The sequence below is a fragment of the Salvia splendens genome, chromosome 7, assembly GCF_004379255.2.
Source record: "Salvia splendens isolate huo1 chromosome 7, SspV2, whole genome shotgun sequence".
In the NCBI taxonomy this organism is placed as follows: Eukaryota; Viridiplantae; Streptophyta; class Magnoliopsida; order Lamiales; family Lamiaceae; genus Salvia; species Salvia splendens.
The window spans coordinates 10,182,438-10,243,385 of NC_056038.1; the positions used below are offsets into that span (position 1 = coordinate 10,182,438).

Consider the following 60,948-nt stretch of genomic DNA (forward strand, 5'->3'; position numbering starts at 1 on the left):
ATGTGTTCAAGCTTCATGGTCTTCCCACAATCTTGATTAGTGATCGTGATAAGGTGTTTTTGAGAAACTTTTGGTCCGATTTCTTCAAGCTCCAAGGGGTTGAACTACACATGTCCACAGCATACCACCCTCAATCGGATGGGCAGACAGAGGTTGTTAACCGTTGCCTTGAAACTTATCTCCGGTGTATGTGTGGTGACCAGCCGACCACTTGGAGTCAGTGGCTGAGCCTTGCTGAGTTTTGGTATAACACATCTTACCACTCGGCTATTGAGACTACACCTTTTGAGGCTCTATACGGTTACCCACCGCCCCTACACATTCCTTACTTCAAGGGTGATTCCTTGGTTCATGATGTAGATGAGAGCTTGGTTGCACGTGAGGCTATGATTGAGGTTCTCAAGCATCATTTGGGGCGTGCTCAGCTGCGGATGAAATCTCAACATGACAAGCATCGTTCTGAGAGGAAGTTTGCCTTGGGAGATTGGGTTTACTTGAAGCTCCAACCGTATAGGCAAAACACTCTTCGTGATAGGCAGTTTCAGAAGCTGAGCCCTCGTTACTTTGGTCCTTTTAAGGTTGTTGATAAGTTTGGGGAGGTTGCCTACAAGCTTCAACTCCCTCCGGATAGTAAAATTCACCCGGTGTTTCATGTTTCTCAACTTAAAAGGAAGATGGGCCCTCTGGTCCAGCTTCACGGTTCTCTGCCGGCTGTGGGCAACTCCACCTTTCTGGAGCCGATACAATACTTGGAGCGTCGCCTAGTCAAGCGGGGTAACATGCCAGCTACTCAAGTTTTGGTGCATTGGGCTAACTCCTTCCCGGAGGATGCTACTTGGGAATTTCTTCACGACATGGAAGAACGTTTCCCGCATTTCAAACCTTGAGGTCAAGGTTTATCTAAATGGGGGAGATTTGATACGTGATATATGAAATGAATAAGCGCGGGAGATGGCAACCTAAATAACGGGGTGCTTGGATACATGCAACACGAGGGAAGAGAGGAGCAAATCAGCCATGTGCGCGGAGCGTGAGGAGAATATAGTTAGTTAGATTGTTGTGATGTTGTTACTTTCATACTTGCAGCGTGTATATAAGCTGCCTTCCCATTTTGTAAGTTTCATTATTGAATTAATGCAAAATAACTCTTCCCCTTCTTCCTCTCATAGTGCATTGCGTATTGGTACTCTCTCGGTCGCCGTTCCGGTCACCGGTGGCCCTGACTTCGTACCAGAAGCAAGGTGAAGACAAGACTGCCCAGAATCAAGCTGACTTAGACGCAGAAAATGAGGAAGCACATGTAATGAATGTGATGGAGTCAGGAATTGAGAAGTCTTGGATAATGGACTCGGGTTGCAGCTTTCACATTTGTGTGTTTTATTATGGGGATTTTAGGGTTTATTTGTTCGTCGGCCAAATCACCAGAACATTAATTTGTGCTTTTGTTCCACTTTTTATTCCGTATGGATTGGGCATCCATTGTTGGAGATTTCAGATAATTGCTTAATTACTTATTTTGCCGCTTAATTATGTATTGTTCTTGCATTATTTGAGGGAATACGAGTATAGTTTTTTCGAAATTGTATCTTGTAAACGGTGTGTTGCATCTGGTTCTTGATGGTGCTTATTATGTTGATTATTTTTGTTGCTTAATTTCTCCTTTGTTGTTCTTAATATGTGTAAACTATAGCAATGTCGTCGACGATGCATAATTATCTAAATAGCTATGTGCTTAATTTGACCTCAAACATGCTTAATATGATTAAAATGTTGTTTTTTGAAATTTTTTGGATATTACTATGAGTTTTGCTTAATTTGCTTTGGAATGTGCTAAATTTGAGTCAATTGGGCATCTATAGTTGGTATCATATATGATGGTGCTTAATATGTTGCTTAATTTGTCCTTTGGCGTGCTTAATATGTGTAAACTATAGCAATGTGGGTAACGATGCATAATTATCCGATTAATCACATGCTTAATTTGACCTCAACCAAGCTTAATATGGTTAAATTGTTGCATATTGCAATTTTTTGGATATTACAATTAGTTTTGCTTAATTTGTTTCAGAATGTGCTTAATTTGTCCCAAATTTTGCCAAAAGCTTGATTAATCTTATTCGATCCAGAGTTATGTTATTAAGCAACGTAGACGAGGGGAGAAACATGATGATGCGGCAAATGAACCAGAGGGGGAAGAGGTTCAAAATAGGGAGAAGGAAATAACATAAGTGCGGTTCAATGTCGTTGTAATAGTGATGCGTTATTTTGCATATATTTTCTTTTACAAAATAAAAAATTGCAATAGTACTGCAATTGGATAACATTAACATGAAACATTATGTCAATGCAAATATGGGCATATGATGGTGCGTTGTGCTTACTCATGCAATTAATCGTGCATTCAATGCATTGAAATTTGGAGCTTCAAAACAGGGTCTTTTTTTTGAAGAAAAAGGTTCATTAAGGATAACACACATTCCATATACATATTGGGGGTAGTCATTTTAGATTCATATAATTTCCGAATCAATTGCACCATGCAAACTAAAAAAAAGCAATAAATCAATCTTCTAATGCAAGTATATACATTGCAGAATGCAAAAAAAGAGATACCATGTTCTAGAATTCGTAAATAAAAATTGAGATTCACGATTCATATTTTTCGACAATACGGAGTATATTAAAACTAGAACTACGGTGGTGTGCATATGTGTGAAATCTTCAGAAATAATTTATATATATAAGTTATTTGTTGAGACGATACTGAAAGATTTGAAAATTCAACCGTGAAATGTATTAAACCTTTGCAATTCAACAATAAAAAAGAAATATTATAACCTACCATTATTCCACACATCCATTATCGCCAGTTTAGGGATTTACCATAACTGAATAAATGGTAACTTTCAATAATACCCTTTCCGCATTATAAAATGATTTTTAAATAAAAAAACCTGCTGCTGATGTGGCATAATATTAGGCGCACATCTCCAAAATCGGATGGCCAGATTTAGTAGGATGTTGTGAACTTAAAATGTGATATTTTTGAAGTGGAATAGCTAGCTAGCTAAAAGGTACTAACATTTAATAATATAGACTACTACACTGAAAATAATGAATTCCTTGGTGCCATCAAGATCATTCATTTTTTATAAAAAAATATATTTTCAGAAAATATAATTTTATATGGCAAGAATATGTGGTAGCGTGGGGTGGGGGTATAATAAGATTAAATGCAGTATCCCAATTAAAAATGTAATGATATGATTCACCTTTAGAGATGGTGATTCATTAATAATTTTCAACCACAATTTCAAAAGATTGCAAGCATTAAATTATAGCTAGTGTCCAATTTTAACCACACAGAAATAAGAAGAGGAAAAGATGATAGTAAGGAGTCGTTTGGTTCACTAGATGGTTAACATTTTCCTATCATACTAGATGGGAACTTGGGCCAAGATGGGGGTAACATAACTAATGTTTGGTTTTATATTGGCATGTAGATAAAAAGCCCATCTGATGTTTGGTAGGAGTTGTGTACGTGAGTTTACACCAATCTAATTGACTCATATATAAACAATTGCAGCCTTTTTTTAGACCTAACCCAAATAATTTCATTTCGTTCCCTCTCCAAGCTGAAATTTGGGCGGGAGTGCTTTCACACTTTGGCGCCGTCGAAGACCTCAACGCTCGGTGGCGATTGGCCATCAATAAATCACTGCAAGTATTACCGATCCTAAACTACAGATAGATAAAGTATGTGGTAGATTTTAGATTTTGAAGATGGTCGTCGCCTTTAATTACACGAATGAGGTGCTTTAGATATTTTGTGAATCATCATCTGTGCATCTCGTGTTGCAAGATGTTATCTACATTTTGTTGTTGTGTTGGATTTGTTTGCATCGTATATTATTTTGCCGTGCCATTGGGTAGTCGAAAATAGACCCTATTATGCGAGAGGAATATGAACGAAATGCTCTTATGTTACTGTCAATATTGTACTGCCAAATATTGCTAACAGTTTTACTATGTATCTATGTATCTGATTTGCTTTGGTCCTTTCGTAGACAATGGCAGACCATCGACAATTTTCACCTTCAGTTCCTTCAGCTAATTTAAGCCAAGGCACTCAAGGTTAGTCCGTTGTCATCCATCCCCGCTCACCTCCACATTCCCCACTAATTTTTGTGCCAGTCCGGTTAACAAATTTACTCGAACAAGTGTTATATATTTATTCTCCTATTATAGGAAGCAACCAATATCGAAGAACCAGCTACCGCAAGTGTGACAGAGCAAGACGGAGTTGGTCAGACCGTGAAGATGTTGCTCTTATTGGTGCACTGAAGGAGTTGGTGGCTCAAGGATGGAAATCTGATAATGGATTCCGTTCAGGGTATCAGAAGAAGCTCGAGCATTGGTTGAAGACGGACTTCCCCAACACTGATCTAAAGGTTAGCCCGCACATCACTTCTAAGATATCGGCATGGAAGAAGAACTACTACTCACTTGCCCAGATCCTCGAGAGGAGCGGTGTTGGTTTTAACGAACAGGGTGATTTCAGAATTCATTGCGATGATGACCAATGGGATCAGATTGTTAGAGTAAGGACATCCTCTACCTATCTTTGTTAATCTAATTTGTCGATGCAATCCACTTATGGCTCTAATTATACCATATTGTACTAATACCTGCTCACTGAAACTTCGATGTAGCAAGATAAGAATGCAAGGTGCATGCGATGGAAGTCCTGGCTATGTGATACTAGTCATGGAGAAGGAACACCTCATCTGATGTCTAGTCTGATCTTTTTTGGCGATGCATTGCGTTATTTGGATATCGTTTTGGCTTCATCTCGACAGTCATGGAGACATTTTGGCTATGGCTTTTTTGACAGCAATGCTTCTATATATAGTTGAACTTAAAACTCTATGTAGCTACAGTATTTGATATGTCTATTAAGATGGATAATGGCTGACTATGTGCTTATACATACGCACAACTATTTTGTTGTTGGTGAATTGCTTGTTAATATAATAGATGTTGCATTTTGAATTGATGGCAGCAACTAGATTTCTAATACATATTAGTTCATTAGCTATTTTACATCACCTTACACAATATAGTGATAATATTCACTTCATAGCTAATCTATCTTGGATGATTGAGTAAATACTACAACTACCTCTGTAATTATTCTGCCACATCCCACTCCTTATAATTTCAGGTGCAATTTCACATGAAAATGCTTCATGTCACCTGATCATATCAACCTTCCATTTTCGTGTGAATTTGTACTATCACACTAAATCATTCAATTTGTGGACCTTGGTTCTATTTAGTCGATCATATAACCCTTCATATTTTTTTGATTTTGCACTATCAAATAAAACTGGAAATCGTAAAACTGGAGATGAAGTTAATCAAATTACCCAAGTTAAAGTAGATATAGGAATTGTGATAGAGTAAAGGTCGGGAATTGTTCGAGCACAAGGCGTGCTCAAGAGAACTGCTCCAGAAACACACACATGCACAGAATCTATTTGATAAAATGCACGCACAGAATCTGTTTGATAAAATGTCACCAGAAAACAAATTATTATTGCTTTTGATTAATTTAGAGTCATATGTTATAGACTAAAGTCCCTTTTTGGTCCTTAACATTTAAGGATTTTTTGATTTTGGTCCATAACATTATCTTTTGAATTATTTGGTCCCTCACAAATAAAAATCGATCACATTTGGTCCGAAATGGATGGAATCGTTAAAATTTAACAGTCAACGGGTTTTAAATCAATTCTGACCAGATTAAGTTAATAATTATGTTTAATTAATGTCTAATATCTAATTAACCAAAATCTAAAAAATTACATATCGTCGTGGATTTCTTCACTGAGGGAAAATTTGGTGAATGCTTCGTTCTAGCATGGCGATTCCGTTCACAATTAACAAAATTATTAATACAGCAAGGGGATCATGTACATTGAAGCCTTAGCGAAGGAATTAACCCTAAATCGGAGGAAATCGGGATTATTACTGAAGATGCTAGCGAGATAGGAGGACCAGGTTCGCCCTAATCCGGCGGCGCCGACGATTCCTTCGAGCAAAATGTTACCGGCGGCGATGAACGCGATGAAATCCCCTAACTCGAGGCGGAGGAAGGAGGAGGATCCACCAGCGACGGGGATCTCGAAGGCGAATTCGGTGTAGCAGAAGACGGAGAGGAGAGCGGAGAGGCCGGAGATGGCGTAGGAGGCGATGATCGCGGGGCAGGCGGTGTCGCGCGTCTCCAATTCGGTAATGCTGAAGATGCCAGAGCCGATGACGGAGCCAGATCAGGTCCTACCAGGTGAGGCACTTCTTCATCTCGTGCTCGGATTGCTTCTTCGCCTCGATGAGCTCGTCGGATTCGGAGGCGCGGCCGAGGAGACGGTCGCGGAGGCGGCGGTGCGGTGGCGGAGAGGGCGGAGAGGTAGGCGGAGGAGCTCTGGAAGGAAGGCTCCGGGAAGAAGTCGTGCTTGCTGAATCGCGATTTTTCTCTGGCGGTGAGGGGAGAGATGTGAGGTCGTCGAGATTTTGATTTCGGTTTGATTAGTGTATCGCATTTGTGGAGAGTGATTGAGATTTCTTATAACACAAGAGTAACTGGAGGAATTGGTGGATTTGGCAGAGGAATTGAGATATGGATTTACAGATTTGGATGAATCTTTTTTAAAAAAAAATTAAAATTCTAATTAGATATTAGACATTAATTAAACATAATTATTAATTTAATCCGGTCAAAATTGATTTAAAACTCGTTGACTGTTAAATTTTAACGGTTCCATCCATTTCGGACCAAATGTGATCGATTTTTATTTGTGAGAGACCAAATAATTCAAAAGATAATGTTATGGACCAAAATCAAAAAATCGCCAAATGTTAAGGACCAAAAAGGGACTTTAGTCTATGTTATATGTATATTTTATATCATGTGTTAAATTTATCTAGTATATTTAATATGCTTGATTAATGTTTTAGTTGGCTATTAATTTCGATTAAATTAGTCGAATCAATGATACCGTTAAAAAAGTTACTAAGGAGTATTAACTACAGAGTGATATCATTTATTATTCATTATTGGATATGATTAAATTACAAATAATAACATTAATATTTATGAAACAACCAAATACTCAAAATAAACTAAGATAATTAACAACAACAAACTACTACACATTCATATCTTCATTACTTAATTGTAGCCTAGAAATTACATGCATAACATCCCCCCTAACCACAACTAGATTACACGATATATTACATACTTGAACATATTCAAGTATCAAAAAAGATAATACGCATATTTTCAGTTACTGCGAGACACACAAGACACACAACATCAGTTTGTGCTTCTAGCAAAATAGACGCAGACCACATACAACAGATCTTATATCTGCGGCTTACGGGGCATCCTCCACCATATGATGGGGCTATTGGAATCAGAAGAGTACGTTGGAACCTTTGGTGGGATGCGCGACTTCATCTGACTAGAGCCCGACCCATTGTCGCGTTCATTTTCCACTTTCTTAGACATTTTTCCATCTTCACCCACCACATAGTATATTGGAGCCTTGTTGTTTGTTGATAGCATATCAGGTGGGTAGCCCTCGTCGAACACAAGCTTGCGGCGAACGTGATCACCTGGCTCTGAGTCATTGTCAATGTCAATATCGTGTCCGTAGCGGTTGAACTTGCGGAAAACAAAGTCATTATTCACTGAATCCGGAGTGTCTGAGAGCACGATAACCGTTTTCTCCTGCTCAACCTTGACAACATTGTGGGCGAATAGATCGGCCAACATGCAATATGCAAGGTCTCCGTGTTTTAAGTATGCACCAGCCAATGGATTCCGCTGCAGAAGTAAGTCGAACGAGTGTCATACTAGTTATGAAGAGATGAAGTAATACACAAAATAGAAAGAAAGCTTGGTTTACGGGTAGCACGTCGGTCCAAACACCTTCTCCGGGTATGACCACGTTCATTTCTGCATTCTAGTATGTGCCGTCGACCTGTAGCACCTCGTTGAACGTCTTATAACATTTCTCCAGAAAATGCAGCCGATAATACAGAGCAACCCAGTCAAAAGAGAGACCTAGTTCGTGTTGAATCACCGACTGGGCTTCAAGGATGAAGTAGCTCGGGTACGTCCCACCATCCCAATTATTTTCGCTCTTCAGTCTTATCATGATGCCCATCAAGAGTGAATCTAGCGCGGGTGTCCAGTTGGACGAATACAAGAACGAGCTTTGTGGGGGAAGTTGGTGAGCCATGGGTTTATTTTGTGTGATTGTGAGAGCAGAAGGGTGTGTCGGTGTGTGAGCTTATGACAGATATGTGTGTATATATATAGCCGAATTTGGGTTTGTGGGCTACTTGCTACCAAAAAAATTTGATTAAAATAATACAAGTTGGAATTGGTCGCATTGCTGCATTTAACAGAGTAGTTTTATATCTAATCCAATCACTCCTTTTTATGCTCATGAATAAATGCTACTCCAACCTCCTACTATGTCCAAATATGAAAAAAATGGATTTATTGAATATTGAATAAATGATACGCCAACCTCCTACTATTTAGACGGAGGGAGTACTACAAAAGCATAGATTAGGAAGAGTTATTTGAATGTCCAAAAAAATGGATGTATTGAATAAATGCTACGGCAACCTCCTACCATTTGGGTGGCATGTGATTTTAGGAAGAGTTATAAGGTGTAATAAGTAGAGAAAAAAATATAAGTGAATATTGTAATGAGGCAAGAGGAGAGATGGATTTATTTTCAAATATAAAAAGTTAACTGTCTTAAATGAGACAAACTAAAAAGAAATATGGGCATCTTGAATTGGACGGAGAGAGTACTACAAAAGCATATACTGTCTACATTTTCAGCCATTTTCAAATTACTTCCTTCAATATTCTTCTTTCTTTGGTATATATAAATACCGCAATATTCATTACATTTTCAAACCATAAAGAGAATGTGTACAAATTGAGTAAAAGAAGACGTTGAAATAATGAATACACTTCAAAATTAGAACCATGGACTATTAATTGTATTGATTAATGATTAATGACCAATTGATTCCCATTCTTTTGTGTTCTTTTTTTTTATCCTATTCACTATCCAGTTCCTTTTTTTTATCCTATTCACTATCCACTGTACAAACATTACATGAAAAATTTCAAGAAAAGCATACAAATACAACCAACCAAATAGGGTCTACAAAAGTGTTTACAAAAGATACCTGTTTGACAGCAAATACATAGATAGATAGGTTCGTCAGTAACGCTCTAGCCGAGCCAACAACCTATCGACACAATAACCTAAAGCAAGTTCCCAATAATAACCCCAAGAATAAACAACATTACTCCAATGAAAGCTAAAACCATGTTCATCTTTGCCTCAGCCCGGCAACGACCGCATGATCTACAACCTACTTCACTTGGAGTCACACTTGTATTTTTGGAAGTCACCATGTTGCTAACAGGTTTCTCTGGACGATATCCCTGATTCAAGACAAAATCTGGTATACGGCCCCCATCTTGTTGGCTATGGAAGTCATCACACCACAAAAACGATCCAGGACATTTGTAAAAAAAATCGGCCACTGTGTTTTGCCTCTTTCCCTGCACATAATAACCTCATTTTCCCACGCCCACAAGTGCATTCTGGTATTAGTTCACCATTTTCAGTTGATGTCGACATTGCCTCGCTGCATAACAAAATCAAATTGTTAGAAACATGCACAATCGAATACCAAAAAACAGTACCAAATGAAACAAGCAAAATATGACATGCTTAACTATCTGTATGAAACTAGATTTATAACTATCTAATGTCAAAATACACACATTCAACCACATGGATTGTGACATGTCTTCCCGCATTCGAGTCCAATCAGTGCTTGGTTCAACTTGTTCGACAAATTCCACGTGATCGTAGTCATTGTTATCTGTCTCCTCATTTGTCTTAATCTCAAGTGCATCTTCAACTGGATCGTGTGTCATTTCACCTCGTATAAAGTTATGCAAGAGAAAACATGCCATGATCATCCTAATCTGAGTTTTTATAGGGTAAAAACTAGCACTCCGAAGCACACCCCATCGCATTTTGAGAACAGCGAAAGCACGTTTGATAATGTTACGTGTTGTGCCTTAAGTTGAACAACTCGCGTGCGTTCTGTGGTCTCTGTGTGCCTTCACCCCATTCCTTTAAATGGTAACGAATGCATTTAAAGGGAGTCAGAAAACCTTCCGCGTTTGCATATCCATTGTCACATAGAAAGTAATTTCCTAGATCAAGACGTACAACCATATTCTCATTAGTATACAACAACATAATATTATTAAAATGCATAACCTATGTACATAATTTCTAAGAATTTATATGTATAACAACCTTTTGGCACCTTTAAACCATCTTCCCTAGTCACTGCATCTCGAAGCACCCTAGCATCACCGGCTGAGCCCTCCCAACCAGGTAAAAAATACATAAACCTCATTTTGCGGTCACAGGCTGCAAGGGTATTAGTTGCGATTTGACCTTTTCTATTGCGATAACGTGGCTTATCAGTGTTACTGACAAGAACGTTGATATATGTTCCGTCTAAAGCTCCAATACATCCCTATGAATCATTATAAGACAGGAAACCAAGGGTTTGGAAGGAGAGAAATAATTAAGTCTAACTCGGAAGCAATCTGACATAAACAAAGTGTTCTTAAAATGAACAAAGTACCTTAAAATGTTTCCACCTTGGGTCGCCAATGTCATCCGTGACAGGTTCCAGTTTAGGTAAGAGAATTATGTGTAGCCTTATAACAGCTCTTAAAACTAGGTGCACATAGTGTGATATAGTTTCACCAGACCGCTTGAAGTTGAAACCTATTATACGATTTTTTTTGTGATGTGCAAGTATCCCTAGGAACATGACAACCTGTTCCTCCACATATACATATCTACCATTTCGCAACCCCCCAACTTCCTTTAGGAGAAGACACAATCTCCCGAAGGTATTCCTATCCATTCGAAGGTTGACTAAGCAGTCAATGTCGCTAACAGATACAAGTCTGTTCATATGCCGGACTTATGGTGGAATCCGGTCTATAAGAGAGTAATGCCTAATCAAGTGCCGCCTATGACGTCTACGCATACGTCTACCTTGCCTCAAATAAAAATACAAGATTATGGTAGTTTGCATATGGAAAAGATTCATTATGTCTTCTACCATAAGGTAAATGGATGTAGAGGTAGATAACGGAGGTGCCATGAATGATAAACATACAAAGTCGATGAGTGATATTTTCTGCACAGAAAAAATGAAATAAAATTCATTATTCTAAACACAGTTGAGCTGAATCTGAACATCACAATCAGAGAAGCATGTCCACCATATATCTGACTGAACGAATTTGCAACATTTATCTATTCAAACACCAAAGACTCAGATAGCAAGGCAAACTAATCAACTCGGAGGACTGACTTTGAGTTCATTATCACCTCAACACCTCACTACTTCATTTGATTTGAGAATTATCAGACAATTCATCCAATAAAAGTATAGAAAAAGGGAAAATGATACATAAATCATAGCACTATTCAAACCTATGGTAAGTACCTGAAGAACAACGAACTATGTACATTGCCGTGCCATTTACAAATGCGATAACACAAGTGTTCCAACCATTGTATAAAACAACAACATAAACACAAAGCAACAGCATCACACTACAAATAACAGATTTGCTTCGTACACACACATCAGGCATCGCAAATACCAACATCAGAACTGGAAAGTGTTCTATGCATATGTGAATTTATTCAATTTTAACCTTGTTTTCATCCCACTTCTGTAACGAAGTGTATCATTCATGCAGGCGAAAAAAAACAAAAAAAACAACGAAATGTAGAAACTGGCAGCACTCACTTTATTTTGGATGGAGAGAGTAATGAAGTTAGAAGCTACAAAATCAAAGGGAGAAGCAAAACATTCACCCAAGAGAAAAAAATGAAAACTAACCGTAGATTTCTCCGTCGCACCTCGACCGTCGTTGTCGCCTGTTGCTGGTCAATTCTTCTTTCTCCGATTCAGGGAAGCTTGTGGTGTAGGGGTCTTCTTCATTGAAGTCAATTCAGCTTTGCTTTAATTTGAAATGAGAAGGAAGAAGGGGAAAGCTGAATTTGAAATGAGAAGGAAGAAGGGGAAAAGAGAAGAAATTGAATTATTGGTAGCAGAAATCGAGGTTAGATGGACTCAATCTGGGGGTATGGAGTGAGTTCCGGATCTTGACTAAACCAACTGAACAGTGCGGGCCTCGCTTGGAAACACGGGCTTTGAACTAAACTCATTTGGCAACCAAACACAGGATTCACCATGGTTTCGAATCCTAATATGTGCGAAACATAGTAACCAAACGACTCCTAATAGTATATAGTATAGCATGGTGATGGAGGGGAATCCAAATCTCTACTTGGTGAGAGCATATACAGCATAAATGATTCCAGGGATGTAACCAAAGAGCGTCAACAACAAGCAAATCCAGAATAGTATGAGAAATCACATTCATAAACCCAAAATTAGTAATAAATCAGATTAAATGGAGATATAAATAAATACCCCACAGCCAAAACACCGAGTGGGGGAAGAAGAATGGCTACGAGAATATCGATGATGTAAATGTAATGATGGGAGAAAAAGAGAATAGCAGAAATGAGTGAGAGTGGGGGTAGGAAGTTGGTTACGATGGAATTTATTATAGAGAAATAGTCAGGGAGAGATTGTGCCGCGTATTACTACAGATTGGAATGATTCTCATCCTTAAACTAATATTTATCTTATTAATTGAATTTATGTTTACATATATTTACCCTCCATTCTTATTTGTTAGGATTACAATAAGATTCGACTTTTACTTTATTTAAAAAAACAAATCTATTCTAATCTATATCTGTGACATATATTTATTATGATTTCTTACTCTACCAATTTATATACTATTTCATAGGAGTATTTAGAAATTATAATGTAATTGTCGATTTTTTTTCTTAATATTTATATTTTTTTCTATTTCTTCTTCTTCTTCTTCTTCTTCTTCTTCTTCTTCTTCTTCTTCTTCTATAGTAAAAAAGAAAAGTTTTAATTTTCTTTCTCCATTCCATTAATATTAGACAAATTCTTTATTTTTTTCATTTCTAGCTAGATTAATTATGTTTCTCTATTTAATAAGAAAATTTATACTAATTATTCAAAGTTTGCCAGCGGAAAGCTTTTGGATGATCTATTAATAAGAACAGATTGATCACTGAGTCATGCATATCAATCAGTATATGGACTTTTGCCATTAATACAATTTGAGGAGTTTTATTGTTTCATGTATATAGGTTTGTGGTGTTTTTTTCTATATTTTGTATTTACTCTCATCGTTTCGGGATGGAAGAAAACTGTAACAATTAAATTTTTAATAAGTAAAATAATCGGAATGTAATATATATGTATGAATACTTGAATTGAATATTGGATCGGATAAGAATATTAAATTTAATTTGATATTCATAATATGATTTATTTATATGTAAAATAGCATTAGAACATATAATTAGTCAAAACAAGAAATGTAGTTATGAAAAAAAAAACATAAATGCATTATGGCAATTACGCATCCGTTTAGTATATAGTATTCAACTTCTTGATTTTATATATAATTTGTTAAAAATAATTCTAAAGCGAATAAGTTGTGACGTTTTAAAGTTGGATCATTTTAAATTAAATTTTGTTTTCTTATGTTATTACGTACTTACCTTACTGCCGACGTATTTAATATTTATCGACATCTTATGGTATTTACCTTATTTTCCCTTTTTCCTTTTCCTTTTCCCTTTCTTTAAACTCGATATTTTGCTTTATTTTTCCATTCCACTTTCTCCCTAATAAAACGGTGCAATTTGTTGATGAATTCACTTTCTGGGTGAAACATGCATGCCATTTTTAGCCATACAATTTAAATTTATCATAAATAGGTAAATTCTTGGATGCCTAAAAATATGGAATAATAATAGTGTATGCATAGTGAGATTTCTGAATAAATATTTGAAGACGTATTTATGCAACTTTCACAAGAATAACATGAGTTATATGATAATAATTATGATAATTATTCATATTTCAAATTAAATTATAAAATTTCTTATCATGGAGTAATATTTATAGTGTATGCGTAGTGAGATTTCTGGATAAATATTGGAAGACGTATTATATGCAACATTCACAAGAATAACATGATTTATATGATAATAATGTATGGCATAATTGTTCAAATTTCAAATTAAATTATAATAACATTTCTTATCATAATATTAATAGTGTATGCATAGTGAGATTTCTGAATAAATATTGGAAGACGCATTTATGCAACATTCACAAGAATAACATAAATTATACGATAATAATGTATGATATAATTATTTAAATTTCAGATTAAATTTGAACATTTCTTATCATAATATTTTTAGAGTAAACTAGAGTACATTTTTGGTAAATTTGAGAAATATCAAAAATTGGAACGGAGGTTAAATAGTACTGTATGTTGCTTGGTAAATTCTTATATAGATCTGTACTTTGTTCTTAGTAAATTTTGATATATCGTATAACTGGTTTAATTGTTGTCAGGAGATTGACCACCTTCAAAAATGTGATTCGCTCACCCCAGGCGCCCCCATAACCCGGCCCGACATCGCTATGGAGGGGTTCAAACACGGTACCTCAGTGGCCCATTAGGTGGAAGGAACTTACACTGGTAACCAGCACACAAGGAGCCACCACAGTGGTGAAACTCCCACACTGCGGCTGCCAGCATTCGATCCTGTCTGCTTAGGGACAATCTACCACCCAGGAACCAACTGAGTTAAGCCCGTGCGGGCGAACACACCACCTTTACTCAATTCCTATTTTAACATATATACGAGGAGTTTTTTTTTTTATTCCAATATTTCGTGGATATCTTATAGCTACTACATTTTTCTTTTGTCTAGTATATATATTCATACATTTACTCTAATACGTACTAAAATTTTTAACTAAAAAGGAAAAGTGATGATGACATTTGAGCTCATAATATATACATTGGCATTAGATAATTACAATATTTAATTGAATGAATATAAAATCATTTCGCTTGCCGTTACAGCTACATCCAAATCCAATCAATGAATCTCTGTATATAAATTGCTAAAAGTATGAGATCTCAAAAATAAGGCCACGTTGGCACTTTTTCCATGTTTCTAAGAGCAGAACTGAAAAAACAAACAGTAAGAACTAATTAAGAATAATCAATAATATTTATTTATATGAGTTTCTAGTGTACCTATATTTTCTTAATATTAATCTTTAGTATTGTATTGTATTATATTGTATTTGTATGTGCGTAAGTCAACGCTGATTAATCTTAATTTTTCAATTAATTCTTCAATCCTTATCCCTCGTTCATTTGCTTCTTCAATAATACTAGTAGGACATCTGGCTTGGGGAGAGCCGGAGGGGTATGGGACCTGGAGACCAGGTCAGACCACAACCCCAATTTTTAGTTTTTTAATTGATAATTGAATTTTTAATGCGATCTAAAGACAACATAATACCATCACATTTTATTATTTATGACTTTTAATTCATTCAATTTTTATGATATTTAATAGAGTAACATATAATGCTATTTATTTTAATTTTACAAAAGTGGATGGTAATTTAAAATATAAAAATAAAATTAAGTTGTGGTATCGTAGGTTTGAGCATTCTTCAGAAGAACATGCGAATTTCACATCAGCATATTAGAATGGAAAATCTCCCTAGAAATTTAAAGGGATATTGGTCTCTAAAACCATAAACTTTGAGCAAATTTTTGTATTTCCCTCGAATTTAAAATTGGTCTAAAAAATCACAAACTTTACCTTTTGTTTGTTATTTCCCATGGCATGTCAATCACCATATCTAACCAACTTTCATGCATTTTTTATCCTATTTGACACTACTAAATTAATGTGATTTTCTACGTAGCATTTTATCCTATTTATCATGAACTTAAAAAGTAATCAAAAATATCATAAACATTTCACGGTTGTCCACGTATAATAAGATTTTTGCCAAAGATATTTTATTTGAGCTGCCATGAGAAATAACAAACAAAAGGGAAAGTTTGTGATTTTTTAAATCAATTTTAAAATTCATGGAAAATATCAAAATTTGCTAAACAAAATGGAAATTAAAGGGTCACGTGAAATAACGAGCTTTAAAGCTACGTGCGTATGATTGCAGGCTGGCAAAATTGTATTGCCAGATAAGAAGAGATTCCGATGAGTATCATTTCATGTTATAGATTCTAGAGAATAACGTCCTTCATTAAAGGCAGCAAAACTCAATTAGTACGTGCTAACCCAGCCGACCCTCTCGTTGCCGTATCAAGTATGAAGTAACTATAAAAAATATTAATTCAAATTAATCGCATGCATGTTTAGTGTCGATAAGCCAACACAAAAAACACTGTTACAAAACTCGAGCCAAGTTAACGTATGTCACTTAATCATGGACGCAGTATAAATATAAATAAATAGTAGTATTTTATTATTAAATTTCTCCAATTAATTTTTAATGGGATTATTTAATTTGACCAAAATTACTTCAAATGATAGAAATCACCACAAACGAATATCCTAAGCTTCAATCCATCTTATTAATGAATTAACATATAGTTCTTTCGTTGGGCAAAAGAGTACCACTTTTAGTTCGACGCAAGTTTCAATAATTATTTGATAAATATTGTTTCGGTGTAGAAAATGTTTCATAATTTTGAATTTGTACGAATAAGGTAGTAGGTTTTCTGTTAAACAATGAATGGATGTGAGGTTGAATATTATATGAATCTGAGCGTTTTCAAAAGAAAAGTGATAGTACATTTTTTTGTGTTCACGAATAAAAAGGAATAATTTTGTGTGTATGCTAAGTTGATGATATACGGTCACTGATATCTCGAAATTGGTCTCGTGAAATTGAAATTAGAGCCTTCAATTTAAATCAATGTTTGGTACCATAAAAAATTAAAGTTTAAAATTGAATTACAAATTCAATTCCTTCCAATTTCACAATTTGAATTCCATACTAATACTAGATAAATGGAATTCTAAATATTACAAAATTGGGCACCTTCACACCCTGTACACACACTATATATAATTTATTCAAATTTAATTTCATATCAATTTTATATTATCATTATTACCAAATTTAAAATTAAATTATAATTCAATTTCTTCAAATTTAATTTCACAAAAATCTAATTATTTAATTTAGAAAGGAGATTGTCAATAAATTAATTTGTTAGGGAGAGTATAACCGACATAGAATTACTTAGTGGATTGATGAATGAACCCAAGTTGTGGATAAGAGGCCTATCATTTTATATCCATATTTATAACAAACAACCTACTAATAGGCTTCGTTTGTGCACTATAAATCACAAAAGATATGACGAAAGAATAATAAAAATGGAGTAGATTTTAGCCCAAAGAACTGTGAGTAAGGATACATGACTATGACTGCATATCGAATTTAATAGAATTGAAGATATCTAGCAACTTCCAAGGCCCTGCTATGGAATGTTCCATGCCCTATACGCAGATTTTTTATGGACAGGGACTATATTTTCTAAATATTTTGTACTATTTAAAATACCATTTACATTTTTTTAATGAATTACACAAAATATCAAATACTCCCTCCGTACCTAAAGAATATGCACTTTGTGTTAGACATGGATTTTAATGCAAAATTAGTAAAATAAGAGAGATAGAGAAAAAAAGTAATTAAAATATTGTTAGTGGAGAATGTATCCCACCTCAGAGAGAAAAAGTTTTTCAAAATTGAAAAATGCATATTCTTGTGAGACGAACTAAAAAGAAAAGAGTGTATATTCTTGTGGGACGGATGGAGTATTCAGTATTATTACAAGAATAAAAATGAAAAATAATAGATTAGCTCAGCTTGAGATTGAGACCCTTCATGTGGCTCTCAATTGGGTCCACCGCAGTGGCGGATGCAAGGGCAGCTGACCCCCTCCCCCATCCGCCAATTTCTACGAGGGGTTGTCGGATAAATGAGGGCTGCCCCCACCCAAATAGTCACCCTCCTTATTTGCTTTCCTTAATGTTGTACTTGTTCGTTTCAGCCTTTTTATTTCTTTGTATGAGACGGTCCCTAAAAAATACTATTCAATATCAATGTGCGTGGGTCGTATTCGAGTTCAAAAGTAGCAGCTAGAATTTTATTTTAGATTAAAAGTTTCCTTAACAGAGCAGGCTGAGACCAAGCCTTATTGAATTAGATTGTTACCAAGTTGACGCAATAATAATCCAAGTCATACAAATTGTGGACTTAAAATACTATGATAATGGTATCAAAGCCCGAAACTCACTTTATAATTATTTTTAAGTTTTAATTATTATGTGACTGTATTATTAAAATGAAATTTTGCATATGTATTCCGATAGTCGAAGTTCGATTTAGTTTGTCTTTCACATATGGCTGTTCGAATTACAAAAGGCCAGAACAATTATAGAGTTTTATACGGATTAAGTAAATGAAAATACTATAAAACTAATCCACGTGTCGCTTCGTAGAAGCCTCTGTCATAGATGTGATACCAATATCCAAACTAATTACGCTAATTAAAATAATCAAATAAAAGCACTAAAGCTAGTATAGTTTGTTTGGGGATTTTGAGATTGTGTTTGCGATGTTTTGCAAGGATAGCAAGAAAATCTTTGCATGCAAGTGATAGATATAAATTAGTAAATCATAAAATTGAATATTTAAAGGATCAAATAATGAAGTTTAAAATCCATTATTTGATCTATTTCTAAATTGACTAAATTGTTCGAAATTAAAATGACACATTCACACATTCGGAATATGACGAAGTACTAAAATACTATAGCGTATGGTTTAAATATTTTTAAAAACTAACCAGCTCTACTTTTAACAAGAGTTGTGTCTTCGAATGTTCTACATATATTCGAACAATCAAAATGCATATGTGAACAAGTGGTAATAATATAAACACAATAGACCAACTGAAATAACATTACTACTATAAACTGAATTTGCAGACCAAGTGATTTAGCCAATAGAAACGAAACTACTAATTTATTCCCACTACATCGGCCAATTAAGGTATATAATTAAAAAGTTGATGGATTATGCTTATGCATAGTCATTCACCATTCCATTTTTTAAATGTGATGATTGCAAAAGTGATGCATAGATCAATACCTTGTTTATTAAAATCAATGGCGCCAGAGAAGAACCATAATTATTAATTAAGAGGAATAGATTCTAAAATATTTTATACTAACACCGAGAAATATGGTGTTCCTAACTTCCTGGTGAACTCTCTCTCTCTCTCTCTTTATACGTGTATGTTTGTATATCTCATATTCCATTAAAAAGAGCTCTCTCTTGGAAGATGTAGTTTTCAATCAAAAAAGTATGAGTTCACTACATATGGATGAGCAATATATTTTGGAGTTCAAGAAACCATCAGTGCTTTATTAAGGAATAAGCAAAAAAAAAAATGCCAAGATTGATTTTGGAGAAGTTTTGGCTACTACAAATATTACTGCTTGTTTTTGGAATTGAAAAGATTTAAGAGGTAGACCTTTTTTCTCTAACTTTTAATGGTTGTGAAATATGTCTAATCACTGTATCTGAATAAAATATGTTATGAATCATGTGCTAAGTTAAATCTAGTTGTTTGTTTGTGACTGCTACTATTTTTAGTATCAATCATTTGCTCTAAACTGGATATATTTTTATCGTTTTTGATCCTTTACTTACTAGTTTTATCTATTAAGGATAAAATTAGTTGTGCTTGTTTGGGGCTGTATTTGCACATGTCGAAATTTATACAAAAACGTTGTAATTATTTTTAGACACTTTGACTCTAAATATGCAATTGTCTGATACATGATAGTTATGAAAGAACATGGTTTCTTTCAACTCTTACTCTTCATTAAAAAGCTTAAATGTTAATGTTGAGTAATTTGTGATTGCAGTTGTCTCATTCTTGAATCATGCCTCTGTATGAGTTCTTGAGATTGGCTATCGAAAAGCTCGAATCTAGCCAGCAGAAATCATCTTCTATTGATCCCTCTTCAAAGTAAGTTTACATGCTTCTCTTCATTTAGCCATCCATTTTTTTCTACTTTTCAAATTTATGTCGATTTTGGAATAAGTCCGGTTTATAACTGATGGTCAAATTACTTGCAGAACGGAAAATGGCTTATTTGGACAGCCTGATAAGGTTGCTACCAACCTCAGTTTGCAGCCTGATACCCCTAGTGCCTGTGATGGAGAGAGGCCGGGAAAATCTAGTGGTGTCGAGTATATCTTCAATGATATTTCGCCAGTATTGGATATAAGTCAAAAGGATGAAGCCTCTCCTTGGTTAAGTTATCCCGGAGATGATAGCCTGCAAGTTTACTCTTCTGGTGTCTTACCTCAACCATCATCAAGTGTTTCTTTTATGTCACAGAAACATGGAAGGAGTTGTGATCAGGCAGTTATTGATTCAGATGTTGTGGAGTTATCTTCTTTCAAAGCTCGTCCGCTGCAAACGTGTCTGCATCAGAAGGACCAGACTGATGATCCTTCCTTACTGAACTGCCAAGATGCTAAGTTTTGGAATAGTGAAGAGGGTGTAGACTTACATGTTCCAGCCGCAGTAAACTCTTCACGGTTATTGGCCAACGAAGATAAAGATTTGTTTCTTGATGGAAGGACCAAGGATATCAGCCTAGATACCTTCTTGAAAACTGATAAAAGTTCGATTCAAAGCAACACCGTTGCTTCAACTAGGCCTCTAGATGGGAAGAGAATCATCGAGTCTATCGTTGGTTCTTCGTTTGTAAGCTCTAGAAACGGCGCTGATAAGAATCTCGACGAACAGAACCATTATACCAAACGAAAATCTCGTGGCAATGAGGAGTCTGAATGCCAAAGTGATGTAAGTCTGTGGAAAGGATTCTCGCTTATGTGGTTACCGGTTTCTATTTCTCATCGTTTTTCTTGGCAGGAACTCCAAACTGAGTCTGTTGGCCTGAAAACACTAACTCCAGCTGAAGGAGGCCGGGGATCAAAGAGAAGGCGTGTGGCAGAAATGCATAATCTTTCCGAAAGGGTGCGTTTAGCTAATCCAGTACGAACTTACATTGGTTTCTCTTTCGTTTTCGTTTATGCTGATGTTGGTGCGTTCCATAACAGAGGCGAAGAGATAGGATCAATCAGAAAATGCTTGCTTTGCAAGAACTTATACCCAACTGCAATAAGGTAAACACACTAAATACTGAAATCATGGCTATAAATTTCCACATTATATAATCAGTCCAGGTCTTTTTATTACCCTCAGACGGATAAGGCTTCCATGCTCGATGAAGCCATCGAATATCTAAAGATTCTTAAACATCAAGTGCAGGTAGCAATGTGACTTAAGGTTAACACATTTTCCAATATTACCAATTCCTTCTCATGCTGATGCTTCTTTATGTAGGTTATGTCAATGGGATATGGAGTATGCGTCGCGCCATTGATGTTTCCACCGGGAGCTCAAAACATGTACTATGCACCTACACCTCATCCTTCATACGCGGGGATGAGAATGGGAGCGGGTTTTGGTAACATGACCGTGGATGCTGCTCACTGTTCTGTTTTCTACCAACATTTTTCTACGCCTGTCGTAAACTGCCAAGGTGCTATCGCTCCGATGCATGGACATCCCTGCCCGAGACTTCACAGCACAGTCTCTGGAGTGCACACGCACTTTTTTCCTCCAACTAAATGTAACAAAACTACAGCGATGGGGTCAAGTGCCTTGAAGCTAACAAATCACAACTCCAAGGATGTGATTGCGAACAAGAAGTCACACAACATGGAAGTGAGCAGCTCAGTCTCTACTCAGGTTAGTGATGGTTCAGTCTATTATTATACTCTACTCTACATTCATGACAAAATCTTGCACTTACATTGTCTACCTAGGAACTGATGTTTCAAGCATATTATTATCTCAAATTAGTTTCCATTAGTTGACAATTAGTTTAGTGTGATGCAGCTGCAAGCGAAAAATGAAGTTCGAAACCGGCGTCCTACAGCATGTAAGAGTAATAATCGAGCTGCAGATGGCAGCAGAAACTAATGAAAGAAGCTTCTTTCTATGCGAGTCAGAGTAGAGTTTGGCAACATTTACTTTTTCTCGAATAACATTCTTCGTTGTACATTTATATAAGGTGATTCGTGTGGATCAAGCATTTCTTTGAGACCTCAGACGAAAGAACTCATTCATATCTTCATTTCATAAATTGAGTTCTAACTTCTAAGCTTATTCATCCCAATGCTTCAATGTTTCCATAGTAGGTTTGTAAGAGTAATGAAATATCTGTGTCAATGATAATTATTTCATATTACCTCTGTTCAAGATAGTTGAATCATTTTTTATTGCACTCGTTTTAGAAAAATGTTATTACTAGTTAAAGTGAAAAGAGAATAAGCATTACACGTTCTTTGACGGCCAATGTAGCAAAAAAATAGAGATCACTGATCAGTCACAAAATCTCTTAAGAAACACTACAAAATTTAAAATTTGTACTGATGCATAGAATAGAAAACGTCGCAACAACACCGCAAAAATGCTACAAATATTTCTACAAAGACCCAAGTTTTAACCGATTATATGTGAATATAAGAAAGGTTAAGATAAATATTTGTATGTTAAAAATCTAATCTTATATTTGTACAATTAAAATAAAATATAAATATATTTCAATAAATTTTAAGACATGTTATATAAATCAAAATATATACTGTATCTTGTTGTCAACTTGTTTGGTAATCTATTATTTATTATATTAGTAAAAATAATCATATGTATATATTGAACATAGATTGGAAGGTTAATTATATTTTTGTGTACTTATTTTATTTATATGATAAATCATCATTGAAATGTCGAATTCGTTATTAAAAAAAAGAAGAGTATACATTTGTTGCACTTAGGGCTAATCCATCAGATTTTAGGTCAACCTTTTTTATATTGAAAGCTAATCGTCCTGAGAAGATTTTTCTGGTTATAAAATTTCAACACTAACCCTCAAAATTGAATTGGTTCGCATTGATTTCTCTTATAATCACTTAGATAATTAATCAAACATTTTATTTTGGTAATTACCAATAGTATTCACTGGCGGGCACGGTTCCAGCGGTTTACCGCAAAACCGTAACTGGAAGCGTGAGAATTTTCACAAACTAAAACTGTCGATTTTAGAACTGTGATTCAGTTTAGGTTCAAAAATTTCCGAACCGAAACCGCGACCAAACCGCAGGTTCAGGGCGGTTTCAAATCGGAACTGCGAAAAATCACAGAAAAATCGTGAAACCGAGCCGGAATCACAAAAAACCACCCGAAACTGGTAGTTTAGAACCGTGAAAAACTACCGGAAAATCGCCGGTTCGAAACCGAAACCGAAACTAGCGATTTTGGAACCGGAACCGCAAAGCACCCTCGCGGTTTGGTTTCGGTTCGGCAATTTCCAAAACCGAAACCTGCGGTTCCAAACCGTAACCGCGGGTTCCGGAACTTTGGGCATCTCTAGGCGGACCCAGTGACTATTTCCCACGCTGATATATACCTTTGGGATCGATTTTCTGGCCGGTTAAGAAAAGACGAGTCTCATGCCACTCGACCACGCCCGTTGGATTAATTAACCAAACATTTAATCAAAGTAATAATATGATAAGCTAATAAATTAAGCAAACCATGTTAGTGTCATTTAAAAGGGGTAATTACTAAAAAGATAAAGCACAGCGCTCGAGAGCGCCAGTGAATATAAGTTCTTCCATTGTCAACACTTGGAGCATCCTACGAATTAATCTAGGATTAATACAAAACCTGTTGGTTAGTGTTTCATCCCAGATCTCCTGAAAGAGTGACCAATCTCTCAGGCGGACATCCAATTATTTGTCAAAAGGTAATTTTCTTGCTGCTTCAATCGCGGTTATGTGGTTCTAGGGTTTAGTGATTTCAATCAGTCCGAGATTCGATTTTTGCTGAATATTGTTCCGCTTTTGTCGATTCAAATGATTTTATAAATTTTCCCATTATAGCTCGATAAGATGAGTTTCTGATGATGCCATAGTTGTGAGGATGATGCAATTGGTGCCGTTGAATCTTGAATTGAGTAGCTTGGTTATTTACTCTTTTTTTTGTCGATTTTAGGTTTTGGTTGTTTCTAGGGGGCTTCAACGGATGGATAGTAGATGGTATAGTGGTAAACAGGACATGCACATGAGAAGGCAGCAAAAAGATGATGAGGTAAATTTTACTGATTTACACATCTTTTCTTTATGTATGTGTTCAATTTGAATGTGAACAATGTTTTATTTTTTATTGTATTTATGTACCTATATAGTAATTTCTGCTTGAAAGAGAAACCTAACTATATGCAGTTCTATACTTCTATTTCAATTTTTGTTCTGTTTTTTTTTCTAGATCTTCTTCAATGCAGTATTGTTGTTTTCTGTCGTTACTGGTAAATTGAGTCATTGGCAATTTAGGAATGCCTATTCTGAACTTTTATTATGACTCGGAAACTTCTTCGTTAGTTTCTGCTTGGTGATCTAGTCTGAATCTTGTGTTGTGTTCTACTATGCATTTCCAATTGTATTTGAGGCAATGAATCAAGTAAGACAAATATTACTACTGTGACATGTTTTAATGTTTTCTGTCATAGGGGTATGAAGCTGCTATTCTTGAGGATCTTGCTGAGGATTTTCGTTTACCAATTGGTCATAGAGTGACTGAGAACGTAGATTTGGATAATGTGGAGCAAGCATCTCTCGACATACAGCTGCCATCATCAAATGTCGGATTTAGGCTTCTGCAGAAGATGGGATGGAAAGGGAAGGGGCTTGGAAAGGATGAACAAGGTCTGTTTTTACCTATGAAGTACAAACTACATTTGCTCGTCCACATCTGACTTTGGCACATTTCATTCATCTTATAGGAGTTGGTCTCAAATTAACCTGTTCAATTTTTTCTATGTTGATTATGTGTATAGATGTGTGCTCTTCTGCTGTCTAGGCTCTATGTTCTATTATACACCTTGTCTTAGGGCTAACCCATCCTCATGGTCTTGTTTTGCCTGAACATGTTGTATGTTACAGGGATAACTGAGCCAATAAAATCTGGAATAAGGGATGCCAAATTAGGTCTGGGTAAACAAGAGGAAGATGATTATTTTACAGCAGAAGAAAACATCCAGCGTAGAAAGCTTGATATTGAAGTTGCAGAGACTGAGGAACTTGTAAAGAAGAGAGAGGTATGCATTATCTTGTCCTAGATGTCAGAAAAAGTATAATTATATTTTCAATTGCGGGTTAATTTGGAGTTAATTTTTACTTGTTCTGAAACATACATCTAATAGCAGAAGGCAGCATATAGCTATATGTGTGTCTTTTGATGGGAATGGTATATCATAAAGGGAACATCAACTTTGGAAGATCTTGAGAATTTCGTGAAGTTTTTATTACCTGGTGGCTTCTACTGCCTGCTTTCTGCACATTATTAAAATCCAGGTTATAGCAGAGCGTGAGCAGAAAATTCAAAGTGAGGTGAAAGAAATACGGAAGGTGTTTTATTGTGATCTCTGCAACAAGCAATATAAACTGGCAATGGAGTTTGAAGCTCACCTAAGCTCTTATGACCACAACCACAGAAAGGTTTGTTTCCCCATTTAATGCATGCTTACTTTCTTGTTCTAATTATTGATAGCTTTATTAGCCTTGGAACATACTCTTGATTTATTTTCTGGACTTCAGAGGTTTAAAGAAATGAGAGATATGCATGGAAGCAGCAGTCGTGATGACAGACTGAAAAGAGAACAGCAACGCCAAGAGAGGGAGATGGCTAAGTTTAAGCAGATGTATGTCCTTGTTATCAACCAGAGCCTGTTTTATCTGTTACCTAGAACTTAATGAATTATGAATATGAAGTGGTTACTAGTCTCTTGCTATATATTTTCAATTGAAGATTTTGTCTACTTTTACCCTGAACAGGGCTGATACACATAAACAGCAGCAACAGATGAAGAATCAGGAGGAAGCTGGAACCCTTCCAGCTACTCCTGCACCAAGTAGTGCTACTGTAGTTGCAGACCAAGATCAGCGAAAAGTTTTGAAGTTCGGATTCTCTGCAAAAGGCAGTGCAGCCAAGGTATTCGCTAGTTTTGTTTGCTTATTTGTTTAGATTGTATTATAAATGCTGCCTCTTTTATCCCTTCAGCTGTTGCTTTATTTTTTTAAGAGCGTTCCCTATTACTTCTGCTTTAATCTCTTGTGTCATGGTAAAGTTAGATGACTCTCCAACAATCCATACTTGAAGTTGAAGAGAATAGTTAATAACAATGAAACCATGTGCACTATTGCAGAAACTTTATTGATGTTTAGCTGATAGTCCCACCTACATCAAATGATGAGTTGAAAATGTTGTTGCTAATGTAATTTAAGCAAAATCTCTGTATAAACTTAATGCTAGCTTGTGCAATATCTCTGTAGTAAGTGTTCAATTGAACATGTCTTAATAATCTTGTCTAAGTAATAGTGTTGATACTGATGAAGTAAAGGTCATGGAATCTGTACGTTATGATAGAATGGGAACTTTTTTCATGTGTAATTTATTTCTTGTGTTTTAGATACTTTTGATGTCTGATGCTTAAATCAGAATTTGGTATCTGTGTATCTGATAAATTAGAATGACCTGTTTTGCCATAGATGGAATTTATCACCAATATTTTCTAAATACCTTTTCCCCTCATGGTTACGTCTATAATACTAAATTCCTGTCAATCATCTCTCCATAATGGTGTCTGTTGGGATTTACGCACACAAGGCTTTCACACACTCAATAAGATCACACACACACTCACTGTTGTATGAGATCACACAATGCAGAAAACACACACACTCACACTTTGAGTATTGAAGATGATAATCTTGGAGAGAAAACTGGAAAACTCTTTATTGATTAAACTCTCTTCTAAACTACATACACGGTGAGCTATTTAAAGCTCCATAATCACGTAGCAACTGCTACTAACTAACTACAAGAAGAATCAAGAAAGCAAGAAGAATAACCGCTACATCTCAGCTAACTAACTGCTGCTCCAACGGCTAGTTCGGCTAGGTTGCTTCTACCTTCTCGGTTCAAGACCGAACTCCTTCTTCGGCTCAATACCGAACTCCTTCCTCGGCTTACAACCGAACTCCTTCTCGGCTTACAACCGAACTCTTCCTGCTCGGCTCATTCCAGCTCAACGCCGAGCTTCCTTACCGAGCTTCCATACCGAGCTTCTTTACCGCTGAGCTTACCGACTTCTGCCTTCTTCTTCTTCTCGGCTAGTTCCAGGCTAGTTCCAGCTCGGTAAGCCGAGCTTACCGAACTCCTTTCTAGCCGAGCTTCTTCCAACTGAAATGAGCACTCCATTATTACAATTCTCCACCTGAGGGCTCATCTCAGTTCTTGCACAAACATTTATCCATTTCTTGCAATGATCAAACTTGTCTCTACCTAGAGACTTTGTTAGCATGTCAGCCGGATTGTGCAAGGTGTTAATCTTAATCACCTTCACTCTCCCCTTTTCAATCTCATCTCTAATGAAATGCAACTTTATGTCTATGTGCTTGCTCCTTTCATGAAAACCCGGATGTTTAGCCAAGCACATAGCTGAGCTGCTGTCACAATGAATCACCATTGTCTTTTGGTCAAAACCAAAATCAGAAATCACTCCCTGAATCCAAAAACTTTCCTGTACAGCTGCAGTGAGAGCTATATACTATGATTCTGTTGTTGAGAGAGCAACAACACTTTGCAACCCTGACTTCCAGCTGATTACAGTTCCAAACATGGTGAAAAGATAACCTGTTTGGGACTTTCTGTTGTCCAGGTTTGCAGCATAGTCTGCATCACAATAGCCCTGCACAACCTCCTCAGATTCACCTTCCCAGCCATTGAACACAATCCCCCAGTCCTTAGTTGACTTCATGTACCTCAATATCCACTTAAGAGCATTCCAATGCTCCTTCCCCGGGTCTGCCATGTATCTGCTAGTCACTGAGATAGCATGAGCCAAATCTGGTCTTGTACAAATCATAGTGTACATAACACTTCCAACCACACTAGCATAAGGGATAGCCTCCATCTCACCAGCCTCTTGCTTAGTTTTAGGGGCTTGTTCCTTTGATAGCTTAAAACTCTGGGACAGAGGAGTTGATGCAGCTTTTGCATTTTCCATTTTGAATCTCTGCAAAACTTTCTCAATATAGTCAGCTTGCAGCATCCACAGCTTCTTGCAGCCTCTATCTCTCTGAATATGTATGCCTAGGATCTTCCTTGACTCTCCTAGATCCTTCATTTCAAAGCTTGACTTCAGATCTTGTTTAACTTTCTGAATTTCTGTCATAGAAGGCCCTGCAAGTAGCATATCATCCACATAGAGTAATAGGTAGGCAATGGGAGTCTTGCCTGCCTTCTTGATGTAGATGCAATCATCATATTCTGACTTGGAGAAGCCAATCTTCTTCATCTGTGCATCAAACTTCTTATTCCACTGTCTAGGACTTTGCTTAAGTCCATAAAGACTTTTCTGTAACAGGCACACCTTGCCTTCTTCTCCAATCTTCACATAGCCCTCTGGCTGTTCCATGAAGATAGTTTCCTCTAGATCTCCATTGAGGAAGGCTGTCTTCACATCAAGCTGTTGTAGCTCCCAGTCAAGCTGATTCACCACAGCCAATAGAATCCTAATCGAAGTGTGCTTCACAACAGGTGCAAACACTTCATTGAAATCGATTCCCTCCTGCTGTGTAAAGCCTCTAGCCACCAGCCTTGCCTTGAACCTGATTCTGTCTTTATCAGTGGTTTCTACCTTCTTTTTAAACAACCACTTGCAACTGATCAGCTTCCTCTCCTTTCCATCTGTATTCAGCTTGGATTTGTCCACCAAAATCCATGTTTTGTTCTTGAGTAAAGACTCTATTTCCTCATTCATGGCTTCAATCCATCTTTCTCTATCTTTACTCTGCATAGCTTCTTTATATGTGAGTGGATCTGCACCATCAATACCTTCAGCAGCCTGGTTGCCCTGAGTTGGAGCCTCTTCTTTATCTGAATCAGACTCACTCCCCGAGTCAATGACTCCACCTGCTCCTAGGCCAACCCCCACAGGCTCCACCTTGAAGAAATCACCCTCATCTTCATTGGAGTCCGGCTTATCTTTCAGGAATGGCATCTGATCCTCCAAGAACACCACATCCCTACTCACCAAGACCTTCTGCTTACCGGGCTCAATACACCAGAGCCTATACCCCTTAACACCTCTCTGATACCCCAGCAAGATACATTTCAGAGCCCTAGCTTCAAGCTTACTTTGCCTAGCATGAGCATAGGCTGCACACCCAAACACCTTGTATTTTGAGTAGTCACTGTGAGCTCCATACCACATGTAATCAGGAGTTTCAGATTTCAGGGCAGTAGATGGGCATTTATTGATGAGATAGGCTGCTGTATACACAGCCTCACCCCAGAATCTGCTGCTCAAACCAGACCCAAGAAGTAGGCACCTCACCCTCTCTAGGATTGTCCTATTCATCCTCTCCACAACACCATTTTGCTGAGGATTACCAGGAACAGTCCGGTGCCTCTTCATACCCTTCTCTTTACAAAACAGATCAAACTCAGCAGACAAGAACTCTAGGCCATTGTCTGTCCTTAAGCATTTAACACTTCTACCCTTCTCTAGCTCAACCTCCTTACACCATATCTTGAACTTTGTGAGTGTTTCAGATTTTTCTTTAAGAATATATACCCACAACTTCCTTGTATAGTCATCAATGATAGCTAGATAATACTTTCCTCCACCAATTGAACACACCGGTGAAGGCCCCCAAAGATCACTATGTATGTAGTCTAAAGGGGCTGTAGAAGAGTGAATACCTGTAGGATAGGGTGCCTTCTTAGCCTTTCCAAGTATACATTGCTCACAGGGGTCCATCTTGTTGAAATCTCCAGAGATCAGACCCTTCTTGATGAGTTCTTTCAAGCTTCCTTCGGCTGGGTGGCCCAATCTCTTGTGCCATAGCATTATGGAATCATCTGACACTGCATTGCTTTCTCCATCAACAGCCTTAGCCTTCAGATAATAGAGAATATGCTCTCTGTCAGCCTCCATCATCACTGCATCTCCAGATTTCACAAACAATTTTCCTTGACTCATCAATATGGTGAACCCTTTCTGTTCCAGCATTCCCAATGAGATGAGGTTCCTCTTTACTTCTGGAATATACCTCACCCCAGTTAGGATCTTTATAGAGCCATCTTGTAGGCTTAGCTTTACCTTCCCTATTCCTTTGATCTGACAAATGTGGTTATTACCAAGAACAACCGTACCCGATGCTTCTTGAAGATCATGAAACCAGCTTCTATTGGGGCACATATGGAAGCTGCACCCCGAGTCCATAATCCACCTATGACTGACCCCACTATCACTGATATTCATGAGTTGAGCCGGGGGATCAGCACTCTCCACACAATCAGATTGATTGTGTCCCTCTGAGGCCATCTTTCTCTTCCATGCATGACAATCTTTCTTCAAATGTCCAGGTTTCTTGCACCAATAGCAAGCTCTGGTTTCCTTCTGAGCATCTGAACTTGAGGGTTTAGGGCCCTCAAACTTCTTCTTGAAGTTCTGCTTCTTGAACTTCTTCACATTCAAGGCCTCTGCAGCTTGAACATTGGAGCTTGCAGAGCCTCTGTTGGCTGTCTTCTGGAGTTCTTTGGCCATCAAGGCTGAATAGACTTCTGCATAGGTGATAGGTTTATCTCTTCCATAGATAATTGCATCACTTAGCTGGTCATACGAGCTAGGCAAGGCATTCAATGTGAGAATGGCCTTATCCTCATCTGAGATCTTGACATCAACAGATCCCAGGTCATCAATGATCTTGTTGAACTCCTCTAGCTGCTCAATGATGGACCTATCTCCAGAAAAACTATAGGCATACAGCCTCTTCTTGAGATACAGCCGGTTAGCCAAGGATTTGGCCAAGTAAACTTCATCTAACTTGTCCAAGATTTCCACCGCAGTCTTGGCTTCTTGAACTTCCCTCAAGACCTTATCTCCAAGGCACAGAATCACTGCAGAATGTGCCTTGAGCTGCATCTCCTCCATCTTTGCCTGAGCTTTTTCATCAAGCACTGGAGCCTTTCCTTTCTCATCTGGTTTTGCAAGAACTGCCGCCAAGCCTTGTTGAATTAAGATCGCCTTCATCTTCATCTTCCACAGGCCATAATCATTCTTGCCTGTGAACTTCTCTGCATCAAGCCTTGCTGCCATCTCTGAAACCGTTTGATCCTCTGCAAATCAGCTTCAATATCCCTTTCCCACAGACGGCGCCACTTGTTGGGATTTACGCACACAAGGCTTTCACACACTCAATAAGATCACACACACACTCACTGTTGTATGAGATCACACAATGCAGAAAACACACACACTCACACTTTGAGTATTGAAGATGATAATCTTGGAGAGAAAACTGGAAAACTCTTTATTGATTAAACTCTCTTCTAAACTACATACACGGTGAGCTATTTAAAGCTCCATAATCACGTAGCAACTGCTACTAACTAACTACAAGAAGAATCAAGAAAGCAAGAAGAATAACCGCTACATCTCAGCTAACTAACTGCTGCTCCAACGGCTAGTTCGGCTAGGTTGCTTCTACCTTCTCGGTTCAAGACCGAACTCCTTCTTCGGCTCAATACCGAACTCCTTCCTCGGCTTACAACCGAACTCCTTCTCGGCTTACAACCGAACTCTTCCTGCTCGGCTCATTCCAGCTCAACGCCGAGCTTCCTTACCGAGCTTCCATACCGAGCTTCTTTACCGCTGAGCTTACCGACTTCTGCCTTCTTCTTCTTCTCGGCTAGTTCCAGGCTAGTTCCAGCTCGGTAAGCCGAGCTTACCGAACTCCTTTCTAGCCGAGCTTCTTCCAACTGAAATGAGCACTCCATTATTACAGTGTCCACAAGCCTTCCCAAAGAATACAGGGAGATGATGTTGTGCGCTTACATGATACATAGATATATATGCATGTGCTATTTACATAATCATTGATGTATTGTGCCAAGTAATAATACATCCACTGTGGTTTGCATTTTGTTTCTGTGCCCTGAAGTAGCTGTAACTTTCATTCATCGTTGACTTCAAATATTTACTACAGTTTGTCTTGACTGTCTGTGGTTCGTTTTTCTTGGATATTAGTATTTGTTGCTGCCGATCATAATAAGGTTTGATGTTTGATGAAGCAGAGCTCTATTAGTAATTCTGCAAAGAGCAAGAAGCCGAAGGTTGCTGTTGCTTCAGTTTTCGGGAATGACAGTGATGAAGAATAGAGTACTTTCTGATGGTTCCAGCTGATATCGTGTGACTTAGAGAGCTGGGAACATCTGACTGGACCACCGAGTATGCTTCAATCGGGAAAAAATGTAATCTATCTGGCTACCATTACCTTACAAGACGTTTGTCTTAGTAATGGTGATAAACCTTGTAATCCTGACTGCACTAAATTTGAACAAGACTATGGATAATAGGTTTTTCAGTAGCTTAGATGGTTGATAGCGTGGAACTAAGCACACAATCTGAAGGACCTTGCTGAGGTTCAAAGGCTTAGCAATGTAGTATTGTCTTAGTATTCATTGAATGTCTCGTGGGACGACTTACCCGTTTTGCAACTAAGTTATCTAAATTTTCAATACTTGTAGTTAATGTCAGGAAATGAGCACAAATAATATCACGAATGTTGAGTACGAAATACAATCATTGGATGTTTGCGCCATAGTATCTACTAGTGAAGGCACCCTTCCATGTCATGGGACAATTCTTCTTCTCTGAGTGCATGCAATCAATGCTTTGGGCTTTCACGGAAAGCCATGTATATTCATGTGCCTATCTAATTATCTATCAAGAACTGGTAATTGTGCATGGTTAGGGGTGACAAATTGTGCGGATTAGGTCGTTATCGGGTCAATCTGATAACGACCCAACCCACTAAGGCCTAACCCGAATCCGACATGTTAAGAAAACTCTAAACCCGAACACAAACCCAACCTGCTACCTTCAAACCCGAACACGACCTGCATCCGACACGAACCCGTTAACGACACGATATAATTTGGGTTGACACAACACGATAACGACCCAAACCTGATATTACACGATTATAACCTAATATTACACGATTAAATCTAATATTACACAATCAAACCTTGTTTTTCAACCTAATTTACACGATTAAAATCTGTTTTATATGATTTAAACCTGATTTACAATAAATTTAAAAACTAAAGTAAAATATATTTTTTAATAATAATAATAATGTTATTTCTTAATGGGTTATCCGTATCCAACCCGAAATTATCGGGTTCTTAACGGGTCAACCTGATAAGGACACTAACCCAATAAGGCTTGATCCAAACCCAATAATTTCGTGCGGATTCGTGCCGAATTATTGTATCGTGTCGAAAATTGCCAGGCCTATGCATGGTCAGCCTTCTAAAAGTAAGTGTTGCGGAAATATTCTTCACACTCATGGACCAGTTATCTTACCAATATAGAGATACTCGTAAAAATATATCCGCAGTAGTACCGTAAGCGAGATGCCATGGCCGTCGTGCACGTCTCCAGAGTTGAGAGTTCATCTCGTCCAACTCCATCGGGGCGCTGCTGAAGGTACTTGCCACACGCTATCAACGTGTTAACAATGTGCGAGAACAACGATCTACACATGCATAAACGACGCTTAAGCACTGTCGGACACCGTCAGAACTCATCAACAAACTAATCCTACCTTGTTCGCGGTCAACTGATGCATGTTCGCGGTCATCAGACTCGGCATGGGGATCCGTTCATATTTATAGATAGAGAATTTGTGGGAGGTATTGTGAAAGATGCATGCATAGTAGTTGGATTATATTGTATTTTTAGATGAAAAATGGGTTAATAAATAATACTAAAATATTAAATTCTTGAATTTAAAAAAGTTAAAAATGACTTGCGCTCCAAGCGGGAGCCCTAAATCATGAAATTATCATCACCAAGTTTAAATCACTCAAAGCCGCAACTAAAATACCTATATAAGTCAACTCTTATATTCAAATTACATCCCAAATAAATGTGGTAGTAATATAACATTTGTTATATATAGCCAAAAAAATTATAATATTAGGAGTAGTATAAATTAAAGATCTTGAGAAAAATCACTCTCTTGCTCCGGCATAGTTTTGGAGCTCTGCGAAACCCTAATCTACAACCCTAGATTTCGCCGAGTTGTAGTTTCATTCAAGATGATCATAAAATCGGAGCCTACAACTATTCCGGCGGCCACCGGCTGCAGTAACTGCGGCGCTCACGAGCGGCGCCTGCTCCACCAGATACGCTGCCGCAGCGGCTTCAAACGTGCCTGCACCACCTGCGTCCTCCGCCTCCATCCTCAGGCCTTCTGCCCTACATGCTTCCTGGTCTACCCCCCAACCCTCCCTAACGACGTCGTTCGCACCTGCGATAAGTGCTACTCCCACTCCCACTCTCACTGCGTCGACACCAACGGCGCCCCCCCTCCCAAACCCTACATTTGCCCTCTCTGCGTCAACCCTAATGCCCCAATTTTCAAATTAAAGCCCGTCGAGGATGCCAATCTTGTGATCGATAATGTTAGGGTTCAAAATTGCAGGGTGATGGACAGGGATGCGGCGAAGATGCTATTGGCGGCCGCCAGAATCGCGTCCACGTCGATGAATAAGGCGGCGGCGAATGCCAAGAATGAGGCTGAGAAGCGGGTTAAGGAGGCAGCGTTTACAAGGAAAAGGGCTAAGGAGGCATTGGAGCACGTTGCGCTTTTGGTGCATAAGGAGAAGGCGAGGAGGAAAGAAGTAGGGCTTCGTGACGTGGCTGGGCGGGGATACGGTGGAATTGCCAGCAATGGTGGTGTTAAATTTGAGGCTGAGGTTAGTGCAAATCATGGTGTTAGGAATCGCAATAGTGTCGTGCCTAGTGTTTCGCAGCCGTTTGTAGCTGTGGAGGAGAAAATGAGCAGTAATGTAGTAGTGAATGTGGATAGAGATAACTCTAATCAGGTGTTGGCCGCATTGACTGCTGTTGAGTTGAGAGAGAATGAGAAAATGGGGGTTGGAATGACTGCACAGGTTGAGAGATCAGGGATAGGTCATGCCAGTGATGGCCATACCCAGATGGATGTTGATGAAGGTGGAATGAGGCTGAATGTTGGGGAAAATGCAGGACTGGTTGAAGATAGCAGTACTAGTCGTGCAGATATGGAGACCGATGCAGGAGATGTCAATAATCATGGGGAGAAACAGCTTGATGGTGTGAATAATGAGGTAAATTTGGTTCAACCTGGGGAGAATTTGGTGCAGAATAAGGTAATGGATAAGGATGGAGAACATGTTAATGGTGGCCGGGCATAGTCCAAGAACTTCATCAGATAGCTCAAAGGTGTTGAGGTGGGCAATGGGGTCAAATTTGTAGCTGAGTTTGCTGCACTAGTTTTGGTTTTTTTTATGTTAATGATGATTTTCCCTTCTTGCAGGGGTGTGGCTGTATTCAAATGCTTGTTTTGGAGAGGATTTGCCTGAAGGTGGTAGATCATCATGTAAGTTGGTTCTCATTTAGATGATTAATTTTTATATCTGTTTCTGTGTTGGTTGGCATCATATGATTGCAAATGCAACATTAAATCAAGATCTCTCTGTATTGGTTGTTGTTGATTTTGTTGGTCTAAGGTAAAGTATTTTAGTGTAGCTATGGATGTTCAGACAGAGACTACTATTATTTTGAGGCTGTGCTTAATCAATAGATTTGCAACTTTATTTTGTGACTGTACCCAACTGAGGCTGTCCATTTTGATTTCTTGCTTTTCTTTCGTCTCATAAAGTATCTTATACGCATAAACTTCGTGCGTGTATAACTGTATACTATGTCCAATATTTCAAAGCCAAATTACAATTGTATGTAACGTAGGAATAACTGAATCCTTGGACGACTATTCTGCTGAATCTTTGAATGGGGTTGTGTTCTTTAGAGAATCAGTTAATGGTAATTAATTTTAAAATGTAGAATTATGATTTAGTAGGGTTAAATTTATAAATGGTCATTATGGGGTGTTATATTGCTAATTCAATACTTAATTGCTACCTACAACTAAATAATAACTATTAGATATTCAAATTAAGGGCTTAGATCATCAGCCCCGGAATGTCAATATGATCAACAAAAAACGTCAATAAGAGTATTAAGGTTAATTTACAACAAATTAGTTGTAACTAACTTTTGAAAAATATCTCATAACTTTAAAATCTATATAACTTTCTCAATTTAAATTATTTTTTCGCACAATATATATTAAATTAAAGATACTTTCATAAGAATTTTAACGAGATCTCACTTGCATGTGTACCGATGTCAAAATTTGAATTTTTTTTTTAAAATTTGAATTTTTTCATACAGTAACAAATGTCAACATGATATATAAAAAATGTTAATATAATACATGTAGAATGTCAATATAATTAAGGGATAACTGCCTTCAAAGTCACAAACTTTTCCCGAATTCCGTTTTTTCCCACGAGCTTTAAAATTGGCGTATAAAGTCACGAACTTTGCATTTAGTCTGGTATTTCCCAACCCGACCCGACCCTGTGTTTTCCGGCAACTCAAAATCCTATGTGGCATGCCTGAATATTGACGTGTCCGGCATCGGAAAATCGTAAAACGACGTCGTTTTACGCAGCTGCTTCCTCCCTTCCTCCGCCAGCCCTCTTCCTCCGCCGCCCAGCACCGCCACCAGCTCCATCGTCGACAACGCCACCACCAGCTCCGCAACGCCTGAAACCTCTCTCCCTGTGTCGCCAAGTCCCCCACCGCAGTCTGAATCCTCCCAGCCACGTTCCTCAGCCAATCGTACCTCCGGACTCCCGCTCGTAGCCAAGGTGTAAACATTATCGTAACATAATCACGACAACTTCACCATTCGCTTTAACTCCATATTTACATATTTCTCTCTCTATAAAAGCTTCACCAGTCTTCTTCTATTCCAACACTCTCTCTCTCAAAATTTCTACTAGAATCAGTAAAAAAATTAGAGACAGACACAATTTTGAATTCAGCGGGAAATCGGAATCGCGGAAATGGTGAATATTCCGGCGAGGTTCGGAAGGATGGCGGTTGCCTTCGACGAGATGTCGAGAGATAGGTCGTTCGAGAGTGGCAGCAGCGAGCACTCCGCCGATTTGTCCGATCTCGTCAATTCCTTCTTCGAGAGAGAAATTAGGGAGCAGAGAATCGGCGGAGATGGCGATCGAAACAGAAATCCAGTTGAGATCGACGATGATGAATTTGAGAGTGATTCGCAGGATTCCGGGTTTCATGATTGTTTGAGTAAATTGTTTGATCGCGACGACAGTGTAGGGAGAAGCATTTCTACTGCGGTGGAGAAGGCGATGGAAGTCGTCGGCGGCGAGGATTCGTCGCCGGAATTCAATCGGCGATGCTGGTGAGTTTTTTCATTAACCTTACTTCAATCTATAAAAATTGAAAACAATATAGTACTGTATGATTCTTTGTGTTTTAAGTTTTTTAAAATTTTATGTTTTTTAATTTTTTAATTTTGTGTTTTAAGTTTTTTTAAAGTTTTTTTATTTTGTGTTTTAAGTTTTTTTAAGTTTTTTCTATTTTTTGAATTTTGCTTTTTAAATTTATTTCTTTAATTTTTTTCAGCGTCACTATATGATGCACATGTAAGCTGCCACGAGACGCCACATCATTTAAAAACGGCACGTCAGCTCAACATTTCGCCGGAAAAACAATCATGGGAAATCGGCGACTAAATGCAAAGTTCGTGACTTTATACGCCAATTTTAAAGCTCGTGGGAAAAATCGGAATTCGGACAAAGTTAGTGACTTTTAAGGCAGTTATCCCTATAAGTAATGTGTTAACATTCTTAAAGCATTGTGTTGATATTTTCGAAACACTATATTGACATTTTCATCCGAAACTCTAATTTGGTAGTTTTTTTTTATCTTTTTCGATTTAATTAATAAAAACGAAAATTACACGTGGCAAATTGTAGACCACACGTTTTCTAAAATCTTATGGTCTTAAATTAGTTGTAGTTAGCAATTGTAGGGGTGAGCAAAAAATCCGAAAACCGAATATCTGAACCGATTCAAACTGAAAATTTAAAATTCGGTTCGATTTGTTCGGTTCGGTTCGGTTTTAAAATTTGAAAATTTTTGATTCGGCTCAGTCGGAGAAAAAATGAAAAACCGAATTATATTTAAATATTTATATATATATATATATATGCTATTATTTAATTATACTCAAAATTAAAACCCTAAATTGGAAGCTATCTTCACTTCAGTCCCGCTGCCTCCTCTCTCACTCTAACCCTAAATCCCTCCACCTCTCCACCACCAAGCCGTCGCCCCTCCATCGCCCAGCTCCGGTCCGACCTCGTCCACGCCGTCAGGGAGAGAGCTCAGAAGGTTTGTCTCAGGCACCACGCCGTCGAACTACGCCGATGGCCCTCCACAGCTTCACGTCGTCGTCTCCACAGCTCCAACTCAGACACTGGCTTTTGCACAGCTTATCAAGTCACGCTTTACATCTGAGCTTGTGACTTGGGCAGTTAATCAAACATTGGCTTTTGCACAACTTATCAAGATGGATGTTGTCGCGACTCCAGCAGCGTCTGGATGCCTAAGGATTGTTGCTAAGTGCATCCACATCTGCTTGGGGCACTCATTGCTGTTAGAGGATCGCAGATTGGCTCTTTGGCCGACTATGCTGTTTTTTTGGGGGATTTTCGGTTTGGTTTTTTGGTTTTCGATTTTTTGGTTTTTCAGTTTTTCCGTTTTTTTATATAATTTCGGGTTTTCGGTTTAATTCAGTTTTTGGTTTCGGTTTGGTTTCAGTTTTAGCCTAAATTTGATTTTTCGGATTAGGTTTGGTTTGGGCGAAAAACCAAACCGAAACCCGAATGCACCCCTGGCAATTGATGACTTCCCTAGTCACTATACGATGATGTTTGTATTAAACTAAATTTTACTAATTTGTTTCAGAATGGATACGAAACTTATACTTTATATCATTACTAGTTTAATTCAATATTAACCGAACCGAAACCTGAATGCGTGTGGCAATTGATGACTCCCCTAGTCACTATACGATGATGACAAATTTTACTAATTTGTTTCAGAATGGATACGAAACTTGTACTTTATATCATTACTAGTTTAATTCAATATTTTACTTCATTTTATTCCACATGTCAATCAATATTCCATACATCCCTTAATGCATAACTCTGGAAAATTCTTAGCTAAAATGTTTTCGTGGCTATTTTTAGTCTATTCTTTTATACGATTCTCTACATCGTCAAATTTGCATATTATATGGTCTATTGCAATATTACTCCCTTTCAACCATAGTGGAGAGTTTCTTTTTGACATGTAATATAAAAAAATTTGTATTAAATGAGTTAAGTAAATGATGAATAAAATAAGAAATGAAAAAAGTAGGGAGATAAAAAAAGAATAAAGTAAGATAGAGTAGATTAAAAAGAGAACAAATGTTGCCCTAAGAGTATCCACAATAGCGCCTAGCGCACCGCCTAGCCAAGCGCCGGCGCTAGGCGGTGCGCTAGGCGAACTATTGCAGCCGCCTAGCCGATTTCGCGGAAAAAAATCGCCTAGCGCTCGGCGGTTCCGCGGCGCTAGGCGGTGCGCTAGGCGATCCGCTAGGCGCTATTGCAGCGTCCGGATCGCCTAGCGCACCGCCTAGCGCGAATTTTTAAATTTTTTTTTATTCCGAAACACTATATATACGCGACTTGCCTGTCATTTTCATTCGCACCACTTGTATTAACGAGTACTCTCTCTATTTAAATTTCTGTACAAGATCAACAACGGTAAATGGATCTCAACAACGAGCCTACTTCAGGGAGTAGCGGATCTCAAACTCCCCCGATCCCCGTGGAAGGTGGATGGAGTCAGATGCACCCATACTACAACATGTACCCGTGGCAGCAGATGATGCCCGGGATACCAGCGGGGGGGAGTCCACCGGGGGCGTTTCTGGCGATGTCGGGGTGGGCACCCAGTGTCCAGATGCCGGGGTGGGCACCCGGAATGCAGATGATGCCCGGGGGGGTACCGGCGACACAGGGGACGCCGGGGGACGTCTATCGCCCCAGTGTTGATTTTTTGACTGGTTCGTCGCACACATCGACGCCAACGGAGGCTGCGTCTCCGGCCCAGTTTGACACTTTCTCCTTCGATGACTTGGGGATAGATCTTTCCGGTATTCCGGATGCTCCCGTTCAAACGGGGGGCGCAGGGCGGGGTCGGGGCGCCCCAAAGAAGAAAGGCAAGGGGAAAAGGGTCGGCGAGTCCTCGCAGCCGGGTGAGGACGACAACGTGGTACGGAGGAGGTGGACGGACGCGGAGAACGTCGCGCTGTCCAAGGCGTGGGTGAGTGTTTGTGACGATCCTCTCGTTTCGAACAACCAGAGGATCGTCAACTTGTGGGGCAAGATAGCAGCAGCCTACCAGAGGTTTTGCCCGGAGGGGAGGCCACGCAATGAGGAGGATTGCCGGAAGGCGTGGGACCGAATCAGGGTTGCGGTCTCCCTATTTTCGGGCTTGTACACCAACGCCCTCCGCATGATGAGCAGTGGGCAAACTGAGGACGACTGCAGGAGGATAGCGGAGAAAGCCTTCCCCCTGAAGGGGGTGTACAAGGACTTCACCTACTGGAATTGCTATCTTGTGCTGAACGACTCCGAGAAGTTCCGAGTAGGTGTCGACTCTGGCTGGCCGAAGAAGCAACGGCTGAACTATTCCGGTGATTTCAGCGGCAGTAGCGGTGGTTCCCACGACCTCCCTGAGACGGCCCAGGAGGTCCCGACCCCTCGTTCGTTTGCTCGCCGTACTCACCCGGTTGGGCACAGGCGGGCTCAACGGGAGGCGATGGGGGTCGCCGGGGGTTCACAGGAGGTCCAGTCGGCATCCCCCCTTGGCCAATCCACAGCGGATCTCAAATTCTTCGCGCGTCAACAAACGCGCGCTCAGATGGTCAAGACGATGGCCGAATGGCGGGCGGCAGTGGACCCCGTGGAGAAGAGTTTGCTTCAAACATTGCTCCTGAGCATGCAGGAGGATTTGGAGGCGGCACGGAGGGAAGCTGGCGGGAGTAGAGGCGACGGCGACGGAGGCGGAGGCGATGGTGGCGACAACGACGGAGGAGACGACGACGGCGACGAGGAGTGAATTATTGTACTTTTTTTTAATTATTGTACTTTTTTTTAATTATTGTAATAATTTTAAATTATTGTACTTTTTAAAATTTTAATCGTATTATTAATGTTTCCCGTATATGTCTCGTAAATTAAATTCCGTATATTGTGTGATTGTTAATTATGTCATTTTATATAATTGTTATTAGTGATGTGGCTATTGATGTGACTGAGCTATTTATGATGTGGCTAGGCTATGGCTGAGCTATTTATGATGTGACAGGAGGATTTTTAGTGCTGATGATGTGGCAGTGGCTAGGCTATGGCTGGGCTATTGCTGAGCTATTCATATTGTGGATGGCCTAAATGACTCAACTACGAGAAATGTTCTCTTGGGCGATTCTCGTGAGCGGCTGTGAGCGCCTCATCACCCACGTAGGCTAGTTTCCTTATTTTTAGCTTTAAGTGGATTTTTACAATCTCAAAACTTTTAATCTATCTTATATTCCTTATAAACATCCTTCCTTTATTTTTTTTCTCTCATTTTCATGTATATTAATTCGTACCTTTTCTTCACAATATATTCTTGAATCACTAAATTACTCATAAGATTTAACAATTCAAACTATGTTCTTCAATCCCTAAATTTCTCATTAGGTTTCACAATTATGAAGTGTCGTCCCCTTCTCTCTGGTTTCACAAGTTCTTTGATTGGAATATAATAATGGAATAAATACCTCTCCGCAGCTCCACTAATCTCGATCTTCATCCCCACTCAAAATTGAAAAAAAAAATCGAAAATCATGGCGGAGGAATCACGTTTCGTGTGCAAGAAATTACCATGTGAGAATCTTTTAAGGTCACATTTAGTCTCATGTAGCTGCGAATTTAGTTGTGTTTCAGGAAAAATTAGAGTGTTTAGAAAGGGGCAAATTGTTGAGCGAATCCAAGTTTGTAGAATCGGGACACGTTTTGAGGGAGAATTCCCAGAAGACGTGGAGGAGGAGAAGGCTTGCAGTCGATGAAGGCGTTGTGCGGGCACATGGCGTGACACTCAGAAAAAGGATAGATGAAGAACCGCGACTGCTAGTGTTTCTTGTACGAGTCACCAACCATGAGAGAGAGAGAGAGATAAAGAAGAATTAACTCTTCTGGAGAATTGAAAGAAATTTTCGTTTTTGACGATAAGAAAGAGGGAGGAGTGTGAAGAAGAGGAAGAGGGTCTGACGAGAACAACATTTCTCACTCAACTATTATGAAATGTATTAATATGGCAAAATAATTCCCTTCCACTATTAGGGGAAAGGGAAAGGAGGGAGTTATTTTGTTGCATTTTCACAAATTACCCAATGTGTATGACAACCAACCAACTGTCCAACTCATCCTTCTCCACCACTTGACTACTCAGATTTGGTCCAACATCTTCACAAACAATCTTAGCATAATAAAACATACTGTTATTATAAGCGCATTTAACAACAATTATCAAGAAAGTACAGTACTACTATTTCTCGTCATCAAAAGCGCTGGAACACTTAATTTACATATAATTTCAACAGTGGAAGCAGAGAGCTTCACAACCTAGAACAGAGTAAAGAGAGAAAAAGTTTCAGCTAAGATATACTGTTTGCATTTATATGCTTAGAACAGAGATATCGTCATCATCAATCCTTCATTTTGTTTCATATTTCCAAGCCTACCGTCTGAAATCCCGCTGGTGTAGCAAACTCGCTATGCAGAACAAATCAGAGAATGCAATAAATTCCGCTAAACCAAAGCTTTGAGAAATTACGATAATCACCAAGAAATTGCTTTGACAGACCATCCTTAAGCTAGCAAATTTTCAAGTGGCTTTGACAGAACATTACCATGCTAAGCTCTCCAATTAAGGGTGATTTTCCAGTGACTCATTTCCATGTTTTCATAATCTCAATCTTAGAGCTGCATCATAAAACTACATCCACCCGAATTCCACATAAACCAACAATATCCTTATTCCCTCTGATACTTTGCAATACTTCAGCCACAGTGTTTTCTTCAACAGTAGTAATCAACAACCATATGCAAGTATGTTGTTTTCTTCAACAGTAGTAATCAACAACCATATGCAAGTATGTGAGTCCCAATCATACCACGGCAAGAATTGATCACAGAAAGCCTTATTCGAAACTCTGATGTTAATTTTGAGAATATTAGCCCCCCAACATGTTCAAAAAGTAGTTGAATCTCAAAACCTTCCATGGCCACAGATTTCCATTATCAATCGCATACAATACCTCTGATCATCATAGAAGCGTCTCTCCAAATAGGCCATGTTATAAGCCAAAGGTAAACAATCATATAAAGAGAGCAACTACCAGCTCTCTGATGTCTCAAACATTATCTAACCACAACTTTCAAGCTAGACCTTCGAAGTCTTCTTAAAGCAAAACTAAAACAAGAACCTAAATACTGCTATTGTATCTCCAGGCTACATATTCAGCAGCCAATACCTAGGGGAGAAGGCTAAATATAATTTCTTTTCAATTCAAACCATTTCACATCACCATGAGGCCATTATCAAATACAAATATTCATACCTTCTCCTCCAACTGCAAATACTTTGAGCTTATGTAGCAGCTGCCAGCCCTGAATCAGGGCTGAACTCTGGAACTGCAACCTTAATTGGTTTCCATCCTGACTGATAATTATATATAATCCACTTTTTCATGTTAATTACCATTTGCACGATCTGGAGAATTTCACCCAATGGAAGTTCTTTTAAGCACATCTTTTTCATAACAGTTGCTGCCTCATACCTAAACATTAAGTTACAAAGATTTTAGGACCAGGATGTAAGGAAATTATGCAAATCATTTCAAAGTCTTCAGCAAATTATGCACTCATCAAAGATAATAAATATACCTGCAGTTTGTTTCCAGTATAGCAGATCTTCCAGAAGAGGATGAAAGATATTTTTGGATTTCATCCCATATTGATTTTGAATACTTGTTTGCATCACCACCCATAGGGTTCAGACATTGCCATAGTCTCTCATTTTTCCCAATATACAACTGTAGGGAACCTATTTGTTGCAGTACAACCAATTGCTGGTCAAGTGCACACGCCAAAGCTTTCTTAACATCAGTATTGCGATGTCGGATGTCTCCATATCTGATGCAATCTGCAATATTTTCCTCTGTTGGCATAATCTTCTCAATTCTTAGGGTGTTTAAAGCCAGTAGGATAATCCCAATAAGACCTTGTATATATTCAGAAGGTTTAGGGCATCCTGATGTTCCCCACGAACCATTTACAGGGATGGCAGCAGTTCCTGTTCCAGATGATAACTGTGCTAATGTATCTTGATTACCATGTGGATACCTGTTGTTTTGACCGTCTTGATAAAAAGATCTCTTCTGAGCATTAAATCCTTTTTGCTGAGCATTCAAGTTTACTCTGTTTGGCGATTCACTAGACATTGGTCTTCTCTCTCCTCCATTACGTTGTTGCGAAGCAGGTGCCCTTTGATCATTTCTTGTGTGCTCAGAAATGTTTAAATTGAAAATATCAGGAACGTGGGTTGAAGGAGCTGTGGTCAAGTTAGGTGAATCAGGTCTGCGATTTAATGCATTAGAAGGATGCCAATGCGGGTTAGTTAGAGACGAGCTAACAGGCAGTGTTGAAGTTTCAGTGGGGAGGCCGTTTGGTCTTAATGGCTGAGGGTAGTGAATTTGATGAGAGACATGAGGGTGGGAATTGTCTGCTCGTGGGAAATCAGGATTACCAGGATAATACGAGTTCCCTATTCCACCGCTAGCAACTTTTGGGTTATATGCAGTAGATAAGTCCTGGTGTTCATTGAACTGCTTAGGGTGTACATATCCTGGATGAAAGTTTCCACTGTTAGAATCTTCTTCAGACCCAATCATGCTACTAGAGGTTCTTGGCATAGAAGGTTGAGTGAAGTTTCTGCGAGGTTGTTTGCCTTTATATTTTACATCTGTTCCTCTTCCCATATTTGAATATTTTTGGTTTCCCAACTGAGAACTTTCATAAAACGATTCCACTGGTTTGTTACCCATAATGGTATCTGTACGTAATGAGTCAGAGGTGGGTATATGCCCATAGCTGTTACTTACAAATTGAGCAGTTTCAACTGTTGTAAGTGGTGGCCCTCCAGCTACTAGACTAGTCCAGAGCCATACACTCTTTGCAGCAGCAAGAAGTGGCGCAGAAGCTTTTTGTGGTTGAGCAAGAAGAATATTATACCGGCGCATCCGCAGTTGATGCAAAGCATTCGAGAAATCTCTGTCTCCGGAAATCAATAAATAATTGGCAGGTGCAGGATTGTCGACAGCCCAAAATAACATATCCACCAGAATCTTCTTGTCACTAGCATCTTTAGCACCTGATCACATTTCAATGAAAGCTTGAACTGATAACTTCCATTAACACACGCAAGCATGGCCTCTTAAATTTCCGTGTTAATCTAAATTTATTTAATTGCACAAATATAATGGACACAGGAAATATGATCAAACTAGCTAACCATTGCAATTCTAAATAATATAACGTTGAACTTGGGAATATAGAAGGGTCATTTCCCTCCAAGATAAGCAATTTTCTGAACTTTTGCATCTGCAGTTGGGTCACTGGCTGACTGCTTATGGATGTCTCCACCAGAAACAATCTCACGCACTAATCATTCAAAATTTCTTGTTTGTGTTTTCAGCTATTAACTTTTTTTAAGCTCGACACCTCGACTTCACACAGAAAATACTAAATGTTGCTTGGAAAGGCTCAGGATTACATATTTCAGTGAGCTAAAGTAAAGACTTGCAATCTTTTCCAGGATAAGAGCACTTATCCCAGAAAGAAAATTGCTGATTGTACTTCAGTGTAAAATTTTGGCCCTAACATATGCTCATCTCTCTCTCTCTCTAACTCACTCACACTCACACACACACACATACAAATTCGCACACTGATCTAGCAATGCTATTCGCCATGATTAGAGTGGAAATTTGGACCTAAAATATGATTGTCTCTCACACGCATGCAGATTCACAAACAGAGAAGAGCAAAACTGCGAACCAAAACACAATCATAGTGATATATACGTCATGAATCACATACAAAGATAAAGAAGAAATTATGAAACGACAAGTTTATAGTACTCCATAAATAACAAATTAGAAAATAATAAACTCTTAAATTAAGTCTCTCAACTTCACTATACTGTACTGTGCCCGATCTGCTAATGAAATCCAACTGAACTTAGGGCTCACTCAATTCCGCATAACCGATCTACTCATCAACGAAATCAATTTACCGAAATTGAATAATTAACCAGTAAAACGAATAAACACGCAAAAGACGACTGCATCCAACAGATTCAACAGGCCAAAAATAAATAGCAGATTTACCGGCGGGGACGTGATTGAGGGCTACACCGGTGCTGTTGAGCGCCTGCTGGACAGCGGGGGAGATTCTGGTGGTATCGCCGTAAGCGGAGACGGAGACGGGCCCACAGTAGTTCATTTTAACGAGCGCGGAGCTTATATTCTGCGCTATGGCGTGGGGATCGCACACCTTCGGCACGTGACAGTTCTCTATATCCCACCACACCGAGGTCTTGGCCTTGATGTACTGTTCCTCCGCCGTCTCAGCCGCGGCGGCCGGAATATGCTGCGACTGCGCTCCGTCTCCGCCCATCGCTCCCGCAAGGTTTAATCCAACGGTTGGATTATATCACAGTTGAGTCGCAAAGCGCACGGCGAATGGCAGAGGGGTATAGGAGGCTCAGGGATAGGGAGGGAAGGCGCACGATAGCATGAAAGAGGGCGTGAAGAGGTGGTCTTTTTCGAAGTCCGAGTCGAGTGACTCTAAATATAAAGGGGGGTGGGTTCTATCGTGCGCACTGGGCCAAGTAGGTTAGTTTCCCAGAAGTCCACAAATTCTTGTTTTTAATTTTATTTTATTAGGTGTACTCATTTATAAGACTCCTAATTGAATTTTTTTATAGCGTTGTTGTGGAAACTTTTCTCAAATCCTATTTAAATTCCAAGAGACCAAGACTAGTGTGGAGACTTTGGAATTAGTGTGGACTAGGGAAGTCCTTTGTCCGTTAACACCGGAATTACGGATTTACCCCCTGCTAGGAAAATCGTTGGCCCACGTGGACGTGGCGTGCTTTATTGGGTAAAGAAATGGGCGACCGTGTTGAATTAATGTACCCCATTTATGGCTATACGAGCCTCCATAATAGTTTTCGCCCCCTAGCCACAAACTCCTCCCGCCACATTATCAGCACTAAAAATCTTCCTGCCATATCATCAAGACAAACAAATAGTCCAGCAATAGCCTAGCCACATCACTCAAAATTATATAAAACAAATAATTAACAATCACATAAAATACGGAATTAAATTTATGTCACAGATACGAGAAACTACAATAATTTTATTTAAATTTTAAAAAAAGTACATTTAAAAAATTACATAATTAAAAAAAAACTAACTCTGTGCAGTCCTCTGTGCCCATAACTCTTCAATTAAATCCTTTTGGAGTCGAATATGAGCATCCGTTTGGCGCATGTCGGCATGTGCTTGGAGGAGGCCGGCTTCATCGTGAGGTACCCCACTCCGTACGTTGGGGGCGGCCACACCGTGGCTTGGACCGGCTTCATTATCGTCGTTGGCCCAACTAGTCAGTTGTACACCTTCGTCTTCGACAATCATGTTGTGCATGATAATACAGACGTACATTATATCAGCAATGCAGTCGACATGCCACAAACGCGTTGGACCCCTAACTGCCGCCCATCGAGACTGGAGCACACCAAATGCCCGCTCCACGTCCTTGCGAGCCGAGTCATGTCGTGCCGCAAAGTAGGTCTTCCTCTCATCTGATGCGCATCGGATCGTCTTCACAAAGACGTGCCACCTAGGGTATATCTCATCAGCCAAGTAGTAGCCCATATCATGTCGGTTGCCGTTGGCGACAAAACTGATGGCCGGACCGATGCCCTGGCACTGCTCGTTGAAAAGGGGCGACGAGTTGAGGACATTGAGGTCGTTGTTCGAACCGGCTACCCCAAAATACGCATGCCAAATCCATAGTCGGTAATCAGCTACGGCCTCGAGGATCATCGTGGGATTCTTTCCCTTGTAGCCGGTCGTGTAGAACCCCTTCCAGGAAGCGGGACAGTTCTTCCACTCCCAATGCATACAATCTATGCTGCCTAACATTCTCGGGAACCCATGCTTCTCCCCGTGCATCTACATTAGATCCTGCCAGTCTTCGGGGGTAGGGCCTCGAAGGTACTGATCACTGAATATTTCAATCACGCCATGACAGAAAAACTTCATACATTCCAGGGCAGTCGTCTCACCGATGTGGAGGTACTCGTCCCACATGTCTGCCGCGCCTCCGTAGGCCAACTGCCGGATTGACGTAGTGCACTTTTGAATAGGTGTGTGGCCGGATCTGCCAGCCGCATCGTGCCTGAAGCGGAAATACAGATATCGATGCTCCAAAGAGTTAACAATACGCATAAATAGGGCCCTGCTCATCCTAAAACGTCGCCTGAAAAGGTTGGCGTTGAACCGCGGCTCCTCTGCGAAGTAGTCTTCGTATAGGCGCTGATGTGCAGCTACGTGATCACGATCAATCACTTCTCGGCGGTGGACAACTGGGCGAGGTCGAGGTACCGCCGGCTGCAAGGCTCTTTGCATCCATTGGTTTATCTCGCGGGTCGTATAGGCCTCCAACGCTTCGGCCATTCGACGTTCGTACTCCTCAGCATCCCCCCACTACCACCCGCATTACTCATTTCGTGTTGTTGCTCTTGTACAGAAATTAAGATAGGGAGAAAACTCGTTAAAACAAGTGGTGCGAATGATAATGAAGTGCAAAGCGCGTATAAATAGTGTTTCGAAAATTAAAAAATAAAAAATCCGCTGGGCAATGCGCTCGGCGATCCGGAGCCTGCAATGGCGCCGAGTGGATCACCCAGCGCCCAAACATCGCCTAGCGCTAGGCGATTTTTTTTTTCAGAAACCGGCTCGACGGTTACAGTGGTTTGCCGAGCGCACCGCCTAGCGGCGGGGCTCGGCTAGGCGGTGCGCTAGGCGCCATTGTGGATGCTCTAAAGATTAAAGCGCGTTCAAGTCATTTTTATTTATTGTATATGTCATTTTAATCAAATCATTGACAGACAAAAGACTACAGAGCCACAGTATTTTTTAGGATCAAACATCACGATCGGTAGCCTCGAATTTTTTATAATTGAATAGCCCAATAACTTATTATGACAATAGAGTTGATTAATATCCCTGATCATGGCATGTGTGTTTCATGGTGCAAATACATTAAAAATGTGTAATTGATTTTTTTTTCATTATAGATACAATGATCAGATCAAGTAACAAGTCTACAAAGGATACACGTTAATAACCAAGACATCTTTTGTCTAAAACAACTGTGAAATAATGAGTCTCACACTAAGCAACATAATACAAGTACAGATCAAGTAACAAGTCTACAAAGGATACACTTAGATTTTTATAGAGTTAAGTCGAGAACAAAAACGATGCACAAAGTAACAATTACTCAAAAATATGATAAATCGATGACTCACTTCGCACATACTTTAGCCACACGTGATGCACACTTTTACCCAAGATCACAAGGGAAGGCTAGTGAAGTATTCACACTAACCAACACACACATAGCCCCAAAGCCCTAACTCGACCGCACTAAGTAGCCTCATCAACCACTACACTCAGTGGTAGAACTAAGTGAAGATCACAATGAGCTCAACTCTCAAGCTCTTCCCAAAACCATTTTTTTAGTATTTTTCTTCTATAAAATTTTAAATTTTCAAAAGTATAAATTTATATGTAAAGTCCCTATTAATAATCTAAATCATAAAAAATATATTTTTAAGCAAAATGTAATAAACATAGCCCTTATCAATATTATTTTCTGTGTCCGTCACTGACCACCACTAGCGGAGCCAGCATTGAACAGGGGTACCACTGTACCCCAAATACTTGGGTATGTAATATAGTATCGAGATTAATATTGCAAGAAGTAGTGGTGGTGCAGCGGTTGGTGGGATACTTTTTCTAAGTGGAGGCTTGAGTTTGATTCCTCTTGATGATTCTGTGCTCTTATTTGTGTACTTTTTACTTAGATTTATACTCTTGATGATTTTGTGCTCCTTATTTGTGTATATGTACGTACTCCTATTTTAGAATGTGTTTTGTTTTATTTTTGTGGTAGTTGATATATACTCCCTCCGTCCCAAGCTACTCGCACTTATTTCCTTTTTGGGCGTCTCAAGTTACTTGCACTCTTTCCATTTTTAGTAAAAATTTTCACCTACAGCCGTCATTTTTTACTTTCCTATACACTCATTCCTTAATCTCCGTGCCGAAAAGAATAGGGGCGAGTAGCCTGGGACGGAGGGAGTATAATTTATTTTATCCTGTTTATATTTTAATGTATTATTTTAAATATGGTGTATGTTTATTTATCATAAAATTCGTACCTCCAATTTAAAAAGTCTGGATCCGCCACTGCTGACCACACTCAAACCATAAAGATTCTCTTACACACACAACGAAAGAATTCATAGAAAACTAGACTCATTCAACCTGTCAATGTCAAGATAGAATGCGTCAAGACCACAATGGATATGCATGATATCAAAATTGAAAGTCGCAATCAAAGGGTGCCACTCGGCTGAGTGGCATCACCTCACCCGCCCACCCAGCCGGGGTGGGAGCCACTGGAGTACCGAGAATGGGCCACCCGACCAGGCGGTTCAGGAGCCATCGTGCCACCTCACCTGCCTGGGTAGCCGCCTCATGAAATGGTGTGCGTGAACAAGAGACTACACGCAATCGAGTTCCCTTATGCACCTCGTCCTACCCGACCAGTTAGGACGAGGTGAGTCCAGAGAGCTCTACCTGTCCGGGTATATTCATGCATCCAGCACACTTAGCCGTGTAGCCTGTGCGGATTAACTTTTGGCCCAAGATACTTTTATTTTTCTTGTTTTTTGCACATTAGACATCAGTATAAATAGGCTTCTGGACTCATTAGATACTTAGCTTATGATATTTTGTGAGTATATTCCATATTTTGTTGTTGCATTGATTTGAGTTATTAATGAAAGTAAATGTATATTTTGTAGATTAGATGTTTTTCTAGTTTGTGGAGCCAATTAAGGGGATATATATATATATATATATAGGGTATTCATCTATCAAAATACACCCTTAAGTCCAAAAATACAGACTAAATCTGGAGCGTTGGATCTGCCTATGGGCGGCCACGATTTAGGCTTGACAATCATAAACTTATGTCATAATAAGGTTTAGTAGAGTCATAAAAGGGTAAAAATGGAAACAAAAAAATATGCCCAGACGTTCGGTTTTTCTTCGCGGAAATCATGGAATCATCACTCCACACGCCATTAACCTGATTGTTCGGTTCCAACCTATTCACTTCGTCTCTCCCCCCCCACAATATATCTAACGCCACCCAAAAAACACTAATCACCAAAATAAACATTACTTCTGTAATTTCTGAAGCGACACAACATTTACGAGCTCCAACCACTCTTTGTTCAGTCGAAGAGGCGTCCGATAGTTCACCTACATCAGCCATCCACAATACGCGCTCCAGCCCAGACAATCTTTCCCGATCCACCAAGCACCGAACCGGAAAATCAAACAATCGACCAAGGCAATGGTGAATACTCGAGCTTCTGGATCTACAACGACCGACGGAAAAGGTTAGATGTTTGTAGTATCCCATAGCCTATACCGCTTTCAAATACATCAAAACTAAAAGGGTTTTTTTTGTTCAACTAGTGTATGAAAGGAGGAACACTAAAAACAAGCCACCACGGATCCCCAAAGCTCAAACCGGTAAATTGTTTTCCCCTTCTAGTTTATTTAATGAGTTAATACCGTATCAATATTGGAAGCAGCGTATGTAATTGTGATATTTTTCATAAACAAAAGCCCATTCTGCAACAAAACCAACAACAGAGTCATGCGAGTGTATGCATGACATAAATCCATATTATTATGCTTATGACATAAATCCATATTATTATGCTTAAATTGTTTTATTCTTGTGACGCTTCACTCTTAAAAAGTCAAAATAAAGAGATACAGAACAGAAAAATAATTGCTTGGCTACCAGGCTTTTTTAATGTGAATTTTTAAATGTAATGTTCAAAGCTATTGTGATTATGTTTCAGGGGTTGTATTACAAAACAAAACAACACCTCACTCCACCAAAGGGCAAGAGGCTGATGCAAAAACAACAAATCCTGGTAACTGTCTCTGATCCTCCAAACTGGAACTTAGTTGTGATGTTTGAGATGATATATGTAATTACATTTGGTTATGTTAAACACCTAGGGCTTAAGTTGGAACAACTCAGTATTAACTATCTCTGCTATTTAGATAGATGTGATTGTTTGTATGAAAAAAAGTGTGAGATGGGTGGCATCTGTGTGTGTATGTAAGCATCAGTGACTTTAATGTTTGTAAATAATATAAAAAAGTAGAACTAAGCTTAAATATGCCATCATATAAGAGTAGTCAAACCAATAACATTGAGACGGATAAAAAAAGACACGGCTGAACATATTTCAACAGCTCGAACAGGTACATAAATGAATATACTGTGCATATCTTGCTGTGTTTGTTATGATGTGAGTATTAAACAACTGTTTTGTTGTGAACAATATGTCTCAATAATGAGTTGATTATTATGGCTAAACTCAACATAGGACATTTATGAAAACAAATAACTATGTATGCAGTTTAAACTTCAATGTTTAATACACATATTATGACTTCTGACTAATATAATACTCCTGGAGCATGTCATTTTTACCTCTACCTGAAATTCTGAAAGTAAGAATTGTTTGTGGGAATAATTTGGTGTTGTCAGTGATGAATACTATGTGTTTATAAGAACTAGTTTTAACCCACGTGCGATGCACGGCGAAATATTTTTTATCATACGATTTTAAATTGTTAATTGATTAACACAAGATTAAGTTTTGATTCCGAAAACAAATTGGTAGTATTGCAAGTTTTAAAATTGGACGATAGCTTTTCAAACCTCAAAACGGTTTTAAAATTATATTTTGAAGTATAAAAGCGCCGACGCAGAATAATATTGTCACAAAATTGTGTGTAATCTTTTTTGTATTCTGTATCCATTTAAATTAGTACTATACTTTATCATAGTCGAGCTTCATTACATTGCAATATAGTGACCCTAATACGCTAAAAACCCAAACCTTGAAACCTAAGTCATAAACCCTTAACGTTAAAATATAATCATCATGACCAATAATTGAGCCAAATATAAATAAAATCCTCCCACCGTCTCAGTTCAAATTTACTTTGTTAATCACTTTAAAACAAACTTTAATAATAGAAAAAAATAAAAAGAATATCATAACTTCATGTTAAACAATATGAAGAGTATTGGAAAATATGGAGGGAGTGAAAAACGTGATGAAAAAAAATATGTGAGTGGATAAATTACCTAATGTCATATATTTATAGTCCAAAAAATAGAAGATAACTCCTCAAAATTTTCACTTTCTTCACCTATTATTAAAAAATTTTAAACCTTTTAATTTCCCAAAAATTAAAAACTAAGCGTTACGTAAATGTTATCAAATTTTGAAAAATGAATGCACAGATTAGGATATTTTAAAATATTAATTTTAAATTATAAATTAACTTGAATGGAATCAGAAATAATACCATTATATAAAAATTGTAAAAAAATGTAATGTTAATTATGAATTATACAACTAAAACATACTTATTAAACTCGAAATAATTAATAACAAATTATAAAGATTTGGAGCTATCTGATTCACAATATATGAGTGAGAATCATATGAAACAACATGATTTGATTAATTTCTGAGAAATAGAAAATGAATCCACTCACATCACCTGTGAAATAAGATTCCAATTATAATAACTACAACATTATTTAATGCTAAAATAAAGATATCTTAATAATTTAAAATATTATATAAGATTAAGGATTATAACATCTTACGAATTACTGGATATGTAAACTTTCTATAATGTAAGATATTTCAAAATATTAATTTAAATTAGAAATTAATTAAATGTAATTGGAAATAATATAATTATATAAAATTGTAAATAAAAAATGTATTTACTAACCATGAATCATTGACTAAAATATATTAAACTCAAAATAAATTAATAACAAAATATAAAAATTTATCACACTCTAATTCAAATACATGAATGAGGATCATCTGAAACAACATCAATTGGTTAAGTTATGAAAAGAAATATGAATGAATTTACAATTAATCAAACTAATAATAATTACATGAAAAGACTAAATCCAAACTTGCAAACCGGACTGGAGTATGCTGGCGATGATGCTACACATAAATACTACCACATCATTGGCCTTCATCCATGGCCAGTCCATCTACCCTCATCTCTGACACAGTTTGTTGTCGAGAAACGCATATTTACAAAACAAAACACATATAATTTGCATACAAATTTTAAACGATGCACAAAACAATACCGCATAACAACATATCGCATGATCATGAAAACCACACTCTAAACGATGATATTGATTTTGGCTCCATGAGTGTTAGCCTTATAAATATGAATGCGACTATTTTTGATAACCGAATAAACTGAGGAAACTCCAGACCATTCAGCAAGATATGGAATGGTTCCATGGTGTCAACCTTTCTTCCTAGTAAGAACAAAAATATCAAGCTTGAGTTTTAGGAGTACCGTATAAGATAAGTAGGTATGTGTGGATAGTAGGCCTCCAAATGTCATATTTATAGGCTAAAAAAATAACCATAAGGCTCTGTAAAAACTTTTCAAGTTCACTATTTATGATAAAATTATGATAATCAATTGCATATTAATTTAATCATTTTGAAATTAATTTGACCATATTAAGAAATCATTAATCACGTGAATTCATTTACAATAATATGAAACGTAGGAGGTAGGAGTATATAATTATTGACATATCATGGCCTCAACAATGAGACGGTCGGTTATACACAACTATTAGTACTCCTTTCGTCCCGCACTACTTGCCCTTATTTCCTTTCTGGGCGTCCCAAGTTATTTGCACTCTTTCCATTTTTAGTAATAATTTATACCTACAGCCGTAATTGTTGACTTTGTCTATCACTCATTCCTTAATCTCCGTGCCCAAAAGGAAAGGTGCGAGTAGTGCGGGACGGAGGGAGTATATAATTAGTACTCTTATTTTTCACAATTAATTCATAATTAATTAGCAATGGTGCATGAGTATTCATTCTCATAATTAATTAGTATTAATTAATTAACATGATCTCAATATCTTAGCCAACCGTTTTATGAAAAACGCTTAGAATATTTAGATGGTCATATGATTACACTTATTATATAATTATAGATTCTAGGTAATTGCAATAGTATCCAAAACTTATAACGTTTAGAGAAATTAATGGTATAATTATATTAATTACATTCTCTTAATTGATTATTAATTATTAGTATATAATTAATTTTGTAAAACGTAGAGACGGACTATAGTATAGACCTATTCACTAACTAAAATTGTTTTAATCCCAAACCAAAATTTTAAATTCCCAAAATGCCCCCAAAACTCAACTTTTATATATGTATAGATGTCATTGTATTTAGTGTTTGCAGAATATTTCTGTACAAGTAGCACTAATCATGATTATACTTTCAGATACAAGGCCTACACCCAAAAACGTTGCAGTAGTGGATAAACATGCTGGAGACACGGCTGAACCTGTATCTCAATCTGGAAAATGTGAGAACAATAATAAACTTAAGATGTCTTGCATTATTTGAAATGATTTGTGTAAAAAAAATTTGATTTGTTATGATGCTTATGTCTCAATTTCATATTCAAACTTCGCTGTCTATGTTTGTTATGATTAGTGAATACAATAGAACTAATTTGATCATGTTTTTGTAAATGTAACACAATGTGTAGCTGTAGGAAGAACTGGATTGTCCTTAAACAAAGCCAATGAACTGATTATTAGGAAAAGAGCCCGGGCACATGAAAGCCTAAAAAGAATGAATCTGGAAACGACTGGAAATGTGAATGCAGATACATCCCATGTCCCAGACAATGATGCAGTTAAGAATACGCCAGATAGTTTCATGCTTATTATGACCTAACATGTTTATATGTTATTATGACATATACTAGCGCATATTTTGACATGAAAGTGTTCATTTTAATAATAATATTATTATTTAATCATATGACATATTAAAAGCGTACCATGACCAAGATTGACACCATTTTATTATGACTTCGTTTGTCGCATAACATGACACAACACTGATTATTTAACTATTTACAGTATACGCGTAAGACGAATAATTTTCTTATTACGTAGTCAATGACCTACATAGTCAATTAATATGACCTACATAGTAAATTAATATGACCCACATAGTCAATTAATATGACCCAAACCAGCTAAAATACATGCATGTAATTGTAAGAGAAATCTTCAACCGTGCTAATACTTGCAGCCATGAGCATAATTGAATATAACTGTAAAACAATTTTCATATTACGTAGCTGGTTTTTTCAATTATATAAAGAATACGATTCGACAACCATAATGAATTGCAGGGTGAAATCGCAAGAAGACGCGGTGTGAAACAATTTGAAACGAAAAAAATATGGTATGTTGCTGCATAGTCATAATCATTCTACTACGTTACTATGAAAAAAAATATCACTCAGTCTACCCTTAAGGACTAACCCATTACACAAAATAGGTATTCTTTGCATTCTGCGTTTCAAAAAGGTACTACACTGTGTGCTTTTGTTTCAAACGAAAATCAGTGGTGATTATAGATGCTTGTAAAGATGGAGAAGACAATGACTTGCGATTCACCTACGGGAGTATTCCAGAGGCATTGGTATGAATTCAACATTACAACTCACAGTACTACAAAATAATTACTGAAACTAACACTTTGCATGCATTACAGAGGACATTCTTTTGTAAGTATTTATCAAGAATTGGATGTCACAATCAATGCAAATCGATTATAAACATTCCTATTCAGAGGATGAAGATGAGTTGGAGAACAACAGACAATGCAGAAGACAGTGGCGTTTATTTACTTAGACACCTTGAAGTCTACATGGGTGAAAGGGAGGGACAATGGAATTGTGGACTAACGACAAAGAACAAAGGTGTGCTACAGTTTTTAAGAGCTAAATACAACCGTGTGTTGATGTTGGCAGGAATTAATCACAGCGCATTACTGAATAAAGATGCGGCATATAAACATTATGCGAAGGAAAACAAGAAAACCAAGATCAACGTAGAACACATGATAGCAAACTACGGATCGGTGCAAATGTATATTGCGTAGGTTAAATAAGTTTACATTTTGTTCGTTTCTTTGTTGACACTGTTACCCTTGTTTTGGAATTGCGTTTTACACAGCTCACGGATATCAAACACAACGTTAGTCTGTTTCTCCTATAAGTTATGAATTTTTTTAGAGTAATTCCATCTTACTGTTTTCTTATTAAAAGTGTTTTTTCTAAATGTGGTGCTGTAAACAGTAAACCGTATATTGAGGCATAATAGAGTGCATAAGTAGGTCATAACATTTTTAGTATACAATGTGTCATAATAAGAATAACACCATAAATCATTACCTAACACTATTGGGACCCAAACGAAGTACCTAAACAACAGTACGATTGAAAAAAAAAATTAGGTGTGTAACAAAGCAGTACAACAACCATGCATTTTTTTAAGTGGAATAGATTTCAAGCAATCCACAAAAATTATGTAGAATAATAGACAACCATTTGGGTCATACTAATTAATGTTATATGTCAAAACAACAATATGTTAAAATAGGGTGAAACTATAACTACATTCAAGTCATAACACAGGGATTGTATTTTATAACTCAAAAGATGAATGTATTCTAATATGTCATAACAAACAAAAAATAGGTCATGGTCATATAAATGTAACATTAAGCAAATATGGTATGCAAATTCGACGGAGTATTGAAGAAGAATAAATTATGGGCTAATAAACTCAACTAGAGAGCAGTTAGAGGAGAGAATACGATGCACGATTATAGGAATTAGTATAACTAACTATATAAAGTAATTTACTTAATTATCCTTTGTCGATTAGAAATAATTAAAATAGTAATATCTCAAAATTAAATCTGGCCGTTATTTAATCTAATCTTAAGATTAGATTGTCTAATCCAATGGACATAATTTGGTCTGCAATTCTTGGTTTAAGGCCATTTTTGTTTTGATCAAATACCTATATATATATATATATATATATATATATATAGGGTAGTGATCTATGACAAACACCTCTTAACCAAATAACTAGAGAACAAATCATAGCCACAAGATCAAAAAAATCAATGGCTAGTATTAATTTTCGAATTTAATGAGATCTTAGCTCCCTCAATCACAAATTTACTCAATAATAACAAGGCAGGGGTATTATGGTCTTTGCACATACAAAATTAAGTTACGTCATTGGCAAATTCAATTCATTTGAAAAAGAAACATTGTTCTCCTTCGTCTACGCCGCTGTTGTCGGTTTTCCTCCAGGATTCCGCCTCCTCCTTCGTCTACGCCGCTTTCGGATTGCTCTCAGCCGCTGAATTCATGCTTTGGATTCGCCGGAGACTCATCGAGGAGGATGCTGCCGCTGTTGTCGGTTTTCCTCCAGGATTCCGCCTCTTCCTTCGTCTACGCCGCTTTCGGATTGCTCTCAGCCGCTGAATTCATGCTTTGGATTCGCCGGAGACTCATCGAGGAAGATGCTGCCGCTGAGCGTTAGATTCGGAGATGGCGGATACTCCGTTTCTTCAACACTGTCTATGGAGATTTGGGGGGCAAAGGATTTTGCCGAGATTGCCAGTTTGAACGTGTATGGCAGTAGAAACAGATTTTGTTGTTTTTTTTAGTATAGTTTATAACTCTTACGTTCTGATTAAATAAATATTCCACTGAATTTTATTTTATTTTCTTGTAAGTCTTACTACTATAGTTAATGATGTGTTGTGTACTCCATTTTATCTTGTAAATCATGCTAAGAGTGATGTGTTTTGTAAACAAGAGTGAAGTAAAATCAGAATAAGAGTGATTGTTTTGTGAACAACAGTGAAGTAAAATCAAAGTAAGAGTGATGTGTTCTGTGAATAAGAGTGAAGTAAAATCAGAATAAGAGTGATGTGTTCTGTGAACAAGAGTGAAGTAAAATCACAGTAAGAGTGATGTGTTTTGTGAATAAGAGTGAAGTAAAATCAGAATAAGAAGAGTGATGTGTTTTGTGAACAAGAGTGAAGTAAAATCAGAATAAGAGTGATGTGTTTTGTAAACGAGAGTGAAGTAAAATAATGCTTTTGTGGGGCAGAAAAATGAATTTAAAAAAATGAAAAATGAGTAAACGACAACAGCTTTTCATCAAAACGGCATCTTCGCCAATTCCTCCACATCATTTCCGAGTACACTTCACTCTTGTTCAGAAAACACTTCACTCTTGTTCACAAAACACATCACTCTTATTCTGATTTTACTTCACTCTTGTTCACAAAACACATCACTCTTATTCTAATTTTACTTCACTCTTGTTCACAAAACACATCACTCTTATTCTGATTTTACTTCACTCTTGTTCACAAAACACATCACTCTTATTCTGATTTTACTTCACTCTTATTCTGATTTTACTTTACTCTTGTTCACAAAACACTTCACTCTTGTTCAGAAAAATATTCACTCTTGTTCACAAAACACATCACTCTTATTCTGATTTTACTTCACTCTTGTTCACAAAACACATCACTCTTATTCTGATTTTACTTCACTCTTGTTCAGAAAACACTTCACCCTTGTTCACAAAACACATCACTCTTATTCTGATTTTACTTCACTCTTGTTCACAGAACACATCACTCTTATTCTGATTTTACTTCACTCTTGTTTACAAAACACTTCACTCTTGTTCAGAAAACACTTCACTCTTATTCACAAAACACATCACTCTTATTCTGATTTTACTTCACTCTTGTTCACAAAACACTTCACTCTTGTTCAGAAAACACTTCACTCTTGTTCACAAAACACATCACTCTTATTCTGATTTTACTTCACTCTTGTTCACAAAACACATCACTCTTATTTTGATTTTACTTCACTCTTGTTCAGAAAACGCTTCACTCTTGTTCACAAAACACATCACTCTTATTCTGATTTTACTTCACTCTTGTTCACAAAACACATCACTCTTATTCTGATTTTACTTCATTCTTGTTCACAAAACACATCACTCTTATTCTGATTTACTTCACTCT

General features: G+C 37.9%; 5 protein-coding genes across 6 annotated transcripts; 3 read left to right on the plus strand and 2 right to left on the minus strand.

Moving 5' to 3' along the window:
- Nucleotides 1-9,267: 9,267 nt before the first annotated feature.
- Nucleotides 9,268-11,112, minus strand: LOC121810376. The gene is made up of 4 exons (XM_042211162.1): nucleotides 10,774-11,112; nucleotides 10,437-10,662; nucleotides 9,890-10,330; nucleotides 9,268-9,750 (listed from the first exon to the last, which is right to left on the minus strand). Exons 1-3 carry the CDS (start codon nucleotides 11,110-11,112, stop codon nucleotides 10,179-10,181), a joined length of 717 nt encoding a protein of 238 aa, XP_042067096.1. The 3' UTR covers nucleotides 9,268-9,750; nucleotides 9,890-10,178.
- Nucleotides 11,113-19,563: 8,451 nt separating this feature from the next.
- Nucleotides 19,564-22,450, plus strand: LOC121742142 (transcription factor PIF3-like). Of its 2 annotated transcripts, none has more exons than XM_042135188.1 (8): nucleotides 19,564-19,726; nucleotides 20,130-20,233; nucleotides 20,344-21,079; nucleotides 21,149-21,253; nucleotides 21,337-21,402; nucleotides 21,458-21,547; nucleotides 21,623-22,030; nucleotides 22,181-22,450. In XM_042135188.1, the coding sequence occupies exons 2-8, from the start codon at nucleotides 20,148-20,150 to the stop codon at nucleotides 22,262-22,264; spliced, it is 1,575 nt and encodes a 524-aa protein (XP_041991122.1). In that variant the 5' UTR covers nucleotides 19,564-19,726; nucleotides 20,130-20,147; the 3' UTR covers nucleotides 22,265-22,450. The 2 variants fall into 2 exon arrangements, with proteins under 2 accessions (XP_041991122.1, XP_041991124.1); XM_042135190.1 differs by having other exon boundaries at nucleotides 21,482-21,547.
- A 1,467-nt stretch (nucleotides 22,451-23,917) lies between these two features.
- On the plus strand, nucleotides 23,918-32,945 carry LOC121742146 (G patch domain-containing protein 8-like). Its single transcript, XM_042135195.1, has 8 exons — nucleotides 23,918-24,092; nucleotides 24,341-24,436; nucleotides 24,855-25,050; nucleotides 25,288-25,442; nucleotides 25,699-25,842; nucleotides 25,942-26,045; nucleotides 26,179-26,335; nucleotides 32,489-32,945. Exons 2-8 carry the CDS (start codon nucleotides 24,371-24,373, stop codon nucleotides 32,570-32,572), a joined length of 906 nt encoding a protein of 301 aa, XP_041991129.1. The 5' UTR covers nucleotides 23,918-24,092; nucleotides 24,341-24,370; the 3' UTR covers nucleotides 32,573-32,945.
- A 1,447-nt stretch (nucleotides 32,946-34,392) lies between these two features.
- Nucleotides 34,393-36,077, plus strand: LOC121742145. The gene is made up of 2 exons (XM_042135194.1): nucleotides 34,393-35,698; nucleotides 35,785-36,077. Exon 1 carries the CDS (start codon nucleotides 34,523-34,525, stop codon nucleotides 35,660-35,662), a length of 1,140 nt encoding a protein of 379 aa, XP_041991128.1. The 5' UTR covers nucleotides 34,393-34,522; the 3' UTR covers nucleotides 35,663-35,698; nucleotides 35,785-36,077.
- Nucleotides 36,078-42,914: 6,837 nt separating this feature from the next.
- LOC121742141 lies at nucleotides 42,915-47,354 on the minus strand. Its single transcript, XM_042135187.1, has 3 exons — nucleotides 46,900-47,354; nucleotides 44,396-45,881; nucleotides 42,915-44,289 (listed from the first exon to the last, which is right to left on the minus strand). The coding sequence occupies exons 1-3, from the start codon at nucleotides 47,186-47,188 to the stop codon at nucleotides 44,100-44,102; spliced, it is 1,965 nt and encodes a 654-aa protein (XP_041991121.1). The 5' UTR covers nucleotides 47,189-47,354; the 3' UTR covers nucleotides 42,915-44,099.
- Between the last annotated feature and the right edge of the window lie 13,594 nt (nucleotides 47,355-60,948).

Coding starts and splice junctions, on each gene's coding strand:
- LOC121810376 (XM_042211162.1), bottom strand. CDS start 11,112: ATGAACAGACTTGTATCTGTTAGCGACATTGACTGCTTAGTCAACCTT. Junction 10,663..10,773: donor CAAGGTGGAAACATTTTAAG/GTACTTTGTTCA, acceptor AATGATTCATAG/GGATGTATTGGAGCTTTAGA. Junction 10,331..10,436: donor TGGTTTAAAGGTGCCAAAAG/GTTGTTATACAT, acceptor GTCTTGATCTAG/GAAATTACTTTCTATGTGAC.
- LOC121742142 (XM_042135188.1), top strand. CDS start 20,148: ATGCCTCTGTATGAGTTCTTGAGATTGGCTATCGAAAAGCTCGAATCT. Junction 21,080..21,148: donor AGTCTGAATGCCAAAGTGAT/GTAAGTCTGTGG, acceptor TTTTCTTGGCAG/GAACTCCAAACTGAGTCTGT. Junction 21,548..21,622: donor TTCTTAAACATCAAGTGCAG/GTAGCAATGTGA, acceptor TTCTTTATGTAG/GTTATGTCAATGGGATATGG.
- LOC121742146 (XM_042135195.1), top strand. CDS start 24,371: ATGGATAGTAGATGGTATAGTGGTAAACAGGACATGCACATGAGAAGG. Junction 24,437..24,854: donor GGCAGCAAAAAGATGATGAG/GTAAATTTTACT, acceptor TTTCTGTCATAG/GGGTATGAAGCTGCTATTCT. Junction 25,843..25,941: donor ATGACCACAACCACAGAAAG/GTTTGTTTCCCC, acceptor TCTGGACTTCAG/AGGTTTAAAGAAATGAGAGA.
- LOC121742145 (XM_042135194.1), top strand. CDS start 34,523: ATGATCATAAAATCGGAGCCTACAACTATTCCGGCGGCCACCGGCTGC.
- LOC121742141 (XM_042135187.1), bottom strand. CDS start 47,188: ATGGGCGGAGACGGAGCGCAGTCGCAGCATATTCCGGCCGCCGCGGCT. Junction 45,882..46,899: donor CCTCAATCACGTCCCCGCCG/GTAAATCTGCTA, acceptor AAATGTGATCAG/GTGCTAAAGATGCTAGTGAC. Junction 44,290..44,395: donor ATACTGGAAACAAACTGCAG/GTATATTTATTA, acceptor CTTAATGTTTAG/GTATGAGGCAGCAACTGTTA.